The sequence below is a fragment of the Manis javanica genome, chromosome 2 (assembly GCF_040802235.1).
Source record: "Manis javanica isolate MJ-LG chromosome 2, MJ_LKY, whole genome shotgun sequence".
Lineage (NCBI taxonomy): Eukaryota > Metazoa > Chordata > Mammalia > Pholidota > Manidae > Manis > Manis javanica.
The window spans coordinates 114,414,491-114,478,726 of NC_133157.1; the positions used below are offsets into that span (position 1 = coordinate 114,414,491).

Sequence of the window (64,236 nt, forward strand, 5' to 3'; positions counted from 1 at the left end):
GGATGCAACCGTATTCCCAGTGACTTTCCCACAATGGGCAGATAGCCTGAAAACTTCATAACATGCACTAAAAATACTCTAACAGCCTGGTGAGTGGCAAAGGGTGCTGGTTCTTGGTCTTAGGATATCCAAGCAAGTCCTTCCACACGAGCTGCCTGACCTCGAGCAAGTCAGCAAACCTCTTCTGGTCTCATTCTTGGTATTTGCAATGGGGGAACAAAAGTAATCTTTGCATTATCTGTCTCACCAAGGGTCTGGCTCAGTGTGCTGCATGCCCCCTTCCCAACACATACACACACGCCACCACTACTAACACCATTATAAACTTACTCAGGATCTGGGTGGAGCACTGACATCGTCCACTGCACAGAAGCACTCAAAAATGCTTGTTCTCAAGAGATGTCCCTGATCAGGAACCACCCCTGTTCCTCATGAGAATAGTCACAATGAACGAATTAGGAGGCATTCTCCATGAGAAGATTTACACCAGTAAGACAGGGTGCAGTAAATAAAAGCAACAGATTAGTGCAAAATTACTAAATCTCATCATTTAAGTTCTCACCTGACAGATTTAACAAATGAGATCTGTCTCTTCTTGGTGGATGCACTAGCGTAAGTACCATCTAAATCAGGTCTGCGGAGAAACAAGTGACCTGATGGAGATCTATCTTCTGGCTCCGTGGCAGTAATGCATGGAGAATTTGGAAGGATTTGTGCCAGGAATCAGAGAATGGAATGTTTGTCTTGAATTAACTAATTTTTATAATCAGTGTACCATGAATGATATGCTCTCGCCAAGTAGATTTGTGACCTGCCTGAAGTACAAACTATGTTCCAATTTATACAGTCAATCTATTTGGTATTATGAGGGGTTGCAGCAATTTTAACACATTGGTAAAGACGGATTTCAGTTTATTTTCCTTACTGCTTGGCAGTAAGCTTTGTTAACAAAATAAGGATATATGGGGCTTGCAGGTCCAGGCCAGCCTTTTACTTCATGGCTGCTGGCTGAGGACAGGGTTTGTCCCCCTGGAGATTCCACTGTCAGAGACCACAAGACCACACAAGACCGCACAAGACCAAGCCAGCTCCCCCCGGCCACTATGCTCTTGAGTTCTTGGGAAGAATTGGGTCTTCTTCAGGGCAGGCCTGTTGCTGGGTTGATGGGCTGGAACTGAGCTTTGAAAGCATCTCAGGTATTGCCACACACCTTATCTCACCTAGCAGAGGGCGTTAGGCAGATATTGGCCTGCCTACTTTAAAATAAGGCACCTGAGGCTTCAGTATGACAAAGGATTTGCTGAGGGTAAAGGTGAGACTCAAATTCTGTTTTCTGAGAGTAAATCCCGATTTTTGTCTATGAATCCACAAGGTTATTTAATAGTTTAATCTTTGTGTAAACCCACCCTGTCTTCTGAGAAGATGAGAACATGAGCTCACCGAGACAAGCAGGGGTCTGCCAAATAGACAGGAAGGGAGAGCAATGTCCCTCCCTTTGCCCAAGTGAGGCACAATGCGTTCAGAAGCAGGGAGGCTTGCAGCTGCATGGGGAGACTGCCAGTTTCTGGTTGAGACAGAGAAATCTGAAAAGAGCACCACTCTACACTGACAAAAAAGTATTGGCAAGGAGCCAAACAGCACATCTGAAAGTTTTCTTGAAATCATTAGAGAGTTGAGGTGACAGGGCACTAAGACAGGCTGTGTTCTGGACCACAAAGCAAACCTTACCAAATTTAAAGGAGTGGAAGTCACACAAAGTACATACCCTAACCATAGCAGAAGTAAGTTAACTTTGTGAAAGAGGGATCCCAACCAGAGTTTAACTAGAAAGTTGAGGACTCCAAGCTGGGAGGAGAGCTCAGTGGGCTTTTCCCCTGGTCTCAAAGCCTGTGCTGCACGTGCCTGTGAGGCAAAAGCTTTCCGATTCACCTGCAGTTAAGGCAGCAGGAAAAGTCCTTGGGGTTGTCACATGCCCTCCCATCCAGCAGGAAATACCTAAGCTTTGCTTTGACTCGAGATGCAGATACAGAGAAATGCAGTGAAATATAGACTAATGTCAGGGATCCAAATCCAAGGCCCCTGCTGACCACGCCCGGCTCTCCTCTATCGGATCACACCCTTCAGGTGACACAGTGTGGTGATTCAGCCCTCGGGCCTTAAGGGGCTCAAGAGCCATGCTCAGTCCTTGCTCCATTGCTCACTAGCTATGTGGTGACGGATATATTACTTAACCTCTCTAAACTTCATTTGCTCATCTGTTAAGTGGAGATAGCAGTCGTATTTATCACAAATGGTTTTTGTGAAAATTAAATGGAGATGATATAAGAAAGTACTGAGCACAGGCTGTGCAGACCATAGTAAGCTCTCAATAAAGATAGTTATCACCATTACCATCCATTATTATTATCCTTAGGAAAGAAATTCTCCAGAGAAGCTCTCCATAAGGCTAAAATACTTGTGCTGTTTAGAGACTATTTATTTAAATTGGGAACCTGGCAAGAGACATAAAATCTGTAGGTAAGAAGAAATTAAATTTGCTGTGGTTTCCCATCTTCTCCCTGGGAAGGACCAGAAGAATTAAAAGGACCCAAAATATAGGGCTTCCCTTTTACAGACTCTCTCACAGGAAGACCCTGTGCCATCCCCAAACCCCTAAGTTGAAAAGGGGAGACAGTGCACCCTAAAGTCCCCCTGAACCCAGAGAAAAAGGCAAACAAGTAAAACCATGAGGATCCTTCAGGGCAGGCGGGTCAGAGATCACTGGACAGCAGACCTCAGACGAGTTTGTTAGAATTACATGAAGAGTTTGTTAAACATACCAACCCCTAGGCTCCACAACAGACCTCCAGAATCTCCGCCTTTGGGAGGGCTGATGGGATTTTAATGGCAGGAGGAGCCAGATAGGGATTCATGTATCAATAACAACTTCTCACTTTACAAAGGATGAAACCTGAGCCAGGATAATGAAATGGCTTTGTCCGAGGTCTTGTCACCACTGTTTTGAAGAAACTTGGCTCAGCTGTAATGGTGGGAGTGACAATGCAGTGAGCAGGCACCTCTGGTCACTTATCCACCTGTCCTAAATGGTCCACCCCGAGCATTTAACACATGGCTGGTGTCACCTTCCTGTGTTACCCTGCCTCTTTGTGCTACCCCTGGTGACACCTCTCTCAGGATGGCTGAGCTAAGCTCAAACTCCTCTGTAAATTCAGTTTCTTGATTGCAACTTCAACTTTTCTCCAAACATTAAAACTATCAAAGGTGGAAATGTCACATTTGATCACTAGCTGGCAGTCATGACTGGAGCAGCACACACTAACAAGAGGAAGTAGCAAGAGGCCAAAAATGAATCTAAAGGGAACAAAGGGACCTCTAACCAAGGAGAAAACATAGGCCAATCAACCAAGGAAAGCAATGAGGTGAAAATGGTTTGCTCAGAAAAATCAATAGGGTGCAACTCCACTGCATTCAGCCCTGGGGCCTTGCACCCGCTGCCAGAGCTGAGCCACATCATTCCCCTGCCCCAGGACAGCTCCTCCCGCCCACCTCAACCTCCTCCCCCCAACACCTGCCTGTTTGCACAAATGTGTGTTTCCCCCTGAAGTGCCCTAAATCCTATCATCACAGGAAAATGCCCTTTCTCCCCCTCCAGGGTCACCACTGGAACCCAGGCCATCATCATTTCACATCTAGATTATTTCCAAAACCCGCTCCCTCTGCCTCCATCTGCTCCCCCCGCCCCCACTACACATGACATGGAAAGCTTAGAATAACTGCCTCCTTTGTCTCCCTTCCCTCCCTTATGTGACTCCCCTGCCAATAGGCAGGTGTCACCTTATCCCTCCCTGAAACGCAAAGCTTTTGTTCAGACTGGTCCTTAGAATACCTTTTCTCTTCTCTTCCTGAATAGTCACATCTTCCAGTGCTTTGGGTTGAGCTACAGTGCTACCTTCTCTACTAGGCCTTCCTGGAATACCAGCAGCCCCTAAAGACCGCCTCCTTCTCTCAGCACCTGTGGAAATTTCCAACTGCACCCCTTTTCTACATGATGCGCATGCCCGCTTTCACTGTAACAATGCTGGGCGTTGGGCATAAGGGGCAGTGTCTCCACAATATTCCAAATTGCAGGAGGAAGGCAGCGTAGAGTGGGAAGTACACTGGGATGAGAGCTGGGAGTTACTGATTCTGTCCAGGCCCTGCCTCTAATCACTGCATGTCCTCCGGGGAAGGATGGAACCTCTCAGAGCTTTTCTACAAAAGGAGGTGTTTGTAAGGGGGATCTCTCTCATTCTAACATTCTAGACTTCTGAGGCAGCAATTGTCCCTTTAATATCCCCCATAACACTTATTAGCTATTTACCCTTAATTTTCATTAACCTCTTAGAATTCTCTTTCCTTATTTATTAAATGGGATTGATAATAACACTTCACAGAATTTTTCAGAGGCTCAAATACTGGTTGCAAGATACTTAACACAGTCCTCAAACAAAGTAAGGGCTTTGTGAATTTTTGTTATGATTATTATTATTAAAGAAATAGAAGGAACATGTTAAATACCTGCCTGAATAAATGAATAAAAAGAACCTTTTAAAAATAGCCATTATTTGAGGCAAAAAAGAGATAAATAAATCCCAAGTAACATTTAATTGCTATTTAAATTATAAAGCATGTTTTCTTGCCAGTGGATTTCAGCCCTGGGCAAGTTTACTATGGATTCAATGAGACTGAAAAATGACAATGGAACTTTCTTGGGGTGAAAGGGTTTATATTCAACTTTATTCCCACAGTGGCAGGTCAGTCACTAAAATCCTGTCCACTCAGATGAGTCTGCATGCAGCAAGCCGGTCCCTTTACCCACGCAGCCATCTCAGTCTCTGTCCTCAGGGCTGCCACCACTCCAGTCTCTGCTCCCCTGCAGCTGTGGCACTGTGTCACCCAGAGCACTGGGCAGAGCTCTTTACATAGAGTCAATAGCAACAGCAATGTATTGCCCACACGTGTGTAGTGAGCTAGCCCACCAGGGCCAGGTGAGAATCTCTCCTGGGGACAGGCCACAGGAACTCTCATTTTATCCACACTCCCCCCCTCTAGGATTCTCACCTCTCAATCTATATGCCCTTAATCTCCTGCAATGGTCCCTGTGTAAGGAAGCTGGAACATTGTAAGCAAATTCCATAATAACATACAAATAACAAAAATTATGACAAACTATAATAACCCTCAAGCCTGAGGAGATCCATTGCCACCAAGTGGTCATCCTGGCTGTGTGCAAACCAGTTCTACTCAAATGAGTTAACCGAAAGGACCATGTGGGCCTTACAATACCCACCTTCTCCAGTGTCTCCAGTCTTTCCAGCAAAAAGTCTTGCAGACCCACAGGCTGGTCTTGTCGCTTTGTCTCTGGCTTCTGCTGAGTCCTCAGCAGCTGGAACCACTGCTCTGGTTTCAACTGTTGCCACAGCTTCAGTAAGAGTATATTTGGCTTTCCATCCAATTTCTCTCCATCTGCTCCTGCCTTTATCAAATCAGCCCACATCTGGGTCCTCATGACCTTCATGGGGCCCTTGAAACTCTTCCTTCAAGTAGCAGACCGTATTTCCTTTCTCATTTTCATTGCTTGAGTCTGAGGATAGGAGCAGACCATAGAGTGTTCCACGACCTGGGGAGGGGGCTGCACTCCTCCTGGAGGAATCTGCAGTTGTCTTTATTTTCTTTTGGGTTTTCCACCAGCTTTCAGCCAGATGGGGTTTCAACCGAGGGGCTGATACCTCTGGCATCGGCAGGGCCTCCATCCCACCTGTTCATCAAACCTCTGCTCCTCCATTTCTGACGGCTCCACTACCTGCTTCACGGCACCTGGTGGCCTGCACTCTCTCAGGCACTGCTTCTCCGGCTGCTGCTCCTTCTCGTGCTGCTTCCTCTTGGGCTACCATGGCATCCTTTACCATTTCCACAGCACCTCATAGTGATGCCATTTCAGTCACCAGTGAATTTTTTACTTCCTCAACAGCTCATGTTCTCCTGCTGCCTCTTCTTGCGCTTCCTGCAGGAGGGCATCTTTCTCCCTTACAGCCTTTCTCAATATTGTAAGGAAAAAAACTCCCCGCCTTTCCCACTACCTCACTGGCACGCTGTTTCTCAAGGAACCTACTTATTATACCAAGGGCTTTCCCTACTTGCCTGGGTGTCGCCTCCACCACTTCCCAGTCTTGGGATGGGGCCCGGCACTCTAGGAGGGCAAGCCACCTCAGACCACACGTCCACTGGGGGACACCCGAGTGTCTCCCCATCCACAGGGGCAGCCCATTGAAGTACCCCTCCCATGAGGGCAGCCTGTTCTTTTCCTTGGTCAACAATGAATCCTGCCACTGTCATCAATTGTCTTGTCAATGGGTTTTAGCCTTGGGCAAGTTCACTATAGATTCAATGAGACCAAAAAATGACAATGGAATGTTATTGGGGGTGAACGGGTTTGTATCCAACTTTATTCCCACGGTGGCAGGTCAGTCACTAGAATCCTGTCCACTCAGATCGAGTCTGCATGCAGCAAGCTGGTCTCTGCCTCTGGGCCTCTACCCGGGCAGCTATTCCGTCTCTGTCCTCTGCGCTGCTCCCACTCCAGCCGCTGCTCTCCTGCAGCCATGAGGCCCTGCCACCGTGTCACCCAGAGCACTGGGGTAGAGCTCTTTATAGAGTCAATAGCAATGTATCACCCACGCATGTGCAGTGAGCTAGCCAACCAGGGGCCAGGTGAGAATCCTGGCCATAGGAACCTTCTCATTATCCACACATGTTATCTCTCCTTTTAAAACAGTAATTTCCTTTCCTTTCTCTGAGCTAGAAATTCCCATTTATAACAGCCCTTCAGCATCTCTGAAAGCAGAGGCTCAGAGCTATTTCTGCAGCTCCACAGTGCTGGACAGTAGGTCTCAGGGAGGCCAGGGAACGATGTCCTTGCCCACTCGTGATGGCGCTCCTGAAAGCCAAAGCCGCTGTCCCCCTGAATTGGAAGGAGGCAGGAAGACTAAACATTCCATTTAGAAAATTTATGGTCATTTTCATCTGAGACATGAATGTACTATTCCTTGAGAATAAAACAAGAAGGCTACAGTTGAGAAGCCCATGGTGCCTGACTGGCAAGATGTTAAAATTTCAGTGAACTCACTGAATCCTGTTCCTTCTCAAGGGAGATCCACTTGAAGATCAGAAGAGAGAAATCTCACCCACTTGTGGGCATTTATTCAGACAGCCCAGTCCAAAATAGAGGAAGCATGCCCTGGGTCAGGCCTCCAGGAATGAGGTCACACCTGAGCTAACCAACTGGGAGGAAGAGTCCCAGCTCAACCTAGAGGAGAAATGCAGGAAGAACCATGACAGGGCCGGTGACTAACGCAAGATGGTCACACCCTAAGAGTGCTCAAGGAAATGGAGTTAGGCTGCCGGGAGCCCATTAGGAAGCCGGAATTCATGGCATTCCAGAATTCCGATAACCCAGACTAGATTTTGGGGAAATGACACCATCCTCAGAAATATAACTGATTAAATCAATAGAAGAAAGAGCTTCATACAATTTAAAAAAGCTTTTTTTTATTATGCTTATATTTCCAAACTTTTAAAGTATTGCTTCAAGTCCCACACAAAAAAAATAATAATGAAAAATGAAAACTCAACATGCTTCCTCTCATCTGGTGGAATTCCCCTGGGGCTGGGAGGCAGCTATGAGTGTTTGATGTGCAGTGTGAATAAAAAAGAATTAGACACCTTCAAAAATGCATTATTCAGTAACCAGGTTATAGATGAACAAGTAGTCACAAGTGATTTGTAAAGGCCATCACAGTATTTTTGTAATCTTACAAATGCTCAGTATGTATGCCTTATGTCTAGGACACATATGAACCCCAAAGTCTAATCCATTCCAGACCCTTTGTGAAAGGTTGGTGGTTGAAATGGCAGCCACAGTGCAATCCTTCATTTATTCGGGGTCACGAAGGAGGTGGAACAAACACAAGCTTTTTGGTGTGTCTCTGTCAGAAGTCAGATGGTGTGATATCTGGAGATAAGGTTAACCACTGTTCAATTGTTTTCTAATTATCTTGTGTTTTTATAGAATCTGACAGCAAACATATAAAATATATATGGGAACTTGAGCAAAATAATTTGTTGACTGAGAAGGGAATCCTGAAAGTGGGTACAGTCTGCCACGGTGAAAAGTGGGATATAAGAAGTCATGTAGCAGAATAGTCGATTTAGGGCCAAAAGAATGAAAACAGGTCATTGCTCTGCCTCTTACCAATTGTAAGATGGCACAAGTCCTTCATATTCTCTAAGTCTCAGTTTCAACATCTATGAAGTTGGGAAAATAGTAAATACCCCTTGTGAAATCAAAATATTAATTTTTTTATTTGAGATCATGCAGGATCTCAGGGAGCAAAGTATAAAGACAAATCAGTGACAGACCCAGAATCCTGATATTTAACACATTTATGAATCTGTTTTGAAGAAATGTTGTTTGTGTTAGTATTTTATAGTCTGAGGGTGGCCGGCTGTCAGCTGGGATAGAATCTGACAAGCAAGGAAGAAAGAAAAAAAAATATCTTTGATTTCACAAGGGGTATTTACTCTTTTCCCAATTTTCCCTCTAACAGGTGTGAGGTCATATCTTAGGATTTTGATTTGCATTTCCCAGATGATTAGGGATGTTGAGCATCTTTTCATGTGTCTGTTGGCTATTTGATGTTCTCTTTGGAGAAATGTCTATTAGTTCTTCTGCCTATTTTTTAAACAGAATGTCTATTTTCTTATTATTGAGTTAACTGAGTTCTTTATTTTAGAGACTAACTCCTTACCATACATGGTTGGCAAAAAATTTTTCCCATTGTGTAGATTGTCTTTTCATTTCATTAAATTTTTTTTCTGTGCAGAAGCTTTTGAGTTTGATGAAGCCCCACTTGTTGATTTTTTTCTTTTGTTGCTTATGCTTTTGGCATCATGTCAAAAACTTATTGCCAAGACCAGTATCAATGAGTTCCTCTCCTACATTTTCTTCTAGGAGTTTAATGATATCAAGTCTTATGTTTAAGTTTTTGATCCATTTTGAGTTAATTTTTGTGAGTGTTGTGAGATAGGGGTCCAGTTTCATTGTCCGCATGTGCTACTCCAGTTTGCCTAGAGCCATTTGTTGAAGAGACTATCCTTTCACCACTGGGTATTCTTGGCATCTTTGATGCTTATTAATTGACTTTATATTCCAGGCTTTAATTCTGGTCTCTCTATTCTGTTCCACTGGTCAATGTGTTTATTTTTGTGCCAGTACCATAATGTTTTTGTTACTACGGCTTTGTAGTAAACAGTTTACCCTTGAACAACACTGGTTTGAACTGCATGAGTTCACCTACACACAGATCTTTTTCAATAAATATAGTGGAAAAAATTTTGGAGATTTGAGACACATTGAAGAAACATTTTCTTTTCTCTAGGTTACTTCATTGTAAGAATACAGTATGAAATACACATAAAATACAAAATATGTATTAAACTATTTATGTTACTGTTAAGGCATCTGGTCAATGGTAGACAATTAATAGTTTAGTTTTGCAAGAGTAAAAAATCATAGGTGGATTTTTGACTGCACAGGGGTCAGCACCCATAATACTCGTGATACTCATGTTATTCAAGGGTCAACTCTAGTTTGAAATCTGGAAGTATGATATATCTGGCTTTGTTCCCTTTTCTCAATATTGCTTTGGCTATTCAGGACCTTTTCTGCTTCCACACAAATTTGAGGATTATTCTTTCTATTATGTGAAAAATGCATTTGGTATATTGATGGGGATTATACTGAATCTGTAGATGGCTTTGGGTAGTATGGGCATTTTAACAATATCAGGTCTTCTGATCCATTAATGGATGTCTTCCCATTTGTGTCTTTTTCGATTTCTTTCAGCAAATTTTTGTAGTTTTCATTGTATAGATGTTTCACATCATTGATTAAATTTATTCCTAGGTATTGTTTTTGATGCTACTATGAATGAGATGGTTTTACATCTTTTTCAAATTTTCTGTCATTAATGTAAAGGAATGAAGCTGATTTTGTATCCTGCCATTTTGCTGAAATCATTGCTAAATTCCAACAGATTTTTGACTGGTTTTTTTGGATTGTCTATATATAGGATCATCTTATCAGCAAATAATGATAATTTTACTTCCTCCTTTCCAGTTTGGATGCCTTTTATTTCTTTGTCTTGCCTAGTTGCTCCTGCTAGAACTTCCAGTACTATGTTTAATACAAGTGGTGAGAATGGGCATCCTTGCCTTGTTCCTGATCTCAGGAAAATGCTTTCGATTTATCTCCATTAAGTATAATGTTAGTTGTGGGTTTATCATTTATGGCCGTTATTATGTTCCTTCTATACCTAAGCTGTTAAGGTATTTTATCATGAAAAGATGTATTCTCAAATGCTTTTCTGCATCTACTGAGGTGATCATGTGATTTTTATGTTTTCTTTTATTGCTGTGATGTATTACATTTATTGATTTGCATACATTGAACCATCCTTGTATCCAGGGATAAATCCCACTTGGTTGTGGCATATAATCCTGTTAATGTGTTTTTGAATTCAGCCTGCAAATATTTGGTTGAGAATTTTTGTATCTATATTCATCATTCACTGATGATATTGGTCTACAGTTTTCTTTTCTTACAGTATCCTTCTGTAGTTTTGGTATCAAAGCAATGCTGGCCTCATAGAATAAGTTTGGAAATGCTCCTCCCTCCTTGATATTTTGGAAGAGTTCAGAGAGGATTGGTATTAAATCTTCTTTAAGTATTTGGTAGCATTCTCCTGTGAAGCCATCTGGTCCTGGAATTTTCTGTGTTGGAAGTTTTTCCAATTACTGATTCAATCTCTCTCCTTACTCATTATTGGTCTGTTCAGATTTTCTGTTTCTACCTGATTCAGTCTTGGGAGGTTGTGTGTTTTTGGAAATGTGTTCATTTCTTCTAGGTTATGTAATTTGTTGGCATATAATTCTTCATAGTAGTCTTCTATGATTCTATGTATTTCTGTAGTATCCATTGAAGTGTCTCTTTCACTTCTAATTTTATTTATTTGAGTCTTCTCATTTTTTCATAGTCTAGATAAGTGTTTATCAATTTTATATTTTCAAAGAAACAGCTCTTAGTTTCATTGATCCTCTCTACTATTTTTCTGTTTCTATTCCCATTTATTTCTGCTCTCATCCTTATTATTTCCTTCCTTCTGCTCACTTTGGCCTTAATTTGTCCTTCTTTTTCTAGCTCCTTGAGACACAAAGTTAGGTTCTTTGAGATTGTTCTCATTCCTTAATATATGCATTTATTACTATAAGCTTTCCTCTCAGAATTGCTTTTACTGCATCCCACAATATTTGGCATGTTGTATTTTCATTTTCATTTGTTTTCCGATAACTTTTTATTTCCCTTTTGATTTTTTTTATTTGGCCTAATGGTTGGTTACAAGTGTGTAGTTTAGTTTCCACATATTTGAATATCTTCTTACTTCTTGTTGATTACCAGTTTCTTACCATTGTGATCAGAGAAAATGTGGTATGATTTCAATTTTCTAAATTTGCTAAGATCTGATTTATGGCCTATCATATGATCAATCCTGAAGAATGTTTCATGTGCACTTGAGAACAATGTGGATTCTGACACTTTTGGAATGTTCTGTATATGTCTATTAAGTCCATTTGTTTAAATTGTCAAGGAAAGAAAGCGTGTGGGCAGGCAGGCAGATAGTCAAGCAAGCTATCGATCAGTTCATCACACTCCTGAAAGAATTCACCCAACCAGACAGGAATATCATGCCTTGGGGGTGTCTGCTGAGAACCTGGTCTTGAATCACTACCCTGCCATTCTCTGCAAGAGTGAGGCCTCAAAGTACATAACAGCAAAGAAACTCAGTGAGCTGACAATTAATTCAGAAAGGCATTTACTCTAGAGGAGCTATTTAAATGTAACTTTGGGGTTGTTCTCCCCAGAACTTTAAGTTCCCCCAGCCATTCTTTTCATGGAGAATATTTTTTAATCAGAATAAATTAGCTTTTGCAATAATAATACAACATAATGAGTGTTTGGAGACGTATTTATCAAAGAGCTCTCTGATCACATCAACTTCTCTGGAATGTATTTCTCACTGAATTATTTATTATCTGGGGGTCCTATTGCCTGTATCCACTACATGCTAATATGTCCTATAAAGTTGTTAGGTCAATTGTCTGAGCAGGAGAGAAAGCAAGATCAGGGATTCTCTGATTTTGTGTTAACTTCCTGGGAGGAATCCTGCCTGCCTTCTTAAGGGTATCATGAGCTCTCTGAGGGGTGACGGAGTTGGCTGTCTCCCAGGGAGACCCCATAGCAGCTGACAGCCACCTTCAGTGGCCGACCAAACCATGCTCCAGAGCTGCTGAGAGACGGCAGTGAGTTAAGTCAGGATCCGTGAGACGTTTAGTCCAGGCCATCCTCACCTGCCAGATTCTGCCAAGGCTTCCTCCATACTACACCTGCACCTACATCCTGCCTGCACCTGTGCCTGCACTGATATCGATATCTACATTTATACCTACACTTAACCTGTACCAAGACATCTACACCCTTTCCCTTCGACTGAGTTAGACAAAAGACCAAGGGGATTGAGCAGAGACAAGGGACAGGGAAGGCTGGTGAATACCATTCTGAAAAGAAATAGGGGAAGCCCTTCTCTCAGTGATTCTGCACTATTTGGCACTATCAGGAAATCCATGGCAGAAAGAGAAGCTCCTTTCTGATTGCCAGGAAACAAACAGAATTGGGCTTTATACATCGAAGTCAGATGAAAAGAGAGGGGGCTATGATATGGACTGGATAACACGTCCTGTTCTGACAAACTCTGGATAATCAGATGAGATTGCCAGCACAAATGTAGGTGAGGCAAGCATGGCAAGCAAGTTTAGGCTCATATGTTCATAACCTCCTATTTTGCATCTTCCTGGAATTAAAAAAATTGCTAATGTAGTCATCAAATTCTTAGATCACTGACAATTGTAGAACATATATGAACACTGTGGCATTTTAATTTGGGGCTGATTACCTAATAAAAGAGGTGCCATTTAGAATTGGGTTATCCCAATTCTAGCCTTAGAGCTTTACTCCTTTAATTTAAGGCCTTGACAATCACAAATCATTCAAGACACAGCCCCCTGTAAACTCTTATCAGTCATTCATACCTAAATGTGAATCACTGTATTTTAGATCTCCCTTTAAGAGTAATTTTCTTGGGGAGCAAGGCTCTCAGGCAACAGAGTATTACCCTTCTCACATGCCTCTGGCTCTGTCCAGTCCCAGAGAGCATGGTGGTTCCTGGCATCTCCTTAATCTTTATGTATAGATGAGCCTCGTCCAAGGGTATCTGCCAGCTGTCCAGCTGTGGTCGTCCTTAGCCATTTCTCTAACTAGCAGCAGCATACCATAACCTCGCTCCAAAGTGTCTCTGAGGAATCATTCTCTGCTGCATGGTTTTACCTCCATCTGGCCATTCCCTCTCCTTCGTAAGCACAGTTGTATGCACCTTGAACATCTTCATTGTACAATAAACAGAATTAACAATGGTTTCTGAAATCATCTGCATGTTCTGTTATTGACAACTTCTTGAAGAATCAACCCTAATGTTAGACATACTTCTTTAAGAAAGCTGTTAGACTGGATTCAGACTCCCATAGCCAGAGACCTGACACTTGGGAGAAACTGAACCTCACCATTATGGGTTAAATTGTATCTCCCAGATTTGTCTGTTGAAGTCCCAGCCCCTAGTACTTCAGAATGTGCCTGACTATATTTGGAAATAGGGTTCTTGCGGATGACCAAGTAAAATGAAGTCATCAGAGTGAGTCCTAGTCCACTATAACTTGGTCCACACAAAAAAGGACCAATTTGGATAGAAAGACACACACATGCACACAGGAAGAATGCCCAGAGAATGTGAAGGCAGAGGCCAGGGTGACATGTTTACAGTCCAAGAAACAAACAAACAAAAAATTGCCAGCTAGCTGCCAGAAGCCAGGGGAGAGGCATGGAACAGATTCTCTCTTACTGCCCTCAGAAGAAACTAAACCCCTCAGACTTCTAACCTCCAAAAGTGTGAGACAGTAAGTTTCTGTGATTAAGCCACCCAGTCTTTGTACTTTGTTACAGCAGCCCAAACAAGCTAGTACATTAACAAAACCCTCGTTCAAGATCCACTGGCTTAAACCTTAATATCTAAAATTTTTCCTTTCTCTACTTTGCCCAACCACTCCAGGAATCAATTTTCAGTAAAATAGCCCCAAACAGAGATGGGTCTTCAGTTTCCAACTGAGTCAAGAGAAACTTGGGGTTTACCCCTGGTTGACTATTTGTGTGAACTTCAACACATTATTTCATATTCTTGACCCACAGTTTCCTGATTGTCATTTGAAGAGGCTGAATAAAATTCTGGTGGCAAATAGATTTCATTTTTTGTGCCTATTCTAATGGATTTGTAGCAACAACCTAGAGCACTGTCTTGACCTCTATGTGGACCAGATCCTTACATTTCTGGACCTGACCCACCAGCTCTGCTTATCTCACCAGGTGAGAATCAGATAATTTAATGAATTGTATTTATTCCTTTCACATGCTGTTCCACTAGGCTGTGGGTGACACTCTCCACATTCCCACACAGCAAGTACTTCACCCCTGGGACCACTCTTTCCCTTGCCACTCAGTCACATTGACTAAGTAAAATGTGAGCAGTGACTGCTCAACAATGTCTGCTGTGGATGCCAGGTGTGAAATTTGAACTGGACTGAATTACACTTTCACATTTATTGGTTCTCCAGCTTGCAAATAGGTCATGGGACCTCTTGGCTCCATAATCTTGTAAGCCAATTCTTATAATAAATAAATAAATATATGTATCTGTGTGTGTCTCTCTCTATATATACATATATATACATATAATCTGTATACATACACACACACACATATATATACACAAATAAATTTACACATGAATGTACATATATATCCTGTTGGTTTTGTTTCTTTCATGAACCTTAATACACCAGCTTTTCCCGGCTCTCTCTCTCTCCTTATGCTTCATGGCTTTGGTGCTGGCACAGTTGCCTATTACAACCGTCATCAGCCAATGAATACACACGTTTCCTTCTGCTATTAAAATGACCAACCACAGGACAATATCTATGGCCTTTTCAGCTTAAGCTCTTGGCTATTTTCCTTAGTGCTTAAACAAGTCTGTTTTAAGTCTCAGGGTTTGTGGTGGTCCTGGGTGGTTATGAGTGCCGGATAGTGATTAAACTGGGCCAGTGTTGTGAGACTAGAGAGAGCCTTTCCAATACTCAGTGACTGACAGGAGATAAAGCTACAGACATGACTTTGGCAAAGATTACATTACAGTAAACAAAGTCCTATCTTTAGCTAGAGCCTTCCATACATTGTCCTGTTTGATCTTCATAACCTTGTGATGTAGGTAGGACAAGTATTCTGTTATTCTCACACTACATTTAGGGATCAAAATCAGAAAGATGAAGTGACTCAATTACGTAGAACTAAAACATTTCAGGTTGTGTCATTTTACCAATCACTCAACAAATTATTTAAGTTTACCCACAGAGATATTACCATACATGAATACATCCTCTTTAATAACCACCAAGATCTAGCAAGTAGGGTTAGACAGCTTAGCCAGGATTTCACTGGTTAAAGACCACATTTAAAGGGGCTTAAACTGTGTCCAAACAGCCTTTCCCTGAAGCAGCAGCAGGACTTCTCTCTGAAGTGTCCTCTCTTGAGTAAACCAGTTCGCCAACATTTCATGCTGACTCTGCTTACCTCACCAGGTGTGAATCAGATAAACTAAAAAAATAACTAAATTCATTTTGTACCTGGTTCCAAGTCAATAGCTCAGAGTGGGGGTATTTCACCTCACACTCATCCGCCAAGGGTAGTGGGCACTGGGGTACCTGTTTTCCTTGCTAGGCAATGGCCTTTTCATTACAGTCCAGGTACCATCAGTGTGTCTAGTGGTCAAATTCACCACAGATACACAAGCACATTGTCAAGCATTTCTACGGGGAGGCACCCAAGCTTTAATATTTTCTAGGAAAATCAGATTGTAGTTAAGTATATGCTGTGTATTACTGCCACTTTTTCCAATCCCTGACACCAGTATTTTTGGAAAAATTGGCAAATAAAAGTAACAGGTTCTCCTAAAGTCTGAAATTTCCTCTGAACCAAAGACTACAGAAAGCTACACTGAGAACTCAGAGTAAAAAGCTTGCTGTGAAGCACACATCTCTAGGATGAGAAATCAGCATTTCCTCTGCCTCTGAGTTCTGGTGAGATACGCAGTATGGGAGGGCGTTCTGTGGGGGTGAGCGATGAAAGCACGCCTTGGGGGGTGCGGCCGTGCCCAGGTTTAGAACAGGAACTACATGTTCCCTCCCTGAAGAGCTGGTAAGTATTAGGGAGAAGTAGGGACATCACGATCCTTCTTTGCTCTTGACAGGTATTGCCCAAGTTATTTTCCAAAAGGAAGGAGCACAGGTTTCAAATAAGTCTTTCAGGCTGAGATAGCACCGAGCTTATTATCATATTAGACATCAAAAGCCACAGAGGCGATGGCTGCCGGGAAGGCCTCCCACAGCCCCCAGTCACTCTTCCTTAGGCTATAATAAATAAATAAACTCCTTCACAAGGATGATCATCTGTGAAGTGTCTCTAGTATATTTGTGATGCTCAAAAATCAGAGATGTTTTTTAGGCTTTGTCTTGTCAGACTTTGCATCAGATAAATCATATTTAGTCATTCTCTGCTTCTTTACATCCCCTTTGCTCTCTGCTCCTATGCCATTACACTCTCATGGCTTCTCTCCCATCCCGCTGACAACCTTTTCCCAGTTTCACCTATAGCTCCTTCTCTAACTTCTAGATGTTGGAGTTCCTAAAAGTTCATTCCCAATTCCTATTCTTTTCCCCATCTAGACTCTCTCCTAGGTGACTTCATTCATTTCATCATTTTTAATGTTATCTACATGCTGCTGATATCAAAATTTTTCTCCACAGAGATGTCTCTTCCTGAGTTCTAGATTTATTTATCCAACCACTTTCTGTTTTCTTACCTTGGATATATCAAAAGCTCCTCGAATGAAATAAAATCTAAACAGAAGACTTGATCCAAAAGAAGTCTCAGACTTCTGTGTACATTTTGAACAAGAAGGACAGACAGCCACTTACGCCAGGGGAATCACTTCCGGTAACAGTGGACTACATAAACCAGACCAACTCTCCCACTGAAACAATTAGAAAAGCTGAGAAAATAGTTCTGAATCTGTCTGAGGGCAACAGAGAAGAAACAGGGCAGTGAATAATTACAGACCAAGAAAAGAAGGGAACTCAGAGAAATGGGCCTACCATTGTCAACCACCTTTCCCCTAGGGAGATCTCCCTTCTGAGAGCCACAGAAATGGAGCAAAACTTTCAACAAACTTTTAAGACAAGGGGACAAAAATGAGTTTGGGACCTGCCAAGGAAGGAAATTCTTGTGAACTCCCCAGGTTCTGGTGTAGGGCCTTGTATTAGTCAGGATTCTCCAGAGAAACAGAATCAACAGGATGGATATAAAGAGAGAAAGATTTACTTTAAGGGATCAGCTCACACGATTGTGGAAGCTGGCAAGTCGAAAATCCGCACAACAGGCTGGGCAGCTGGCTCGAGACCCAGGGAAGAGTTCATGCTACATCAGGAGTCTGAAAGCAGTCTGGAGGCAGAAACCCCTCTTCCTCAAGGCCTTCAACTGATTGGATGAAGGCCGCCCACTTTGTGGAACATAACCTGCTCTAATCAAGGTCTACTGGGTTTAAATAAGTAGCCTACAGAAATCTGCTCTTAATATCATTTTTAAAATACCTTTATAGTGATATCTAGACTAGTGTTAGACAAACTATCTAAGTACTATGGCCTAACAAGGTTGACAGATAAAAATAACCATCACAGACCACAGACTGAACCAAAAACCACACTTTGAGTAGCACTGGTCTAAGACTTCCAAATTATTTAGTATGAGGAAAATATTAATTTACATTAGACTTTAATAAGACAAGGATACATACTATAATCTCTAGGATAACCAATACAAGAGAAATAAAGCTTAATCTGGGATACAGAAAACAATCCAAAGACAAAAGAGATTTTAAAAAGAATATAGAATAGAAGGAACAAATAAAAAGCAAATGGTAAGATAGCAGTTTTAGGCCCAAATACATCAGTTATTATCTTCAATGTAAATTAACTGAATATGTCAATTAAAAGATAAATATTTAAGGGATGGATTTTTTAAAAACTACACTACTTAAATAAATGCATTGAGGTATAATACAGAAAGATCAAAAGCAATACTACAAAACAAGATATACCATGAAAACACAAATCAAAAGAAAGCTATGGTAGTTATACTGCTATCAGATAAATATGACTTTAGAACAAGAAACATTACAGTTAAAGAAGAATATTGCGTAATAAAATGCCCATACACCCAGAAGATACAATTCTAGATTTGCTTCTATCTTGTAATGTAGCTTCAAAACACACAGTAAAAAATACAAAAATAAATATTCAAATCGTTTGATAGATTATAGTGAAAAATTTTAACACATTTCTCATTGTTAAAACAAGCAGTCAAAAAAATCAATAAGGATACTATCAATCTAAACACTAAATAAGCCTTTTTTGATGGATATGCATATAAAACATTACACCTAATGACTACAGAATATATATGGTCTTCAAAAACACACAGAACATTTTCCAAAATTGCCATATTCAGAGTCATAAAGCAAGTCTCAGTATATTTCAAAAAAATCAAAATCATAATGGAGTATGTTCTTCAGTTCCAAAGGAATTAAGCTGATTAACTAGAAAATCTTTAAATTAATAAGTAAATTTCTAAGTACCTGTGGGCCAAAGAAGAAATCACAAAGGAAATTATAGAAACAATATTAACCCAATGACCAAAAAGCTATATATTCAAACCACACTTACATGAAATGTGTAACCCTAAAGGCATACAATAGAAAAAGAGACTGAAAAATCGATGCACTAAGTGTCAACTTCAAGAAGTTAGACAAAGAACAGAAAATTCAGCCCACAGAAACAAGAAAGGAAATAATAAAGATAACATTTTAATGAAAAGAAAACATACATAATAGAGGAATTGTCAAGGAAGACAATGGGTTTGTTTAAGACTAATACAATGGTTAACTCCTTTTTAAAAAGGTACAAATGTCAGGAATGAAAAAGTCGCATCCTGTAGGATCACTATACAAACCACAAACATAAGATATTATAAAAAAAGAAACTGCATGCCAATATAAATTAGACATAGTCCATAAAACATACAACTTAGCACAACTCAAATTAATGCAAAATTATTTCACTTAGTAAAAAACCTTCCCCCACTCTCCCCACTTTTGCTCAACATAGTACTGGAGGTCCTAACCACAGCAATCAGGCAACACAAAGAAATAAAAGGCATCCAGACAGGCAAGGAAGAAGTTAAACTTTCCCTGTTTGCAGATGACATGATATTGTACATAAAAAACCCTAAAGAATCCACTCCAAAATTACTAGATCTAATATCCGAATTCAGCAAAGTTGTGGGATACAAAATGAATACAGAAATCTCTTGCATTCCTATAATGATGAACTAGCAGAAAGAGAAATCAGGAAGACAATACCATTCAAAATTGTATCAAAAAGAATAAAATACGTAGGAATAAACCTAACCAAGGAAGTGAAAGACCTATACCCTGAAAACTACAAGATACTCATGAGAGAAATTAAAGAAGATACCAATAAATGGAAACACATCCCATGCTCATGAATAGGAAGAATTAGTATTGTCAAAATGGCCATCCTGCCTAAAGCAATCTACAGATTCAATGCACTTGCTATCAAAATACTAGCAGCATTCTTCAACAAACTAGAGCAAATAATTCTAAAATTCATATGCAGCCACAAAAGATCCCGAGTAGCCAAAGCAATCCTGAGAAGGAAGAATAAAGGAGGGGGAATTATGCTCCCTAACATCAAGTTCTACTACAGAGCCACAGTAATCAAGACACTTTGGTACTGGCACAAGAACAGACCCATAAACCAATGGAACAGACCTGAGAGCCTAGATATAAACCCAAGCATATATGCTCAATTAATATATGATAAAGGAGCCATGGATATACAATGGGTAAATGACAAGCTCTTCAACAGCCGGTGTTGGCAAAACTGGACAGCTATATGCAAGAGAATAAAACTAGAGTATTGTTTAACCTCATACACAAAAGTTAACTCAAAATGAATTAAAGACCTGAATGTAAGTCATGAAATGATAAAACTCTTAGAGAGCAACTTTTATCTGAAGGCATCCCCTTGGACAAGGGAAACAAAATAAAAAATGAAAAAAATGGGACTACATCATGCTAAAAAGCTTCTGTACAGCAAAGGACACTAACAGCAGAACAAAATGGCATCCTACAGTATGGAAGAATATATTTATAAATGACATATATGACAAGGGGCTAACATCCAAAATATATGAAGGACTCATACACCTCAACACCCAAAAAACAAATAAGTCTATTAAAAAATGGGCTGAGGATATGAACACACAATTCTCCAAAGAAGAAATTCAGATGGCCAACAGGCACATGAAAATACGCTCCACACTGCTAATTATCAGGGAAATGCAAATTAAAACCACAATGAGATATCACCTCAACCAGTTAGGATGGCCAACATAGCGAAGAATAGGAACAACAAATGCTGGCGAGAATACGGAGAAACGGGGAAACATCCTACACTGCTGGTAGGAATGTAAACTAGTTCAACCATTCTGCAAAACAGTATGGAGGTTCCTCAAAAAACTGAAAATAGAAATACGATTTGACCCAGGAATTACACTCCTAGGAATTTACCCTAAGAATGCAGTTTCCCAGTTTCAAAAAGACATATGCACCCCTATGTTTATCTCAACACTATTTACAAAAGCCAAGGAGTGGAAGCAACCTAAGTGTCCACCAGTAGACAAATGGATAAAGAAGAGGTGGTACATATACACAATGGAATATTATTCAACCATAAGAAGAAAACAAATCCTACCATTTGCAACAACATGGATGGAGCTAGAGGGTATTATGCTCAGTGAAATAAGCCAGGCAGAGAAAGACAAGTACCAAATGATTTCACTCATATGTGGAGTATAAGAACAAAGCAAAAACTGAAGGAACAAAACAGCAGCAGAAACACAGAACCCAAGAATGAACTAAGTTACCAAAGGGAAAGGGACTGCAGATGATGGGTGGGAAGGGAACGATAAGGGTGGGGAAAAAGAAAGGGGACATTACGATTAGCATGTATAGTGTTGTGGGGGGTACAGGGAGGGCTGTTCAACAGAGAAGACAGGTGGTGTTTATATAGCAACTTGCTACGCTGATGGACAGTGACTGTAGTGGGGTATGTGGGGGAGATATGCTGAGAGCGGTAGCCTGGTAAACATAGTGTTCTTCATGTAACTGTAGATTAATGATAACAAAAATATAAACATGAACAAATAAATAAATAAATAAATAAAAAGAAGTCATTTGGATTGATCTATTTGCATTCTTTCTTCATTTTCACTTGCGCTGGCCAAATACAGTTCACAGAATAGTCAACATTTCCTTGAATGATCAACATTATAAGTCTGTTGTGACACAGAGCATTTAGTCCTCCATTTAAAGACTATGATCTCATTTGAACAGAAATATTTTAGAGTAAAAGATTCATTACTTTTTACCTCATGAATAAATCCACAAAAATTGATATAATATGGTCAGATTTTCAACACACCTTCTTTTCAAACTCATTATTTGCAGGTATTATAAACCAACAAATAAAATTCACTTTCCCCAAGCCTTCGATAACTTACTCTACACCCTCAAGTTTAGCTTTTACTATGTTCTTGCATGTTCTAGCACAACCAGATATTTTTACTTTAAGACCAAACTACTCTTTTTTTCCCTCTTTTTTATGTATTAGCAGCCAACTGACTCCCCTCTTGCTTTTCAGACAACACTAAAGCTCTCAGCAAAACCCTTAAGGTGGTATTTTTTCAGAAGTCCAGAATACACTGAGTCAGTTCATGTGTGTTCACCACCTTGCAATGCTACACTGGAAAAATTGCAGTTTTCTTAATTGGCACAAAAACAGTATGGCTTGGTTTCCGCTGATAAAGCTACTATGATTTTTAAAACATATATATATATCTATATATGCACATATGTACACATTTTTATCAAGGTGGAAAAATAAAGGCTACCAATCTGTAAAGGTGTCAAAGTAAAAAATAAATAAATAAAGCAAATACCAAAAACTACATTATAAGAAAAAAAAATTAAATAATTGGCAGGTTAAGTGAATGAAAATGAGGAAGGTGTAGAGAAAAAAAACTAATATAAAGTATTCCAGTTCATAAAATGGAATATCTGTATAAAGTTTTATACTTTGTTTCAAAAGGAACTTATGTTTCGGTATAAATTCTAATGTATTACACACCTGTATTGTGTGTAGATTTTAGGAGACAATGTTAAAATTTCAAATTCTGCACACACAGTTTATCAAAGAAACACTGGCAAAATCCCAGTATTTGCAAAATTTTAAGGTTTGGTAGATATTGTAAATATCACAACAGGTAGGTATTGGAAAGTCCTAATGAATTTAGAGTGAAGAAGAAACCAATTCCATAAATATTTCATTTGATTAAAAATACCAGGCTTGCATGTTCCAAATTATGAGAATATATCTTAAAAAAGAAGGCTGCAGTTTTAACAGTAATCTGTATATATATCTTTAGCTGCCATTAAAAAAAAACAAAAAGAACCAAAAACAGAAAATGTGAATACTAGTGTTAAGTAACCCTGCAACGCTCCCATGCTCACATTACAAGAAAACCCAAACTGTATACATTTATAAATAAACAGGCTCTGCACCAGTAATACACAGAACTTCCTTTATACTGAAGTCTCTTTCTATTCAACACCCAATGGAGATTTGTCCCTTGGCTTTGGGAAGCCAGGCTGTGCTCAGTGCGCTCTGACACTCTTCATGTCGTCTGTGGTGCACGCAGGGGAGACACGCTGAAGCGTCCCCATCAACTTCGACCTGAGTCACACTGGATGCTGTAGATGCCCTTCTCTGGGTTTCGACATTCCCAGCGGAGGAGTTGTTCTCCACGCACTCTTCATGGAGCTAGGGGGAAACCCTGCAGCTCGGCTAGACTGGTGGCCTGCTGGAAAGGGGCTATGGCGGCTCGAATACAGTTGATCCACTGCTGCTTGTGGAACACATCATTGGCTTGCAGAGTGTGAGACTGGCCGGGAGAGGGGTCTTGAAAGCCAACTCTAAAGATATTTTTAGCTAGGAAAAGAAAAATTGGAAAAAAGAAAGGAAATCAGACTTAAAAACAGTTTGTGTAGATAAAGTGGTCATATAATCTTGGTATGGGTGCTGGAATTTCTACACATGTACACTTGTTAGGTGGATGCATTAAATAAAGCCTTGGAACATTATTTATTAGATGCACCTACTGGTGTCAGATCACAACTTGATGACAGCAGCACTATAGGACAATGGAATCCTTTCATTTGTAATTTTTTGTGTGGAGACAGAATTCTTTTTTGTTTTCCCTATGCTGTACCTTCAGTTTGTGTCTAATTTGTAACTGGAAGTTTGCACCTCTTTATCCCCTTCACCTATTTTGCCTAATACCCCACACCACCATGGCAACCACCTATTCTTTGTCTGAATGAGCCTATTTCTGTTTTGTCTGTTTTTCAGACGCTGTATGATGGAAGTGAAATCATATGGTATTTGTTTTTCTCTTTTTTCACTTAGTACAATATCGTCTGGGTCCATCCATGCTGTCAGAAATGGCAACATTTAATTCTTTTCTATGGCTGAGTTACTGCACATGTATCCACATCTTCCTCATTCATTCATCCATTGATGGACACATATCTTGGCTATTGTAAATAGTGCTGCAGTTACCATAGAGGTACACATATCTGTTTGAATTAGTGTTTCTTTTTTCTTCAGGTAAGTATTCAGAGGTGGAGTTACTGGATAATATGGTATACCTCTCTGTAACTGCTTGAGGAGCCTCCACGCTGTTTCCACAGAGGCTGCACCAATTTACACTCTCACCAGCAGTGCACCACAATCTTGCCCATACTTGTTATTTGTTTGCTTTTTAATACTAGTCACTCTTACTAGTGTAAAGTGATACCTCATTGCGGTTCTGACTTGCACATCCCTGATGATTAGTGATGCAGAGCATCTTTTCATGTGTCTGTTGGCCATCTGTACATCTTCAGAAAATTTCTATTCAGGTTCTCATTTTTTAAATCAGATTTTGGTGTGGGGGGTTGCATTCTGTGACTATTTAAATGTATCTTATATATTAATCTGAGACAGAAATTTTAAAGATTAAAACTAAATTCACTTAGGTTCTGAGTTTGTTAATTGAAACAATTTTACAATTTGTATTTTTACCTTTATGTGAGCTGCCAAAAGCCCCTTGAAAGGACCCACCCACTCTCACATCTCCATCCTGCAGGTTTTCCAAGACCAGCTCTTGGACGGGGATTGGTCGTCGGTAAACTTCATAAGAGTGACGCTCATTTCGTGTAACAGGACGAGTCAAAACCAAGATGTCTTGAAACAGGAAAACGTAAAATTTCTGCAGAAATGAAAAACAAATACTTCCTACATGTGGAACCCTGTGATTTTAAGTGATTGGAATTTAGACATGACTAATTTCATCACATTTATTTGAGATTCCCCTTATAGATGACCTCAGAAAGAGGATTCTAAGGCTATGCATATTCTGCTTAGATAGCCTGTCTAATCTCAGACTATAAAAACTTTTTATTGGCATATAACAGTAGATGAGGTAGCAGCTGAGTAATCACTGCACCCCACAAAGACCTATTAGTAGGAACATGCCTGGAAAGACCAGGATTGTATACCAAAGTTTTCTAACAAAGTAAGGATTTAAAGAATGCAAGCTGGTATAAATGTTAATGGTTCTACTTTGCCCCACACAAATTTCAGTCTTTAAAGAACAGCTGGGACTCACAATATAAATCAGAGACATCAGATTTCATCTTTTTCACAAAAGAACCTCAACTTATTAATCGTGCTTCTGAAAAGCAAATAATGAAACAAAAAACACCACTCATGCTTATACTCAGCTCTGGGAGGTAATTTTTCTATTAAAATTCCAAAAGTAAGTTTGCTTCCAGTTAGTCTGCTGCAGAAATCTGGTTAGTAATGCTAAAACTACTTCCATCACTATCAACTCTTCAGAAAAATCTTCTGAAGGATATGTTACTTTTTTATGAAACATGGACCTAATAATTTATTCAGAAAAACTGCTAGCCTAATTGATTTATGCTCCAAAACTAAAAAATAAAATACTATTGATTCTCCAGAGACGTTTAAGTTATTCTGTAAAGACAGAAACCAAATGTGTGCATTATGAAAACTGGTATAAAAACTGGTAACAAAGAACAAAAACCAGTAACCTTTCACTATTTGATGAGTCCATTTTACAACCTGCTTCATAATCTATTTGGAAACAAACTGGGTTGGAAAGGGAAGCAATGGCTCATTTCCTATTAGTTCTAAGATACACTTACACGTCCATTTTTATTCTTCAGCTCCCCGTGGCAAAGCAATACTTTGCTCGCTTCAATTCGAGGATCCTTCTGCCTTTCATTCAGATACTCCAGTTTGTCGATGTAATACTGACATTCTGACTCTCCTTTCTTCAAGTTGATTTCAGAGAGAACTCCTTGTATTATCAATATCTAAAAATTATCAAAAAACTGATGGAGTCTTTTCAGAGTAATGTAGTCAGTGTCCCTACAGGGCTAAAACACCACATCAAAATGATAGAATTTTAAAGCTTGAAGGGACTCTTGAAATTAGTTAATTCAGTCAGTCCCTTCCTTTTACAGATGAAGAAACAGTTTCAGCCTAAATAGGTAATTTGCCCAAAGTTCTCCAGTTAGCTAGTGGAAGTGGTAAGACCAGAATCCAGTCTTTTGATTAGAATATAAATACAGATTGTGTCCTGCCTCTTTATTACTCAGTGTGTGGTGCACGAGCATATGGGGTGCTTAAAACATCCACCAAACACCACCCGATGCTGAGTCACTATGCATAATTGGGAGTAGCATTGCATAACTTTCTAAGACAAGCTAAAGTATAAATTTGGAAAACACAAGAATCATTAGTTGTACTACTTACAGCTTCCTGCAAAAGCTGAACATCAGGGTGGTCCTCTGGAGTATGTCTAAGAATTTCTTTTAACAGTAAAGGGTATTTGACTAGGCGACTTCGGGGATTATCAAGGAAGCTCCACAGATCTAGTTTTCTGCTGAAGGGAGACTCAAGACATCGCTGGAGAAAGTCCTGGACTCCTGGATCCTGTTTCTTTTGGTCAAGAAGAGCTTTGGCTGCCAGCTGGTGACTACAGTAGCCTTCGTAGGCATTCAAGCCTGGCAACTGAAGAGTGACACGAGAAAACAAAGTACGGTAAGTTCCTGCTATGGTCAGTCCATTAGTAAGCTTGTGAACAAGAAACATAAAGCTCACAGCTGTTCTGGAAAGCTCCGACAAGCTGTGAGCACTGTCCTGCAGGTGATATTAGGGGGAGTAGAGTATTCTGGGCCAACACCAAACACCCTTTTCTAATTTCCCTAATGTAGCTAAATTCAACCAAACACTCAAGACTTTTACTTTCCCAAACTAATTAGATGCTAGTCTTCTCTAGTCCCAGGACACCATAGTCTTCCTGTATCACTTTCATCACCAACCTTCAGACTGTTTCTTTACTTGACTATCCCTCACTAGATTAGTCATGGAGAGACTGCCTTTTATCTCTCAATTCCCAGTGATCCCTCCCACAATAGTGCCAAGCATCTGGCAGGCACTCAAATATTAACTGAAAGAATGAAACAGAAAATTAACAGCATATAATGTGAAAAAAGAAAACTCTGTGCAAGGAGGAACACATTTCTAAAAGAAAACTGTATCATTCATCAAGTAGATTTCTAAACAGAGACTGTAAGTTCTCATAGCTACAAAAATTTGTTCAATTCTAATGTGTTGTTTATCAGTTTTTATAATCCAGTTCCTGGATCCAGTGGTTCTGATATTCACTACAATGACAAGTGTGGCATGTACTTGTGAAAAACTATCTGGAGTAAAATACTACATACCCAGTTCACAAGAATGTGACCAATCTGCTCCATCATCCCATCAGGCTTGGTTGCTTCTCCTATTCTTGCCAACAAATCTGAAGCATAAGAAAGCAGAAATACCAAGAAGAGGTTTATTTTAGAAATAATGCAGCACTAAATTAGAAGTTTAGATTTAAACTTCCTTTTATTCCTGCTGTTCAAGATTCTAAAGAAAATTAAGTAGCATATCTCACCTTCATGCAAAGGTATGTAAGCATCCACGTCACCAAATATATGTGTGAGTTCCTCTTCTGACATGATAGACAACTTTAACATGGGGTCATGGTAGGCCTACCAGAAGGGGAGAAATGCATCACAGAGAGAACAAGCAAAGACATTATGAGAGATCTGTACTTGAATGCAAGTTTCAGTAACTGTACAAAAGCTACTTTGGATTCTACTGTAAAAAGTAGAAAAAATTAAAGTATATGTATATATCAATAGAACAAAAAGGTGTCCTACAGTATGGGAGAATGCTCTTCCTCTACAAGTTTTTGGGAGAATTTGAGGAGTGGTGTTAACCTAGAAATGCACAACCTGCCAAAACTGAATCATGGAGAAGGGTTGACATCCAAAATATATAAAAAGCTCACACGCCTCAACAAACAAAAAGCAAGTAATCCAATTAAAAAATGGGCAGAGGAGCTGAACAGACAGTTCTCCAAAGAAGAAATTCAGATGGCCAACAGATATGAAAAGATGCTCCACATCGCTAGTCATCAGAGAAATGCAAACTGAAACCACAATAAGGTATCAGCTCACACCAGTAAGGATCGCCATCATCCAAAAGATAAACAACAACACATGTTGGCCAGGTTGTGGAGAAAGGGGAACCCTCCTACACTGCTGGTGGGAATGTAAGTTAGTTCAACCATTGTGGAAAGCAGTATGGAGGTTCCTCAAAAAGCTCAAAATAGAAATACCATTTGACCCAGGAATTCCACTTCTAGGAATTTACCCAAGAATACAGCAGCCTAGTTTGAAAAAGATGCACCCCTATGTTTATCGCAGCACTATTTACAATAGCCAAGAAATGGAAGCAACCTAAGTGTCCATCAGTACATGAATGGATAAAGAAGAGGTGGTACATATACACAATGGAATACTACTCAGCCATAAGAAGAAAACAAATCCTACCATTTGCAACAACATGGATGGAACTAGAGGGTATTATGCTCAGTGAAATAAGCCAGGTGGGGAAAGGCAAGTACCAAATGATTTCACTCATATGTGGAGTATAAGATCAAAGAAAAACTGAAGGAACAAAATAGCAGCAGAATCACAGAACCCACGAATGGACTAACAGTTACAAAAGGGAAAGGGACTGGGAAGGATGGGTGGGAAGGGAGGGATAAGGGTGGAGAAAAGTAAGGGGACCTTATAGTTAGCATGTATAATGTGGCATGGGTACGTGGCGGGCTCTACAACACAAAGACAAGTAGTGATTTTACAGAATCTTGCTACACGAATGGACAGTGACTGTGAAGGGGTATGTCGGGGCAACTTGGTGAAGGGAGGAGCCTAGAAAACGTAATGTTCTTCATCTAATTATAGATTAATGATACCAAAATAAAAATAAAATTGTGAGGAAACACATGTAACACATAAGTGACCATTTTAAAGGATACAATACTGTAGGGATCAGAGGTATTAAGTATGTGCACACTGTCATCCAAGTATATCCACTACTCTTCTCCAGAATTTTTGACATCTTATCAAAACTGAAACTCTGTACCCACTGCTCCCCATCTTCCCTTACCACCACTCACTCCCTTGTAACCACCATTCTACTTTCTGTCTCTATGGATTTGACTATTCTAAGAACTTCATATAAGATGAATCATGTTTTTCCTTTTGTGTCCGGCTTACTGCACTTAGTGTAATGTTTTCAAGGTTCATCCATGTTGTTACTTGTATCAGAATCTTATTCCTTTTTAAGGCTGAATAATATTCCGATGTATGTATATACCACCTCTTGTTTATCCATGAGGAATTTTCTCTCTGTTCCAAGTTTGTTAGATATTTTTAATCATGAAAGGATATTTTGATTTTTGTTTATTGCTTTTTCGGCATCAATTGAAATAACCATTTTCACCGTCCCTTCCTTAATTCTGTTAATGTGGTGTTATTACATTGACTGGATTTCATTTGTTGAGCCATCTTTGCATGCCAGGAATAAACCTTACTTGGTCACTGTATATAATCCTGCTTAATATGTTGCTGCAACTATTTTACCAGTATTTTGTTGAAAACTTTTGTACATATGCTCAGAAGAGATATTGGCTTATAGTTTTCTTTTCTTGTAGTATCTTTGTCTGGCTTTGGTGTCTGGGTAATGTTGGCCTCATAGAATGAGTTAAGAAATGCTCTTCCTCTACAAGTTTTTGGGAGAATTTGAGGAGTGGTGTTAATTCTTCTTTAAGTATTTGGTAGACTTCACCAGTGAAACCATCTGCTTAAGGTCTTTTTGTTGTTTTGCGAATGGTTTTGATTATGTATCCAATCCCTTTACTAGTTCTAGGTACATTCAGATTTTCTCCATGATTCAGTTTTGGCAGGTTGTGCATTTCTAGGAATTTGTTCACTCCAGCTAAATTATCTAATCTGCTAGTATAAAACTGTTCACAGTACTAATACTTTTTATTTCTGTAAATTAGTATTAATATGTCCATTTGCATTTCTGATTTTAGCAATTTGAGTCTTTTGATATTAGTTTATAATATAATATAATATAACAACTGTCCTAAGATTTATATATCAAGTCAGTCCTCCTTTCTAAAACTAATTTTACAAAATAATGAGCAAAAGAAAAAAAGAACAGTGAAATCTACAAGGTTTTCATAAGAAGAAAGGTATAGGGAAAAAAATAACATACCTACAAAGAAAAATAAAGCATAATAGAAAAACATGTTCACAAAAAAAACTGTGTGTTCTAAAATTAGCTATGAAAGAGCATATGTGAGAAAGGTGATAAAGTTAAGGAAACAATTAGAAATATCCAGAACCTGAAATCAGACAAAAAGGATGCCAGAATGCTTTGCAATGGATTACCTCATTTTCTAGGGCCATGTACCTTTTATTTGATTCACTGTTTCTTATTGATTAGGATTTTTTTTTTTTACAACCATAAGGGTTACATCTGTAAGATGTTAACTGTAGAAAACTGATAGCACTGCAAATACTTTGCAGGTAGAGATGCAGAGGTCATTATTCTGCTTAGCACTTAATGTAGCAATCTTATTCCATCACTCTTCAGTGACTAGAATACTTCAGTGTTTCCACAGCACTCTGACCAGCTTCATCATTCTGCTGGCTCACTCATTACTACGTAAATTAAATATTTAACAGGTCTTCACTCTTCAAAGAAAAAAAAAACACATAACAAAACAGAAAAGCCAAACTACAACAAAATGAAGAGACAGTGTTTCCCCCAAAACCTTTAGTTTGTCAGACAGCTCTGAGACCTGCATGGTGTCAGCATTTGTGCCCAAAGATGCAGAGAGAAGACAACTGGACTTCTCTGGTGTCCCTGAGCATAGGGCCCTTCAGTGGCATGAAAACAGGAGACTAGCCTGGGAAGGACTCCAAGGATTGAATTCTCAGGCTGAGAGTAAGAACAAAGTCTATTGGTGCTGAAGCAGTCTGAGCCCTATAAGCTCTCAAAACTAACATTGCTCTGAGAAAAACTTTAAGGAGTAGGATCCAAATTGAGCAGAACACAATAAGAGAAACAAAGACAAGAAAAAGTTCAGATAAAAGAGAGGTGGGTCAAAAAAAAGGAAAGCTCTCAGATAGCCTGAGGGTTGTATTTTTAGAAATCACTTTGTGAAAACAATAGAAGAGAGAACTCCAGTTACAAAGCTGAAAAACAGGCTATTTGACCCACTCCTCTGACCTAAAATTACAGGAAAACTTACTGCACTTAAAAAGTAACAGAAAAAATCATGCATCCCGTTGAAAACTATGATAAGAAACAGAAAGTGTGGAGTAGAATAATGTCTCTATAGCATAAAAGAAATAATTGAGTTGTCATAATTACACACAGAAAAGAATTAGTTCAGTAATTTGAAAACATGGTAATTTGTACATCCTTACTATAACCTATATGTAAAAAAGCAAAAGAAAATGACAAGTAACCCATAGAATGTTTTCAGTAACTGTAACAGCAGTAATTTATAGAAATGTAGACTGCTGTCTTTGACCCATGGGGAAATCAAGTGAATAATTAAGTCAGTATCTCCAGGAACCCAGATTTTTAGTGCAGTTCAAAGAGATCTAGATAATAAGACTGACAAGATCATGTGAAAACCCTTAGCCTTGAATTGGAAAGAGTATAAATTTATGATTTATTATACCTTAAAAAATTACATATATTTCCTAGCTCTGCTCATAAAAGAGGATGAGAAACAATGATCAATCCAAGGAGTGTACATAAAAATGCCCAGATTTTAGCCTCTACCATTTCCTAAGGAAACCAGGGCTTTTAGAAATAACTGGTTTCAGGTGTGGAGCAGAAAAAAAAGTGTAGGTGGTCCTGGAGTATCTTGTTATCTTGGAAGTAAAGAAGGTCTATCAAACCTCTAAGATATGAGGTGAGGGTCTGTCTGGCCAATGGTTTCAGACCCCAGCGAGTTCGCTATGGATGCAGTGTGACCAAAGAAATGACAATAGAACGATTCTTTGGGATGAAAGTGTTTATTACCTGGCTTGTTATCGCGGAGGTGGGCCAACCACTAGCATTTCTGCCTCTGCCCAGATTACTGGGCCGAGCTCTCTATATGATGCAATAATAGCTCATTGCCTGAAGGCCTGGAAGTGGCAGACAAGCAGCAGGCTAATTACATAATCAGGTGGTTTAAGTTCAGTGAGGATCCTGGCCATAGGAACCCCAACTCCCCCACACTCCACCACACCATGATTCTCGCCTTACAATCTACAAGCTCTCAATCTTCCACAGTGGTCCCTGTGCGAGAAACCTGGAGCACTGTCACCAGATTCCACAACAGCAACAGAGAAAAACAACTTAGAGATAATAACAAAAATTAACATACAACAAGATTTTGATACAGATAACAAAAATTATAGTAATCCTCAGCCAGAGGAGGTTCCTAATAACAAAAATTATAATAATTCTCAGGCCAGAGGAAGTTCCCAATCCACAAAGACCTTAGGGGTGATAAGACACATGACAACATGTTTAAATGACAACAACATAGGTAAATCTTGTCCATCAGGTAGGATGCATGCAAGAGAGTAGTCCTAAGACAGGAATGTAGCAGGAAGGGGGTCCCATCCAGGTCTAGTATACCATACTTTTACTCCTTTCCCTATGGGGGTTACATAGTGCTACTGGAGGTGCATGCACAGGCCATAATGATAAAACAAAACTGCCCGGTAGGATTCTCCTCCCTTCTGGCCATTCAGGATATACTACTGTGACCTTTGGAGGCCACTCTGAGGTTATTCCAGTAATACAGATAGGAGGCCAGCTTCTAGGCCTTGTTTCCAAGGTACCAGGAGAGCCAGCCATCGTTGGTCCAGGTGTCGAAAGGTCCAAGGCCATGTCCACTCAATGGAGTCTCCAGGGTTCAGTGCAGTTGGTGCTGGCAGCAAGATTTTATTCCTGTGGTCGAACCTCAGCTTCAGTGATTCTTCCTTGGTTTGTCCTTGCAGTGGTATAGGGGAGGCAGCCATATGTGTTAGCATGTCTACGGGGCTCAGGGCTCCGTTTTGGGGTCTCTCGTTCAAACGCCATAGCATGGTCCACCAACAGACGGACTGACCCCACAGACTATTAGTAACTGACTTTAGTCCAGATTTTGACAAGCCACTGTGCCTCTCTGTCATGCCTGCTGTGGTAGGATTGTATGACACACGAAACCTGCATTTGATTCCCAACTGTGGCACCCATTCTTGCAGTGTATGTCCAGTAAAATGGGTGTCCTGATTACGCTCAGTTACCTGTGGTCAGCAATAGGTGGCAGAGAGTCACTCCAGGCCTCTTTTGGTTGTCTGCTGGTGTGCACAAGGGGTAGGAAAAGCAACCAGAAGTCCAGTAGCTGTGTCCACACAAGTCATGGCATACTGATATCCTTCTGACACAGGTAGAGGCCCAACAGAGTCTATCTGCCACTTGACGAGGGGTATAGCCCCCTTAGTTATTGTCCAATATTGATGTGGAACTTGGTGTAAGTCCCTTTGGAGAATACGGCACACTCCTGCTGGGCTCTACTAACTTCTTCAAAGGTCAAAGACAAGCCCCACTGACAGGCTACAGCCCACATTGTCTTTAACCCCGCATGCAACAAACATTGATGTAACCACTGGGCTACATCAGAGAGAGGCTTTCCTTCTAACCAATGTATCTGGGCCAATTTATCTGCCTCATCATTTCCTGGGGAGCCACTGACAAATGACCTGTCACATGGTATACTGTAATTATTTTACTCTGACCACAGGCTCATAAGTCTTGCCACCATTCCTGTCCCCAAAGGGGTAGGTGTCCAACCAGCCACTTGGCATTGTACTAGGCTGGTAGCCACAGGGTCAAGCCCCGATAGAGAGACACCAGCTGTTAGTGCAGACAACTATAGGGGAGGGCTCCTGGCTGATCACAAGCCACACAGCCTGCTACCCTGCCCATTGGCTGCACTTCCCCCCACCATATTCCATCCATATTGTCTCAGTCTTAGGATGGAAAGCTATGGCCCTCCATTTTGAGGACTGCCCATGGCTGGGGCCATCTGTGTACCATGCATCCTCAGGTACAGGGGCTCTTCCCTCCCGATAGGGTCTTTCTGCTACTAATGGTTCAAAAGAAAATTATTCCTGCTTTTCACAAGTATATGTCACCAGCCCAATAAGCACTGGAGTTCTTCACTCAAGGGGTTACTGGAGAGGGCACTATGCTGCTGAGGGTAAGAACCCCACTTGGCCATTGTGGGCATTTGTGCCACACCACTCCTTGGCTTTTGCATCCACTCTCGTACCGATCCCAAGATGGGATTGGTGGGTATTTCCCTTATCGGGGCCATTCCAGTGATGGGTTCTGTAGCCAGCAAGGAGTGATACATGGCATTCAGTTGTTATTCTATCAAAGTATATCATACCTCTGCCCATTTCCAAAGTTGTGACCAGAATCTAATACAGTGGCAAGTTCGTTCAAGCCGCCGCCAGAGACCCCAGCTATAACCGTCTTCAGTCACATGTACATGCAGCTCACAGGGCCTTAATTGGTCTATCACACTCAAGGCCTCAACGGCCTTCACTGCCTGTTTGGCTGTAGTGAAGGCAGATGTGTACAAGTTTCACCCCACTCCCACCTGACGCCTTTTCATACCAACCGGTATGAGGGCTTCAGAATTTGTACCAAGTGTGAGATAAACTCTCTCCAGTAGCCTAGAAGACCCAGAAACTCCTGTAGCAATGCTACAGTTGTAGGGGTAGGAAAGGCCTGGACTTTATCTATAACTGCTTCTGGTATAGCTTTGGTCTTACCCAACCAGACAACCACGAACAATTTGACAGACAAACCAGGTCCCTGAACCTTCGTACTGGTTCACAGCCCACCCTTTCTCCTGTAGATATTGTAGCAGTCTAGGTGCTACACTTTATAGATCTGAAAGAGAATCAGATGTGAACATGACATCATCAACATAATGATACATCTGCACCAGTGGCGGTTTCTCCCATGTAGTCACGTCCTGGGAGACAAGTCCATGACAGATGGTGGGGCTCTGGAGGTATCCCTGTGGAAGGACGGAGAAAGTTCATTGCCATCCTTTCCACGTGAAGGCAATTTGTTCCTGAGTTTCTGGCTCAATGTCAATGGAAAAGAAGGCATTAGCAAGATCCAGCACATAATGGTAGGTGCCTAGTTCGTGGCTGAGGGTATCCATCAGGCAATAGAGGGGACAGCAGCATGCATGGGGGTATGACTTTATTCATTTCTCTAAAATCCATAGTCACATGCCAGGAGCCATCTGGCTTTTTTACTGGCAACACTGGGGAATTTAAAGGACTACGGGTGGGCTTTATAATACCCACGTTTTCCAGCACCTGGATACTTTCTCCAATCTCTTTACATCCTCCAGGCAGTTTGTATTGTTTGGTATTGGTCACCCGCCAAGGCACATGCAAAGCTATAGGCAGGCGCATACCATGTCTCCTCAGAACTGCCTTCACCACACGTACTCTCAGTCTGAACTCACCTGCAGTTGTCTGCAACCATAGATCCTGCAGGATATCAATCCCCAAAATATACTCAGGGATAGGAGATATATACCCAATATACTCTTTTGGGAGTAGACACCCTATTCCCAAATTCCCAAAGGGATTTGCGCTTGATTCACTCTTGATAGCCTTACTACCATATCCAACTATGATACTGAGGGCCCTGGGGAAACTGCTCACGGTTACCATAAATCAGTGAACATTCAGCCCCTGTGTCCACCAGAGCTAGAATACCTTGTATGTTCACTGGGGACCAATGGATAGCTTTTTCAACATGTGGCCTACTGTTCCCCCCTGGTCTCTCATGGAAGATACCTCGACCTTCCCCTCAGTCAAACCGTGTTCCCCAATCGTCTTCCTGTGTGGGCTCGAGTGACACTGGCTCGCTCTACAGCAGGAAGTCTTGCAAACACACAGGTGGGACTTGTGGCTCTGGCTTTGACCTCTGCCTCTTTGGTCTTAAAGGCTGTAACTAAGTACCAGAGACACAGGAGCCAAGCTGATATTGACTCTGAGGGCTTCTGCCTAAACTGGGAGCCCAAATCCACCAGCTCAGCCTGAGTATAGGGGTGGTCCATAGAGTGCCCCACGACCTGGGGAGGGGGCTACTCCTCACCTAGGGGAACTTTCAGCTGCTGGGTCTTTTATTTCCTTTACAGCCACTGGGCGTGCTTTCAATACAGGAGGCGTCAGTGCCTCTGGCACCACCCCTTCATCCTTCCCCAGCTCCTCCATTTCGGGGGCTGATGGCATCTTTCTCTCCCCTCCCCTGAGTGCCTCCGCTGCCACAACCTTTAGCTTTTCTACCGTGCCTCACAGCAATGCTAGCTCAGTCTTCAGCAGCTCTTACCTTCACCTTAATTCTCGACATCTCGCCTTCTCGTGCCTCCTCCTGTGCTTCCCTTAGACAATCCACTGTCTGCCCCCTCTGAGGCGCAGCCCGCTGAAGCACCGCACCCATAAGGGCAGCCTTTCTTTCTCCTTAGTAGTCAATGAACACTGTGAACTTCACCACTTGTCTTGCCAAAGGCTTTCAGCCCCTGGCAAGTTCGCTGTGTGGGGCAGTTGGGGTTCTTATGGCCAGTATTCTCACGGAATGTTAACCACCTCATGATGTTACTGGCCTGTTGCTAGGCTACCTACTGGCCACGCCCCTCTTTCTCACTTGGATGGCACCACCAGTACCAGGGAGGTCTGAGGTCTGAGGCATCTGCAGCGCACCTGTGGGTGTGGCTTGCTCACCTCGCTGCCCGAGGGCAGGAGTTTCTCAATCTCTAGAAAACAGCACAGTATCAGGCACATAGACTTTCAACAAATAACTGTAAATGGATGGATGAATGAAATACACATTGAAAGAAATACTTGGCTGTTCATTTTCCAGAAGCCATCACTATGGCTTTGTTTTTGCTGTAAAAGAGCCCTGATCACAATAAAGCTTAATTCCACAGGAGGGAGCTGTCCTCTCTTCCCAGTAGCACCCTCCCTTCCAGCAGGCTGCTGGTGAGAGGAGAGGTTGTGGATGGGGTCAGATGCCACATGCCCTTTCTTTGCCTCTGGGCTATCCTGCGTTCTGGGTTAAAGAAGTCTGCGTTAGCTCTATGGAGTCCTAGATGCCCCACAGCTTTGAAACTGAGGGCTTGCTTGTTGCAAAACCTCTTTGCCTGCTTTGTTCCCTGTTAGTGGAAACCTCTGTTTGGGAACAGATGAACATTTCCCCACAGGTTTTGGGATACAGATACAGTCTTGCTCCAAACTGGGGGCTCTCCTTAGGGAGTACTTTTAGTTTGTAAGTTATGACTGTGCTATATCTGGGACTTGCATAAGGCTGCAAGAGTCTGGATTCAAGAACCAAAATTCTACTCATAAAATGAGGCAGAGGACCTTGGCCAGGGGATTTTACTGGGACAGCCTGGTTCTCAGGCATGCTGCAGGTGTCCCTGGGAGAGCTATCAGAGTTTTCACACATAAGCTGGGGCACTTATGGGGCCAGCCCACGGAGAGGGGCACTGTTTGGGCTACCTTCTCTCCAATTGGGTCTCCTCTGCAGACATTGCAAAAGTTGTGCTATTGTGAAATTCTTCACATCTAATCAAAATCTCCTCTGCAGACATTGGAGACCATTTCTTGCGGTTTAGGTCTTACTGGAAAAGATGATCCAATAGTCCCTACCAGGTAACCGACACAGGCAGCAGAGAAGGGCAAGGTGACCAGCAACCAGGAAGGGACTTTGTTTTCCCAGTTGACACTTTCGCTACCTGCCTACAACTACCTCTATCGCTATGAAAAGGCAGAAGAATTTGGTCTAGTCCAGAATTACCCAGACAACCGCCAAAAGGGCCTGGGGAGATAGATTCAACCAATCTTCCCGAAAAAGAATTCAAAACAAAGGTCATAACCAGGCTGATGGACCTGCAGAGAAGTATGTAAGAGCTAAGGGATGAAGTCAGGAGGGAGAATACAGAAATAAAACAATCTCTGGAAAGACCTAAGAGCAGACTGGATGAGGTGCAAGAAACCGGTAATGGAACAGAAATCAGAGAAACAGGAATACAGAGAAGCTGAGGCAGAGAGAGATAAAAGGATCACCAGGAATGAAAGAATATTAAGAGAACTGAGTGACCAACCCAAATGGAACAATATTCGCATTATAGGAGTAGCAGAAGAAGAAGAGAAGAAAGGATAGAAAGTGTCTTTGAAGAAATAATAGCTGAAAACTTCCCCAAACTAGGGGAGGAAATAGTCTCTCAGACCATGGAAGACCACAGATCTCCCAACACAAGGGATTTAAGGAGGACAACACCAAGATATATAATAATTAAAATGGCAAAGATCAAAGACAAGGACAGAGTACTAAAGGCAGCCAGAGTGAGAAAAAAGGGCACCTCCAAAGGAAAACCCATCAGACTATCAACAGACTTCTTAACAGAAACCTTACAGGCCAGAAGAGAATGGCGTGATATATTTAATGCAATGAAACAGAAGGGCCTTGAACCAAGAATACTGTATCCAGCACGACTATCATTTAAATATAAAGGAGGGATTCAACAATTCCCAGACAAGCAAAAGTTGAGGGTATTTGCCTTCCACAAACCACCTCTACGGGATATTTTAAAGGGACTGCTCTAGATGGAAGCACTCCTAAGGCTAAATAGATGTCACCAGAGAAAGTAAAATCAGAGCAAAGAAAGCAGACCAACCAAATACTAACCAAAGGCAAAAAATAAAATAAACTACCCATAAAAGCAGTTAAAGGAAACACAAAAGAGCATGGAATAAAACAACCAACATATAAAGAATGGAGGAGGAGGAATAAGAAGGGAGAGAAATAATGAATCACCAGACAGTGTTTATAACAGCTCAATAAGCGAGTTAAGTTAGACAGTAAGATACTAAAGAAGATAACCTTGAACCTTAGGTAACCACGAATCTAAAGCCTGCAATGGCAATAAGTACAACTCTTTCAATAGTCACGCTGAATGTAAATGGACTGAATGCACCAATCAAAAGACACAGAGTAATAGAATGGATGAAAAAGCAAAACCCATCTATATGCTGCTGCTTACAAGAGAACCACCTCAAACCCAAAGACATGCACAGACTAAAAGTCAAGGGATGGAAAAAGACATTTCATGCAAACAACAGGGAGAAAAAAAGCAGGTGTTGCAGTACTAGTACGAGACAAAATAGACTTCAAAACAAAGAAAGTAACAGGAGATAAAGAAGGACATTACATAATGATAAAGGGGTCAGTCCAACAGGAGGATATAACTATTATAAATATATATGCTCCCAACACAGGATAACCAGCATGTGTGAAACAAATACTAACAGAACTAAAGGAGGAAACAGAATGCAATGCATTCATTTTAGGACACTTCAACAGGCCACTCACTCCAAAGGATAGATCCACCAGACAGAAAATAAGTTAGGACACGGAGGCACTGAGAGAAACAGGCCAAGGAAGAAACACAAAAGTTGAACAAATCAATTACGAGCAAAGAAATTGAAGCAGTAATCAAAAAACTACCCAAGAAAAAAACCCCTGGACCAGATGGATTTACCTCAGAATTTTATCAGACATAAAGAGAAGACATAATACCCATTCTCCTTAAAGTTTTCCAAAAAAAGAGAAGAGGAGGGAATACTCCCAAACTCCTTCTATGAAGCCAACATCACCCTAATACCAAAACCAGGCAAAGGAAATTACAGACCAAAAAGAAAATTACAGACCAATATCCCTGATGAACGTAGATGCAAAAATACTCAATAAAATATTAGCAAACCAAATTCAAAAATATATCAAAAGGATCATACAGCACAACCAAGCGGGATTCATCCCAGGTATGCAAGGGTGGTACAACATTTGAAAATCCACCACATGAACAAAAAGGACAAAAACCACATGATCATCTCCATAGATGCTGAAAAAGCATTCAACTAAATTTAACATCCATTAATGATAAAAACTCTCAGCAAAATGGGTATAGAGGGCAAGTACCTCAACATAATAAAGGCCATATATGATAAACCCACAGCTAACATCATACTGAACAGCGAGAAGCTCAAACCTTTTCACTGAGATCGGGAACAAGACAGGGATGCCCACTATCCCCACTGTTATTCAACATAGTACTGGAGGTCCTTGTTGGCAGCCGTGCTCAGAAAATGGCGCCCAATGCAGGGCAGCCGGAAAGCCCCGAACTTCCTAGTGACAAAACACCCCACGCCACTAAACCACATGCTAATTGCGCCTTGGCATAAGGACCAATGAGACCCACCAAATTGTTATGCTAATGAAGCGTATGGAGCCGCACCAACCAGGTCAGAGCATGAGAACTATATAAGCAAGCCTCTCCTTCCCCTCTGGGTCCTGCCCAACGCATTTGTTTCACAAAGAGCTGAAGAATAAAGCTTTCTGCAGAAGAATCCTGCTGTTGTTGCGTGCTGTTCTTGCCGGCGAGGACGGGGCACGCGACAAGTGGTGCCGAAACCCGGGAACCAGAACATCACCGGCACAGGGAGGACCCTTCAGACATCTGGAGAGGATTCAGAACTGCAGGACAGAAGAAAACCCGGAGGGGTAAGTTCCGAGAGACGCGCTTTTTAGGAGCATGTCAGAAACGGAACGGGAGACAGAGCGAGCTCGCGGCCGAAAAAAGGCCACAAAAACGAAAGTAAAGAAACCCCAGAGTGAGGGAGAAAGCCCGCCTAGGGCAAAAGCGAAAGAGCCCCGAGAAGCGAGTGACGATCGCCTCGGAGAAAATAGTAAATACCCCTGGAAAGAGTTGAGGGACCTCCAACTCTCCAGTAGGGAATCTGAGGAGGAATTAACGTCCGCAGAGGAAGGGGAAGAAAATAAAACCGCAGAGTGCAGAAGTAAGGGAACCAGCAAAGTCGAAAAGCGGACCAAGGAAAAAATGAAAGCAGGGTGTCCCCCAACGCCCGTTGCCCCGCCACCTTACGTGAGCGGCGCACTCACTTTTTGCCACCCAGATACTCTTCAGGCAATTAGACAAATGTTTCCTGTATTTGAGGATAATGGCGTACGCTCTCACCAGCCCCTGAGCCATAAACAAGTTTCACGAGACCTGTCCCAGTATCTTTCAGGAAACTGGTCCCAAGACTTCGATGGGGCACTAGAAGAACTGCGGCGAGAAATAATCCACATCAACTCCACCCGTCTAGATATCTCCGTAGCAGAAGGACTCTCTTCCTGGTTCCTCAAAGCTCTCTCCCACGTCAAGGAGTGGGCGGGCATGGCTGGGATGGGTGTGTTCATGCTTGGAGGTCTCATGCTCCTACTCTGGTTGTTATGCAGACTCCGCAACCAACATAAGCAGGACAAGGTGATCCTTGCTCAAGCCCTAATGGCGATAGACGTTGGCGCCTCTCCCCAAGTGTGGCTCAACATGCTTAAGAAGGAAGCTCGGCTTTAGCTTGAGGTAGCTCTTGCACCCTGAGCCCATGTGGCACTGCACCAGGCCCGAGTACCTCATTGCTTAATCACAGCTTTCTCTAAGAAGCTCATGGTGCAAGAGGGTTGAGAAAAAAGGTCCAAACCCTTTGTACCAAGCGGTCCCGCCAGCCAGAGGATGCGAGGCAAAGCACTGCAAGAGGTCTTGGACCCCTCTGAGAGGCATGCCTGACTGCATAGGGGTAGATGCCCAGAACCCCTCTCCAAAAAGGGGCATCAGGAAGTGTGATGGAGGTCAGGCCTCTGTCTCCGCCTCTACTGGCAAGTTCCGCCTTGAGCTTCTATTAGACAAAAAAGGGGGAGATGTTGGCAGCCGCGCTCAGAAAATGGCGCCCAATGCAGGGCAGCCGGAAAGCCCCGAACTTCCTAGTGACAAAACACCCCACGCCACTAAACCACATGCTAATTGCGCCTTGGCATAAGGACCAATGAGACCCACCAAATTGTTATGCTAATGAAGCGTATGGAGCCGCACCAACCAGGTCAGAACATAAGAACTATATAAGCAAGCCTCTCCTTCCCCTCTGGGTCCTGCCCAACGCATTTGTTTCACAAAGAGCTGAAGAATAAAGCTTTCTGCAGAAGAATCCTGCTGTTGTTGTGTGCTGTTCTTGCTGGCGAGGACGGGACGCGCGACAGGTCCTAGCAATGGCAATTAGACAAAACAAAGAAATACAAGGAATCCAGATTGGTAAAGAAGAAATTAAACTGTCACTATTTGTAAATGACATGATATTGTACATAAAAAACCCTAAAGACTCCACTCCAAAACTACCAGAACTGATATCAGAAAACAACAAAGTTGCAGGATACAAAATTAACATACAGAAATCTGTGGCTTTCCTATACTATCAATGAACCAATAGAAAGAGAAATCAGGAAAACAATTCCATTCACAATTGCCTCAAAAAGAATAAAATACCTAGGAATAAACCTAACCAAAGAAGTGAAAGACCTATACCCTGAAAACTATAAGACACTCTTAAGAGAAATTAAGGAGGACACTAACAAATGGAAATTCACCCCATGCTCTTGGCCAAGAAGAATTAATATCGTCAAATGGCCATCCTGCCCAAAGCAATATACAGATTCCATGCAATCCCTATCAAACTACCAACAGCATTCTTCAATGAACTGGAACAAATAGTTCAAAAATTCATATGGAAACACCAAAGACCCCGAATAGCTAAAGCAATCCTGAGACGGAAGAATAAAGTGGGGGGGATCTCACTCCCCAACATCAAGCTCTACTACAAAGCTTGTCTAGTAATTAAGACAATTTGGTACTGGCACAAGAACAGAGCCACAGACCAACGGAAAAGAATAGAGACTCCAAACATATATGGTCAACTAATATTCGACAAAGGGGCCATGGACATACAATGGGGAAATGACAGTCTCTTCAACAGATGGTGCTGGCAAAACTGACACCTACATGTAAGAGAATGAAACTGGATCACTGTCTAACCCCATATGCAAAAGTAAATTCGAAATGGATCAAAGACCTGAATGTAAGTCATGAAACCATAAAACTCTTAGAAAAAAACATAGGCAAAAATCTCTTGGACATAAACATTAGTGACTTCTTCATGAACATATCTCCCAGGCAAGGAAAACAAAAGCAAAAATGAACAAGTGGGACTACATCAAGCTGAAAAGCTTCTGTACAGCAAAGGACACCAGCAATAGAAAAAAAAAGGTACCCTACAGCATGGGAGAATATATTCATAAATGACAGATCCGAAAAAGGCTTGACATCCAAAAGATATGAAGAGCTCATGCACCTCAACAAACAAAAAGCAAATAATCCAATTAAAAAATGGGCAGAGGAGCCAGAGAATTCTCCAAAGAAGAAATTCAGATGGCCAACGGACACATGAAAAGATGCTCCACATCGCTAGTTATCAGACAAATGCAAATTAAAACCACAATGAGATATCACCTCACACCAGTAAGGATGGTTACCATCCAAAAGACAAACAACAACAAATGTTGGCGAGCTTGTGGAGAAAGGGGAACCCCCCTACAGTGCTGGTGGGAATGTAAATTAGTTCAACCACTGTGGAAAGCGCTATGGAGGTTCTTCAAATGCTCAAAATAGACTTACCATTTGACCCAGGAATTCCACTTCTAGGAATTTACCCTAAGAATGCAGCAGCCCAGTTTGAAAAAGACAGATGCACCCCTATGTTTATCGCAGTGCTATTTACAATAGCCAAGAAATGGAAGCAACCTAAGTGTGCATCAGTAGATGAATGGATAAAGAAGTTGTGGTACATACACACAATGGAATATTACTCAGCCATAAGAAGAAAACAATTCTACCATTTCAACAACATGGATGGAGGTATAGGGTATTACGCTTAGTGAAATAAGCCAAGCGGAGAAAGACAAATACCAAATGATTTCGCTCAAATATGGAGTATAACAACAAAGAAAAACTGAAGGAACAAAACAGCAGTCGAATCAAAGAACCCAAGAAGGGGCTAACAGTTACCAAGGGGAAAGGGACTGGGGAGAATGGGACGGTAGGGAGGGATAAGGGTGGGGAAGAAGAAAGGGGGTATTATGATCAGCATGTATAATGTGGGGGGGGTGGAGGAAAGGGGAGGGCTGTGAAACACAGAGAAGACAAGTAGTGATTCTACAACATCTTACTACGCTGATGGATAGTGACTGTAACGGGGTTTGTGGGGGGGAATTGGTGAAGGGGAGAGCCGAGTAAACATAATGTGCTTCATGTAATTGTAGATTAATGATAACAGCAACAACAAGAAAAAGTAAATACATAACATGTATTTATATTTCAGCCCTTAGATAAATGGTAGCATATACTACAAAGAAAAAAAAATTACATATATTTCGTAGCTCTTGGAAGAAAAGAAGGTCTATCAAACCTCTAAGATATGAGGTGAGGGTCTGTCTTGCCAATAGGTTTCAGATGCTACGGATTCAATGTGACCAAAGAAATGACAGTAGTAACATGCTTTGGGGTGAAAGTGCTTATTACCTGGTTTGTTATCACAGCGGTCGACCACTAGCATTTCTGCCTCCGTCCAGAGCACTGGGTGGAGCTCTCCATATAGTGTAATAATAGCTCATTGCCTAAAGGCATGGAAGCGGTAGCCTAACAACAGGCCAGTTACATCATCAGGTGGTTTAAGTTCCGTGAGGATCCTGGCCATAGGAACCTTAACTTCCCCACACTCCACCTGTGCATAAAATGAGAGTTCCTGTGGCCAGGATTCTCACCTGGCCATGGTTGAATAGCTCACTGCACACCTGTGGGCAATACATGGCTGTTGACTCTATATAAAGAGCTCCGCCCACTGCTCTGCACGCAACACGGTGGCAGGACTGCAAGGCAGCTGGAGAACAGAGAAGAGGCTGGAGTGGTGGCAGCGCCGAGGAAAGAGGCCCAGAGGGCGGATGTGCGGGACGACTGTGCAGAGAGGCCCAGAGAACGGCTGTGAGAACAGAGGGGCCCAGAGGTTGGCTGTGCGGACAAAGGGGCCCAGAGGAAGAGACTGGCTTGCTGCATACAGACTCACTCTGAGTTAATGGGATTCTACTGACTGACCTGACACCTGGAAATAAAGTTGGGTATAACCCTTTCACCCCAAAGAACATTTTGCTGTCATTTTCTTTGGTCACACTGAATCCATAGCGAACTGGCCCGGGGCTGAAACCCTTTGGCAAGACACCACCCCTCAAGGATTCTCGCCTTACAATCTACATGCTCTCAATCGTCCTCAATGGTCCCTGTACGAGAAAGCTGGGGCACTGTAACCAGATTCCACAACAGCAACAGGCGATAAAAACAACTTAGAGGTTAACAAAAATTAAGACACAAGATTTTGACACAGATAACAAAAATTATAATAATCCTCAAGTCAGAGGAGTTTCCTAATCCACAAAAGACCTTAGGGGCGATAAGACACATGTTTTAATGACAACAACATAGGCAAATCTTGTCCATCAGGTAGGATGCATGCGAGAGAGTGGTCCTGTGATAGGACTTTAGCAGGAAGGGGGGTCCCTTCCAGGTCTAGTATACCATACTTTTACTCCTTTCCTGGTCGGGGTTACTGAAGGGTCTATATATAGTGCTACTGGAGGTGCATGCACTGGCCATAATGATAAAACAAACTGCCCGGTAAGAATCTACTACCTTCTGGCCTTTCAGGATACACTACTGCGACCTTTGGGGAGCACTCTGCGGTCATTCCAGGAATAGACAGGAGGCCAGCTTCCAGGCCTTGTCCCCAAGGTGCCAGGAGAGCCAGCCATCGTTGGTCCATGTGTCGAAAGGTCCTAGGCCAGGTCCACTCAATGGAGTCTCTGGGGTTCAGTGAAGTTGGTGTTGGCGGCAAGATATTATTCTGGTGGCCAAACCTCGGCTTCAGTGATTCTTCCTTGGTTTGTACTTGCAGTTGCATAGGGGAGGCAGCCATAGGTGTTAACATGTCTACGGGGTTCAGGTCTCCTTTTCGGGGGTCTCTCGTTCAAATGCCGTAGACCGGTACGTAAGCAGACTGACCATCCCCACAGACTATTGGCATCTGACTTTAGTCCAGATTTTGACAAGCCACTGTGCCTCTCCATCATGCCTGCCGCGGTAGGACTGTATGGCACATGAAACTTTCATTTGATTCCCAGCTGTGGCACCCATTCTTGCAGTGTATGTCCAGTAAAATGGGTGTCCTGATCACTCTCAATTACCTGTGGTGGGCCATAGGCGGCAAAGACACTCTAGGCTTCTTTTGGTCATCTGCTGGTGTGCATAATGGGTAGGAAAAGCAACCACAAGTCCAGCAGCTGTGTCCACACAAGTCATGGCATAACGATATCCTTCTGACACAGGTAGGGGCCCAATATAGTCTATCTGCCACCTGACAAGGGGTATAGCCCTCTTAGTTATTTTCCCATGTTGCTGTGGAACTTGGTGTTAAGTCCCTTTTGAAGCACACGACACACTCCTGCCGGGCTCTACTAACTTCTTCAAAGGAAAAAGACAAGCCCCACTGACGGGCTACAACCCACATTGTCTTTTGCCTCACATGCAACAAACACTGATGTAACCACTGGGCTACATCAGAGGCAGGCTTTCCTTCTAACCAATGTATCAGGGCCAATTCATCTGCTTCATCATTTCCTGGGGATGCCAGTGGCAAATGACCTGTCACACGGTAAACTGTAATTATTTTAGTCTGACCGCAGGTCCATAAGTCTTGCCACAGTTCTTGTCCCCAAATGGGTCGGTGAACAGCCAGGCCGTTCGCATGATACAGGGTCAAGACCTGATAGGCAGCCCAGCTGTCAGTGCAGACAACTATAGGGGAGGGCTCCTGGCTGACCACAAGCCACATGGCCCACAGCTCTGCCTGTTGGCTGCTCTTCCCTTCACCATCTTCCATCCATATTGTCTCAGTCTTAGGATGGAAAGCTATGGCCCTCCATTTTGGGGCCTGCCCACAGCTGGAGCTGTCTGTGTATCATGCATCTTTGGGCATAGGGGCTCTTCCCCCCCGATAAGGACTTTTGGCTACTAATGGTTCAAAAGCAAGGGAAATCTTCACTCAAGGGGCTACTAGAGAGGGCACTACGTTGCTGTAGGTAAGCACCCCACTTGGCCAGTGTGGGCGTTTGTGCCACACCACTCCTTGGCTTTTGGGTCCAGTATCACACCCACGCCAGGTGGGAGAGTTGGTTATTGACTTTATCGGGTCCATTCCAGTGATGGGTTCTGTAGCCAGCAAGGCATGATATACGGCAGCCAGTTGTTTTTCTATCAAAGTGTATCGTGCCTCTTCCCCTTTCCAGAGTTGTGACCAGAATCCAATAGGTTGGCAAGTTCCTTCAAGCCGCTGCCAGAGACACCGTCTTCAGTCACATGTGCAGCCAGTTCACAGGGCCTTGATGGGTCTATCACACTCCAGGCCTGAACAGCCTTGACTGCCCATTTGGCTGTAGTAGAGGCAGATGCACAAGTCTCATCCTAGTCCCACCTGATGCCCTTTCATACCAACTGGTATAAGGGCTTCAGAATTTGTGCCAAGTGCAGGATAAACTCTCCAGTAGCCTAGACGATCCAGAAACTCCAACAGCAATGCTACAGTTGTAGGGGTAGGAAAAGCCTGGACTTTACCTATAACTGCTTCTGGTATAACGTGGGTCTCACCCAACTAGATGTCGCCCAAGAATTTGACAGACAAACCAGGTCCCTGAACCTTGGTACTGTTCACAACCCATCCTTTCTCTTGTAGATGTTGCAGCAGTTTACGTGCTATACCTTCTAGATCTGAAAGAGAATCGGATGTGAACATGACATCATCAATATAATGATACAGCCGCAGCACTGGCAGTTTCTCCCATGTAGTCACGTCCTGGGCTACAAGTCCGTGACAGATGGTGGGGCTCTGGAGGTATCCCTGTGGAAGCATGGTGATAGTCCATTGCCATCCTTCCTACATGAAGGCAAACTGTTCCTGACTTTCCTGCTCAATGTCAATGGAAAAGAAGGCATTAGCAAGATCTACCACATAATGGTATGTTCCTAGTTCATGGCTGAGGGTATCCATCTGGCCTGCAATAGAGAGGACAGCAGCATGCATAGGGGGTATGACTTTATTCAATTCTCTATAATCCACAATCACATGCCAGGAGCCATCTGGCTTTTTTACTGGCCACACTGGGGAATTGAAAGGACTATGGGTGGGCTTTATAATACCCACCTTTTCGAGCTCCTGGATAGTTTCTCCAATCTCTTTACGTCCTCCAGGCAGTTTGTATTGTTTGATATTAGTCACCTGCCAAGGCACAGGCAGAGCTATGAGAAGGTGCCTACCATGTCCCCTCAGAACTGCCTTCCCCACACATACTAGCAGTCTGAACTCATCTGCAGTGGTCTGCAACCATACACCCTGCAGGATATCAATCCCCAAAATATACTCAGGGATAGGAGATATATACCCACTATACTCTTTTTGGGGTAGACACCCTTTTCCCCAAGGGATTTGGGCCTGTTTCATTCAGCCTTATCCCTATATCCATCTATGATTCTGGGGTCTCAGGAAAACTGCTCAAGGTTATCATGAATCAGTGCACATTCACCCCCTGTGTCCGCCAGAGCCGGGACACATTGTATGTTCACTTCACTGGGGACCAATGGATAGCTATTTCAACATGTGGCCTCCTGTTCCCCCTGGTCCCTCAGGGTAGATACATCGACCTTCCCCTCAGTCAAACCATGTTCCCCAATCGTCTTCCTGTGTGGGCTCGAGTGAGGTTGTCTCCCTCTCCAGCAGGAAGTCTTGCAAACACACAGTTCGGACTTGTGGCTCTGGCTTTTACCTCTGCCTCTTTGGTCTTAATAGCTGGAACTGCTGCTCTGTTTTCAGATGTTGCCATAGGTCTAGTAAGACCTAATTTGACTTTCCATCTAATTTCCTTTCATCTGCTCCTACCGGTATTAAACCAACCCACATCTGGGTCCTCGTAACCTTCATGAGATCCTTTAAGTTCTTCTTGTGAGTAGAAGACCTTATTTCTCTCCGTTTTCTCATTGTTTCAACCTCTCCTCAGTCGGCTACTGTACGTGTTACCTTGCTTATGCGCTGGCCATAGTGAGGGGAAAGAATGGCCACTAGAGACCCAAAGACAGATGTGGGAGGTGTTTGAAGCACAGTATTTCTCAACCCAGTAGTGAAAATCTCTTCATATGGGCCATAATTCTCTGCACTACACATGGCATTTTTTATGCTTAGCTCTCATAACACCTGTTGGAGCTCAGCATACATCTGCCATCTAACAGGAGAGGATGGTAGATCTCCCTGATTGGGCCACACAGCACGAAGTGCAGCTATAAGCCAATCGAGGAGGGAGTGATTCTCTGGGGTCTGATGTGCATTTCATAATCGCTGCCAGATTTCCCATCTGTGATCCCAACAGAACAATTTCATCCACCCCTAAGTTCCGCAGACGTAGGAGCCAAGCTGATACTGACTCTGAGGGCTTCTGCCTAAACCAGAACCCCAAATGAACCAGCTCCGCCTGACTATAGGGGTGGAGCACAGAGTGCTCCACGAGGGGACTGCTCCTCTCCTAAGGGAACTTTAAACTGCTGGGTATTTTCTTTACAACTACTGGGCGTGCTTTCAATATGGGAGGGGTCAGTGCCTCTGGCACCACCCCTTCATCCTTTCCCAGCTCCTCTGTTTCTGGGGCTGATGGCAACTTTCTCTCCCCTGCCCCGAGTACCTCCTCTGCCGCAACCTTTAGCTTTTCTACCGTGCCTCACAGCAACACTAGCTCAGTCTTCAGAAGCTCTTACCTTCACCTTAATTCTCCGCATCTGGCATTCTCGTGCCACCTCCTCCTGTGCTTCCCTCAGATAATCCACTGTCTGCCCCCTCCTAGGGGTAGCCTGCTGAAGCACCCCTCCCATAAGAGAAGCCAATGAACACTGTGGACTTCGCCACTTGTCTTGTCAAAGGCTTTCAGCCCCTGGAAAGTTCGCTGTGTGGGCCAGTTGGGGTTCTTATGGCCAGGATTCTCATGGAACTTAAACCACCTGATGATGTAACTGGCCTGTTGCTAGGCTACCTTTATGGAATAAGCTATTATTGCACTATATAGAAAGCTCGGCTCAGCAGCTCGGTAATAAACCTTTTCACCCCAAAAGAACGTTTGCTGTCATCTTCTTTGGTCACACTGTGTCCTGCAATGGGTTTCAAGCCCCAGAAAGTAGCTATGATTTTTTCATTTGTAGTATTTTTAAACTCATGGGTATGCACACACTTGTTGTATCATGATCCACTTCAATTATTATTCTTACTATGATCAAATCATCACATCTTTGGCCACTGAGTGCTACTTCAGGATGGCTCCTATGTCCTTTCCCCCGCTGCTTTATTAGGCATAATTCACATGGTATAAATTTAAGGTATGTCACATGTTGATTTCCTGTGCCCTACTGAAATTCATTAGAGAATGTTAATAAATAAAATTCATGATTTTAAAAACTGGTAAAGGAATGCATCAAGCACTTGCTCTGCCTTTAGTATAAGTTAGTACTTTGTAGTAACCAAATGGTTATGAGGGGAATTTTCTTTTTACTGAAATGTTTCAGTTAGTAAACAGAAGGGCTGACAAAGTACAGTACCACTGCTTTGCCACCTCCAATGAAAAAAATGCATCTATGAAATGATAACTAATTTTGAAAATAGCACAAAAAGACATATACCTCCCCGTGTGAAGCACACAGTCAATATAAAGAATCTCCACACCTAGCCACCAATCAGTTGAAATAAAGGGATAGAGGAACATAGAAAATGATACCAGGGGGATACATTCATGAATATCCAAGCTGTTGAAAGCTCTATAGGAAAAAAGACATGGTTTCTTTAACAACAAAAAAACTGCAAGAAGACAAAGAGCTAGTGAGAAAACCTATAGATCAAAAGATACTTAAGAGATATAATCAGTCACTGTGTATGGACCCTATATGAATTCTAATCAAACTTACAAGATGAACAACAACAAAACCAAATGTGTGAATACTGAATTTGATGATACAGATGAAATGACAGAATGTCTAGGATTTGCTTAAAAATAATCTAAGGCAGGGTAGGTGAGTGGATAGATGATGTGAAATGGATCTGATGGTACATTGATAATTGCTGGAGCTGGGGTGAAGAAAAGGAGGATGATCTTTAAGTACATTTGACCATGAATTTTATTGTGGTAAACTGCAAATACTGTCTTATTTTTGTATTTGATTTGAAGCATATCTTAATACCCAGGGTTATCTTTTCACGCTATTTTCTTCCTTTAAATACAAATTTTAAAAATGCAACTAAAACTGTTTTGAAAAAAGCACAACACTTAAAATACATAATTCTTCTATAAAGATGTTGTAACCACACACACACACACACATGCGTGCACACAATCTGGCCTCCTGTATTTGCTAAAATGTTGAAGACACACCTATAAAAACTTAATTTTTAGAAAATAACTTTGCTTCAAAGCAGTAGCAGCTGTCATCCTTAAACATGTCAAACATTTAAAAAAACTTACTTTAAACTATGTAACTTCTTCATAACAATGTTTAAAAAGATTCCTTAAAACCAAGATGGCTCTATAAAATTTGCCAAATCACAAAAATAGAATAAGCAATTTCAAAGATACCAGGTGTTTGGACTTAACTACAATTTTACACAAAATGATACATAATCATTTTTAAGTGTGCACTGAGTTTTAGTTTATCGAACGTCACACACTGTCAACCCATGGGCTATAACTGACTTGCAGGCAAGTTGTCTGGCCTGCATGGTCCAACAGTTAAAAATCAGGAGGTTTCACAAAAAAATATCCTTTATTTTGACAGTGCCACACACGGCAATAGCTGGAGCACAGCAGCAGCTACCTCTTCTAGGAAGGACATGGCGCTCTACTTTCACCATACCTGCTTTTTTTTTTTTTTTTTTTTATCTGAACAGACACTTCTCCAAAGAAGAAATTCAGATGGCCAACAGTACCTGCTTTTTATTTATTAATTTAATTTATTTATTTATGAAGGTATCAAGGTTTCACAAGAAAAACAATGTGGTTATTACAGTCACTCTTATTATCGAGTCCCCACATACCCCACTGCAGTCACTGTCCATCAGTATAATAAGATGCCACAGAGTCCCAATTTGCTTTCTCTGAGCTACACTGTCTTCCCCGTAACCCCATACACACCATGTGCACCAATCATCATACCCCAAAATCCCCTTCTCCCTCCCTCCCTCCCTCCCTCCATCCCTCCCCTCCCCTTCGGTAACTGCTAGTCCCTTTCTTGGAGTCTGTGATAGTCTGCTGCTATTTTGTTCCTTCAGTTTTGCTTGATATACACATGAAGATAGCATCTCAGAAACAAGCCACCATGAAAAGAAGAGAGAGAGATCTATGAAGTTAGAGAAGCTTTCTGAACCAAGCTCCTCTGTAGAAGTTCAGGAAAACTAAATTGACATTAGAATGAGCAGAAAATTTTCCACAAATGAGGGAAATCATTTGGTATTTGTCTTTCTCTGTGACTTATTTCACTGAGCACAGTACCCTCTAGCTCCATCCTTGATGTTGCAAATGGTAGGATTTGTTTTCTTCTTATGGCTGAATAGTATTCCATAGTATTTCATATCCATACCTCCCTTCTTTGCAGATACATGTCTGGTCTTCTTAGGCATTTGAGATTGTGATTATTAGATATGAGCTAAAATCATTTATGGGAGGTTTTCTCTTAATTTTTAACAAAGTACTAGAGCAGAAAAAACAATTTATCTATGAGAGCCAATATTACTCAGTTTTGCACATTAAAAATGCAAAATAAATCAGCATTCATATTCTTACACCACAGAAATAAAATTGCTTTTCTTTGACAGAGTAGTATAAGGCTTACCTTCAGATCAAGGCTGCTAAGGCTTACAACATCATCAGCTTTCTCTCTTCATTTTCTTTTCTATAAGAAAAGAATGGTTTCATTTTTACATAGAAGGGATGCATGTTACCCATTAGACTGCATACAACTAGTAAAATTACTTTTAAAAAAATAGCCTTTGCCTGTATTCATAAGAAAATTATTTGGGATGCTCATAAATTATCTTTAGCATACATACTGTCTAAAGAGCCCCCTGACCAAATCATGTGTTTGTGAAGTGATTTCACCCTATTAAATAATTGACTTATGTAAAGTTTGTAAGAACACAACTCTTACTTAAGTCAAGGATTGTTAGAAAAAAAGTAAAATATGTTTTACACATAATGGGAAACAAGTTTTTTTTTTTTAAAGGAACATATATATTTTTCCCATGGGGACAGTTATCTTTACCATAAAACTTTTCTCATGGCCCAAAGTAAGATTTGTTGTTTGAAGCAGGATTTATCGGCTGGAAGATGAATACACACAATCCTGGCATACCTTCCAGGAACGATTTATCCCTTGATAAATCTAGTAGAAGCAAAACTGCATATTTAGCTAGTAGAAGCAAAAACTGCATAGATAGCTTTAACTTCTGGTCTTTAACCAATATTGAAGAAGAGTCCTTAAGTAACACTTCTTTCTCTCACATCTCAAAATAACTCTTCAGATTACTTGTGGTACAGCCTAGTTCTTAATGAACTCTCAAAACTGATGAGCCAGGGCTCCCTTCCAAGTCCTGGTTCACCCTGAGGAGAAACTGGTAAGAGTGCAATCAAAATTGAGCAGGATCAGAACAATGGAGAAAAAAGGCAAGATAAAGTCCAGATGGAAGTGGGGAAAATACATGAAGATGGCATCTCAGAAACAAGCCACCATGAAAAGAAGAGAGAGAGATCTATGAAGTTAGAGAAGCTATCTGAACCAAGCTCCTTTGTAAAAGTTCAGGAAAACTAAATTCACATTAGAATGAGCAGAAACTTCTGCAAGTCAAATCCAATACAAAATCACCCTAAGAAAAAAGAGAATAAAGGCAGAATAATATCCCTACAGGGAAAGCGCCTCAGAAGGAAATGCTCAAGGCTGCAAAGCAAAACTATAACATACAATTTCAAATTTAACTAAAAGACATTAAGAAAAAGATAAGATGGTAAAGAACAAGACAAGTCGATTGGAAGAAACTAAAAAATGAGGAAATCTTTACTGATCTTAAGGTCATGTTCAGAAGATGCAGAAAAGTATGAATAATTTGATCCTAATTTTGAAAGCAAACTAAGCATCTCTTATTTGTGAGGCTATGTAAATAATTCTCTAAGCAAAACAGAGAAGGGTACATATAATGTTGCTGACATGGATTAAAGTAGAGGTTGGGGGGATGGAAAGACTTAGAGGAGACGAGAGGAAAGGAGGACACCTCGAGGCAAAAAGAAGAGTGCACTAAGGGAAAAAGCACATACATGATAATATTTATACATTTACATAAAATCATACATGTGCATGGACATATGTATGAAGAAACTTAACAGATTTTAAAACATCCTATATTTTCTTTCAAATTTTTTAAGGTTTTGCTTTTCATATTTATATATTCAATCCATCTAGAATTTACTTTTCTATGTATGTGCTATGGGGTAACACAGTCAATTGCCCCCATCCCAATACCACTTACTGACAGCACCATTCCTTCATAGTGCTTATGATACAGTAAGTTCTCATATATATGTAGATCAGTGACTGGGTTCTCTATTTTGTTGCATCAGTTATTTGTCTATACCTGCAACCACATTATGCTGTGTAATTACTGTACCCTTGGTGTTGTCTTAATAGCTAATACAGTACATCATATGTTCCCTGACTTGTATCCTACTTTCACTGTTCAGGGTTTTCTACTTTTCAACATGAAGTGTAAAATGAGATCTATTATACTCTAACGTGATTTATCAGAACTGCACTGAATTTATTAACTAATTTGGGGAGAACTGACATTTTTATGCTATTAAGTCTTTTCTTGAATGACTAGGGTATAATCATTTAAGTAGGTGTCCTTTGTTCTTTACTAATGCTTTCTAATTTTTCCCATAAAAGACTCACAGATCTTTTATTAGGTTTATTCCTAATTTTTAAAATTGTTTTTATTTCAATAAAAGCATCTTTAAAATTACTGTTTTAAATAAAATTTAACTGTTTACTGCTAGGCTATATACATTCTACTTTTTTCTTTTTATAGCTTTTATAGCCAGTAACCTTGCTTGAATTCCTGTTAGTTCTAATAGCTGTTACTGCTATTCTTTGGATATTCTATGTAGACAATCATATTGTCTCTACGTAATGAAATCATACTATCTCTTTTAATTTGCTACCACTTGTTTTCCTGTCTTACTGTGTTGGCTAGGAGTACTAGTACAATTCTAAATAGATATGGTGACAGCAGTCATCATTTTACCACTATGTATGCTGTTTATGGCAGGTCTCAGGCTAAGGAAGTTCTTTTCCATTCTTGGTTTGTCAAGAATTTTATCATGATTGCTGTTCATTTTATAATTTTCTACTCTTGCTTTTTCTGTTTTCTTTGGTTTACTCCATTGTTGTTTTTTTAATCTCTTGAGTTATATGCTGAATTTTTGCTTTTTCTTTCTTAAACTATGTATTTAAAAGTTACACATCTTCCTTTAAGTACTTCTTAACTGCATTCCAAGGTTTTAACACATGAACCATCCTTTGTCATGGGAGACCTCTACAAAAGTGTTTTTGCCAGATAACTTCCCTGAAATGTAGGAGGAAAATGTTAGAACTTCTATTTTTATGCACTTCTTAATCCTAAAAAGAAGCTGTATAGTGTTTAATATACAGATGAGTTCATCATCACTCATAATACAAGGTTAAAGACAACAGCAATCTAATCAGATCCAATAAAAAGTCAGCCTCAAACTGTGAATTTATCATGGCTATTTGAAATAAAGATTTATGGCCACTATCATTAACCTTACCCTAAATGAGTACTGTGCTTTGAGATATTAGCTAATAATGGTGCTACATACATAAAAGTTACAAATAAATATATCAGGGGTACTTGATCTAAATATGTTTGCTGATATGTTTGAAAAATCAAGTTTGGAGACAATTCTCCACTAAAGATTTTAAGTTTAGGTTCGTAAACCAGTAAAGGAAAGGGACCAAGATGAAAGTTTCAAAGGAAAATGCAGAATTGAAGGCAGGATATTCTTGCTGTGAATGTTTTACTGACCAACTAGTGTATATAATTGATATAAGAGTAAAGAAATATTGCACAGGACTCCCTGACAGATATATAAATTAAACACAAAAGAACAGAATACAAATTAAATATGCACTGATGAATCCACTAGCACATCCATACATGTAGACAAGTATAGTTTGGCAAACTAGAAACAGTCACTTTTTGCTATGTTCCCCAAATACGGAAAGCAGGAAACTCATGCTTTATTTGTACATTATTTATATGAGTAGTAAGAATAGGTAATGAGTTTTTAATTATAAAAAGAATCAATTCTCCAGTGTTACTTTGCACAAAGTTGATGCCTCTGTACGGTCTCATTCTAAAAATAATTCACTCCTTCTATACTAAGATGATTAATAAGAGAAAATCCATTCAATATACTTATTATCTGCAATGAGTTTTACATTTTCAAACAAGAAAAAAGCCATTAGAGTACGTACAAAAAAAAAGCTTCATATTTCATGATATAGTCTCCTAATTTTAACACTGGTAGGAATAAGAGAAAGGATTGCATAGAGCTGAAGATGAAGAGATCTGGAACTTTTCAAAATCTGTTTCATATTTAACTGAAAGAAAACGTTCAGCTTGTTTGCAGAAAAAATTAAATAGGCTGCTAAAGATGGCAAAAGAAACTCTGTACCTCAACATATTCCGAGAACTACAGAAAACTGAGCTGTATACCAGGCTGAAAGACAGCCCATGAGTGAATTCCCTCTAATGACTTGAAATAAAAACCCATTATCTACTCATCAAAGTGAAGTCCCAATGGGGGCCAGGTGTTAAAAATGTGAAGGAGCTACCTCTCTGAACGGAATATCTGTTAAGAGACAATTCAAACAATAAATAGAGAGTAACTAGTAAAATGAAACACTAGATAGATAAAAAACAATTCTTTCCATAGTTTTAGAGTTAAAGTAGCCTCATTAGTCATTCAATTGTAGAAACAAGAGGGAGGGTATACAAACATCAAGGTATAGGTTCTGGTCACTTTCAGAATCTTTACAAAATAAGTCATTCAATTGTAGAAACAAGAGGGAGGGTATACCAACATCAAGGTATAGGTTCTGGTCACTTTCAGAATCTTTACAAAAGGGAGAGACCCTTTATAAAGTTAAGATTATTTAAGCAAAAATAATCATTCACTAAACCAAACAGAGTTTATTTTGGATCATATACATGGTTCAATTATATGAAATCTACGCATAGAAAAAATATAGAAAAAACATATTCAGAGAACTGTACAATGTATCTTTACTTATACCAATTACATACACAAATTGGTCAATAAAACGTTCATAGCAAGAATATCCTGCTTTTAATGCACTTCTGCACTTTCCTTTGATATTTACATATATCACCAATGGTTTAAATAAAAAGTAAATAATGCAAGAAATTATTTGATAAAATTCAACATTCATACCTAATATTTTAAAAGAATGAAAGGATATTCTTAACATAAGAAATAAAACCTAAAATGCATTTAATTATCATTTGTTTAAATCTCTACCATACACTGATTTCTTTTAAAAGTATGCTTTAATACACCAAATGAAAACCTTTGAATAACTACATCTAAGACAAAGACCTCAAGATTAAAATTTGACTACAATTTTGTTCCTACTATTAAGTGACAGATTTTTCTTCTGTGTCATCTTTTAATTAAAGAAATAAAGTAAGAGAATCCTTATGACAAAACCTGTCTTCACCTTTATAAAATATAAGCCTCTATGTTTACAAAACATGGAGAAAATCATACAACATAGCTAGCACAGGAATTAAAAACATCTTCACCTTTATAAAATATAAGCCTCTATGTTTACAAAACATGGAGAAAATCATACAACATAGCTAGCACAGGAATTAAAAACGTCTTCACCTTTATAAAATATAAGCCTCTATGTTTACAAAACATGGAGAAAATCATATAACATAGCTAGCACAGGAATTAAAAACAGTTTTGAAACTATACTTATTGTTAATCACTTCAGATATAAATAAAATAATAGGTTTTTTCTGCCATTGTGGAAATGAAGACCAAAAAAAAGAAAGGCAAAGACTATTTATTCTGAGCTTACTATATATAGCAAGGGAGTCAGCCACCATCACTTCATTTAGGCAGACTCAAAGGCAGGCTTAGAGGTAGAAAAGCTTTATAGTGGAAAAAAGAGAAGGCTTCAAAGTGTGCCCCGATTAGAGCCTGCTGGGTGGGGAAGCTGTAGGCAGGCTAACTAGTAGCAGGCATCATGTGTGTTATTTGGCTTGCTCTGGTGGGTTCTAAGTCGGACGCAAGAACAAAAGTTAAGGAAGCTGGCAATTATCAATCAAGTCCTGGTCCTTTTGGGTCAATTGCTATTGTTTAGCTTTCTGGATTGCCAGGGATATTGTCCATTGGTATACTCTGCCTCTCATCCTTAATCCTCACAGGCTGTGTTCTCCATAAATTACACAAACACCACAGATGGCTGTTATGCCTACAAAAAATGTACAAAAAAAAAAAACATTTAAAGAAGACCTAGTATCCATCCTTCTTAAAGCATTCCAAAAGTAGAAGTAAAGGGAATACTTTACAACTCTTCCTATGAGGCCAGCATCACTCTAATAACAAAAGCAGACAAAGAAACCATAAAAAAGAAGATTACAGACCAACATCCCTGATGAAAACAGATGCTAATATACTGAACAAAATATTAGCAAACTGAATTTGAAAATACATAAAAAAGATCATCTATCATGACCAAGTGGGATTTATTCCAGGGATGCAAGGATGGTACAATATTAGTATATCCATCAGCATCACACACCACATTAACAAAAAGGATAAAAATCAAATAATCATCTCAACAGATGCTGAAAAAGCATTTGACAAAATTCAACATCCATTCACAATAAAAACTCTTACAAAATGGGTATACAGGGCATGTACCTCAACATAATAAAGGGCAAATACGACAAACCCACAGCCAACATTGTACTTAATAGCAAAAAGCTGAAAGCTTTTCCTCTAAGATTGGGAAAAAGACAAGAATGTCCACTCTCACCACTTTTATTCAATACAGTACCGGAGGTCCTAGCCATGGCAATCAGACAACACAAAGAAATAAAAGGCATCCAGATTGGGAAGGAAGAAGTTAAACTGTAACTGTTTGCAGATGGCATGATATGGTGCACAGAAAACCCTAAAGAATCCACCAAAAAACTACTAAAAGTAATAACTGAATTCAGCAAAGTTGCAGGATACAAAATTAATACACAGAAATATACTGTATTCCTATATACTAACAGTAAACTAGCAGAAAATCAGTAAAACAGCTCCATTTATAAGTGCATCAAAAAGAATAAAATACCTAGGAATAAACCTAACCAATGAGGTGAAAGACCTATATTCTGAAAACAAGACACTCATGAAAGAAATTAAAGAAAACACCAACAATGGGAACCTATCCTGTGCTCATAGATAAGAAGAATTAATATTGTCAAAATGGCCATACCGCCCTCAAAGCAATTTACAGATTCAGTATAATCCCTATCAAAATACCAACAGAATTCTTCAATAAACAAGAGCAAATAGTTCTAAAATTCATATAGAACCAAAAAAGACCCTGAATAGCCAAAGCAATCCTAACAAAGAAGAAAAAAGCTGGGGGGATTATGCTTTCTAACTTCAAGTTCTACTACAAAGCTGCAGTAATCAGAACAATTTGGTACTGGAACAAGAACAGACCCATAGATCAATGGAACAGAATAGAGAGCCCAGATATAAACAAAAGCATATATGGTCAATTAATATATGATAAAGGAGCCATGGACATACAATGGGGAAAAGACAGCCTCTTCAACAACTGGTGTTGGCAAAACTGGACAGCTACATGTAAGAGAATGAAACTGGATTACTGTCTAACTCCATATACAAAAGTAAACTTGAAATGGATCAAAGACCTGAATGTAAGTCATGAAGCCATAAAACTCTTAAAAGAAAACATAGGCAGAATTCTCTTGAATATAAACATGAGCAACTTGTTCCTGAACACACCTCCTCAGGCAAGGGAAACAAAATAAAAAATGAACAAGTGGGACTACATCAAATTAAAAAGCTTCCATACAGTAACGGACACCATCAGCAGAACAACAAGGCATCCTACAGTATGAAAGAATATATTTGTAAATGACTCATCTGATAAGGGTTTAACATCCAAAATATATAAAGAACTCATATACCTCAAACCCAGGAAACAAATAACCCAATCGAAAAATGGGCAGAGGACCTGAACAGACACTTCTCTGAAGAAGAAATACAAATGGCCAACAGGTACGTGAAAAGATGCTCCATGTTGCTAATCATCAGGGAAATGCAAGTTAAAACCACAATGAGATATCACCTCACACCAGTTAAGATGGTCACTATCCAAAAGACAAGAAATAATAAATGCTGGTGAGGGTGCAGAGAAATGCAAATACACATTTGGTGGGACTGTAAATTGGTGCAACTATTGTGGAAAGCAGTATGGAGGTTCCTCAGAAAACTAAAAATAGAAATACCAGTTGACCCAGTAATTCTACTCTTGGGGATTTACCTGAAGACAACAAAATCTCTGACTCAAAAAGACATACACACCCCTATGTTTACTGCTGCACTGTTTGTAATAGCTAAGATATGAAAGTAACCTAAGTGTCCATCAGTAGATACATGGATAAAGATGTAGTACATAAACACAGTGGATTATTATTCGGCAATAAAAAGAAAAGAAATCTTGCCATTTGCAACAACACAGATGGATCAGTGAAATAAGCCAGGTGGAAAAAGACAAATATATGATTTCACTTATTTGTGGAATATAAAAACAAAGCAAAACAGAAAAAACACAAAACAGCATTAGACTCATAGATACTGAGAAGTAACTACTACTTACCAAGGGGGAGGGGTGTGGGCGGAGGTGGGGGAAACTGTTGAACCACAGTGATATACATTTGATAAAATTCTTTTTAAAGTTTCTTTTCTCAGTATGAAAAAAAATTTAAAAATTAATGAAATATATTCAGGAAACTGCAAGTAGTTCCTCTGATTTGAGCATCCAAAGAAATAAGAGAGGGCTAAATCATGAGCAAAGACCTTACATAGAACCCTTAAAAATTCTGGGGCTTGATTCTGAATATGTATGGTAGTTATCAGCTACTGATTTCTACGTAACAATAAGGACAGATTGGAAGAAGGCTCGACTGATGAGAAAGGCAGATTAGGAGACAGATCCAATATTTCTTACAATAGATGATAAGGGGCTGAGGCAACAGCAAGCAAGGTCAGAGAAAGGTAGATTAGAAAGAGGGGTCAACAAAATTGGTAGGAGATTTTCTTTTCTCCTCTCTATGCTTGTTCAGTTACTACCAAGGCTTTTGGCATAGTGAAATATAATGCTACTAATAGTAATTAGAAATAGAGGCAGAAAGATTTTAATATATTTAAAGTAAACATTTCCTAAATAGTTATTTGAGAAAGATTAAAATACAGTAAGCTTTTCATTACTCTTGGAGTTCAGATTTTTTCTGAGGGCCTCTCAGGGGAACAAAGTAACTTCAGGAACTGACTTTTCTAGCCACTGCAGGAAAATCAAGCAGAAATGAAGAAAAGAGCATGACTTTTGATAAAACATGGAGTAAGGTATTTAAGTTAAACAAGGCATCTGAAATAAATTATAATTCATATGACTAAACAATACATATATGTATCAGAAACAAATACTGAAAGATTATAGGGACAATAGGACCTTCATATCACATGAGTTCTCAGAGCATTTTTAAAAAACATTGCTTGAGGTAAGTGAAATGCTATCATATCCTACATGGTTAGAAAGAGCCATCAGTGGGGGAATGGGTTGAGAAGCAGCAATTATGATTTCTCAGAAGACTATTTTTAATCTAGTACAAATATCCATTTCAAGATGGTAATCATGGTGGTGCTTAAAATATTCAGTAGATACTTCCTTTCAGGTATAAGACAAATATTAAGGAGAACACAAAACCAAAGTTATTCATTTCTTTATTCCCTAGAATCGAACATACTGACCTCAGAATGGGTTTATGTCTGAAAGTTGGAAAGAAAAATAGTTCTTAGAAATTTTAAGCAGGTCAACAAACTGGAAAAATATTTCCAATCAGAGGGCAAGATTCTTTCCAGCACTAGCTGTAATCGGCTTTACAGTAATGCTACTTTTTCCCATTTCAATAACAACTTTCTATTTACTTTGAACACCCATGAAAAAAACGAACCCAAAAAACAAACTGTACCCAGAAAGTATGCAAGACAGTGCCAATTTTCAAAAAACTTGGAAAGACATACAGTCATTTTTCAGAGGTCTGACTCAAAATATAATAGCTATTTTAAATCCTTGTGGGAAAAAAACTGATTTCCCAAAACATTAAGATTTTAAGTAACTTTCTAGAAGATACCCAGTATAGTCCATTTAAAGAGAGGTTTAAGAATTCAAGAACTTTTGTCCAATTCCCTTTTTTCATATATCTAAATAATTTTAACATTTAAGGCATAAAATAAATGAAGTAACCAGCTTGGTGTGTTAAACTGTGTTTCTTATTATCCCCACCATCACTTTTCTTGGCCTCTAACATACTTCCTTTTGTATCATTTCATGTATTTTTGAATAATGTAAATTATTTTTACACTAAACTAGTTTTAGTCTAAATAGAGCATAATTACAATGGTAAAGCTGATGTTCAAAAAGAGAATTTGATTCATTTTTAGACCAAATTATATTTTCAGAGATTATGTTTGTGTCTCTGCCCTTCTCTATCATGGCAGATAATTAAGACCTGAACTGAAATATAAATGGCAGAAAGGTAGGTCAATGAACATTTTCATAAAATACAGCAGACAATGTGAGATAAATCTTCCAATGAAAAAGGAAAACAATCCACAAAAATACAAAGATACTGGCTTATTACTAGGTAGGTTAGTTAGGGGTTTATAATGAGAACCAAAATGACCTAGCAACGTAATGTTTTTAAAAAGCAAGCAAAATAGAAGGACTAGAGGAATATAGCAGAGTAGGTCACTGATGGTGGCAAGAAAGACGACTTGAAGCATAGGGACACTCAAAATATGACAAAATATAATTGAAAACTGTGTCAGATGCCTCCAGGTTTGTTAAGAATTACTTCCTATGTGAAAACAAGAAAAGAATACAGTAGTACAGAAATGTAGTTGCTGGGCTGAGTAAATTGTCTCCACACATCAGCAGTGCAACCCAACTAAATGCCTCAGCCCAATTACAAACTTCCATGCAAAACTCACAAATAGCTGAAATAAAAATTTTAATCTGTAAATGCCAAGGGCACCATAAGTATAGAGAAAACGGTATAAAATAACATAGTTAACATTTGTTGATATTTGGGTTGCTCAGGTTCTTGATTTCTTTGCAATTCAGGCAAAAAATAATGACAATTATTGCAGACACAACTCATTTCTTTGGGTCAAATATCTGATAGCATCTGTTTTGATTGCCGCTCATCTTTGCTATTTAGTCTCTTCTCCTGCCTCATAAAAATTCCAGAGGAGTGGATGATCATGTAGACTATATCCCCTGCCACACTGGTGGCTTTCTGTATCTGAAATTCCCAAACAATAGATACATCTTGGAACATCTCTAGTCTAGAACACAGCTGAGTATCTAGAAACCACACACACACATTCCAGACATCACAATGTCCTTTATACTCATACCCACACTATCACTGCCTTTGTATTATGCAAACTTAATACATTCATCAGGATGTCTTGCCATAGCATCAAATTCAGGAGAGGGGATACAGCAAGTTCACTGTGAGGCAAGAAAAAATTATCTAAAAGCATACATCATTAGAAGTCTAGTAGACTTGGAAAACACTTTGGCCACTCCTTAAAAAGTTAAACTTAAGACCT

The 64,236-nt window shown here is 40.4% G+C and overlaps 1 pseudogene; it reads right to left on the reverse strand.

The window, feature by feature from the left end:
• Positions 1–18,120: 18,120 nt before the first annotated feature.
• Positions 18,121–56,957, reverse strand: LOC140845602 (neuroepithelial cell-transforming gene 1 protein-like; annotated as a pseudogene).
• Between the last annotated feature and the right edge of the window lie 7,279 nt (positions 56,958–64,236).